Genomic DNA, 71488 nt, shown 5'->3' with positions numbered 1-71488 from the left:
ATTGAACTTGATTCTTGGGATCTCCTATCTTTTAGATCAGGTTACCATCGTGACCAACTCAATTGTCTTCAGGAATTAGTCTTATTCTATAGGATATATTATGAATTTTCTCTCTATCTAGTCATTTCGTCAAAAGATCTGTTAAGTTTTTATCAATGCATACATGTGTCACTCTTAAACTCCTTTAGCGATATGTTCTCTAATAGTGTTGTGGATTCTTATTATTTTAGGTCTCTAACCATTATAATAAATGTTCTTAATTTCTGAAATAGTCGTGATACTATCACAATGGATTGACACATCTAACATAGGTTTTTCCCACAAAGGAATTTAGCTAACAAGCATCTTAACCAATTTGCTTCTTCACTAGCAGTTGTTAATGCTATCATTTTAGACTCAATTGTAGACTGAGTCAAGATAATTTATTTCTTTAATTTCCAAGATAAGGTAGGTTTATTTCTTTGATATTGAATGTATAGCCATTAGTTGCTTTGGATTCATTTGACAATGTGTTCTAATATGTTTTGTTGTATCCTTAAAGTACATAAGGAAATATCTAATCATGTAAACTAAAATTCATGATCTTTTTAAGGTATCACATCACTCTCTCAATGGTTTGTTAATGTTCATTATTCGATTTATTAATAGACCTGCACAACAATCCTATGACATATTACCTAAGACTGTCAGTGATGCTCTCATACTCAGTTTGTCTAGCATTATCACCAGTGTTCTTAAATAGTTTAACACTAGAATCGTATGGTGTGAAAACATCGTGAGACTGATCCAAAGATATTTCCTTCTTGGATCTCGTGATCGTGATTCCAAGAATCATTTTCGCTCCTCCCAAGTCTTTCATATCAAAGTTGTTGCACAATAATAATTTCACGTCATTTACAACCTAAATGTTTGATTAAAATATGAGTAAGTCATCTACATAGAGACATACGATAGCACAAATGCTATTTTCGAATTTTGTAATAAACGCACTTGTCACTTTTTAAAAAATTGCGTACTTTTTGAGACACACTCCAAGAAACAAACCTACCTTTTATATAAGTACTTTTTGAGACACACTCCAAGAAACAAACCTACCTTATATAAGCATAAACCTACCTTATATAAGCATTACTAAAGTATAGTATCCCTATAATATGAGACTTCAAAATTACATCTTCAAACAGTATCTCATATTCATGCTTCTTTTTTTTACCAATTCCAAGCCAACAATTCCTCTCAATTCTTAACTAATCATTTCATTTCTAACATGAAGTCATTCATTTCTAACATGAAAGTCATTTATACCACCAAATTGATTGGCATTGGCATGTGACTGCTCTACAACTCTAAATATGGACAACAAAATAGGCAAGTCAACACTTACAAAAATAACACATTCAATAAAAATAATTCAGTATTTTTATTCTATTATTTAATTAATTCTTTTTTGTAAAAGAATAAAATCTTAGTATTAGATCTTATACTAACATCATGTTAGAATTTAAGTTGAGTTCAAGTTCAGTTAACTCCTACAAAATAGGATTAGATCATACCCTAACATCATCTCATAATTTAAGTCAAATTCCTACAAAATCGATTTGTAAAATGGAATTGTAAGGTGTGGATGGTCTTATATAAACTAAAATCTTAAAAATAAAACAAAAAATGCAAGAAAGTGTATCCAATCAATAACACCAATCAAAACGTATTTACCCAATTCTCTGTAATTCCAATCAAGAATACTTATGTGTATCTAACCATTTCCTCTGAAATTAATTGAAAGGACTCGTAATCACAGCCGAACTATATCCTAAAAAATATTAAATTAAGTTACAGAGGTTTGAACCATTGCCAACTGTGGTTCTACTAAGCTTAATGGAGCTTATACAATAACATTAAAAAAATGAGTATTTGCGTTCTGTATATAACTAATTCACATGCTGCTAAGAGCAGAGGAAGAACATGCAAATATTTGTACTCCCACCCGATTTCTCATTTGTTAAGGCTGCAAGGGAAAAGACCTTGCACCATGTTGGTAAATAATATGCTAAATCTTCTCGATATGAGCTCACTCCTGTACACAAAACCTTCCATGAGCTTAAAATAAAATCAGATAATGGCTGCCAAACCGACAACATCCCCATCATTAACATTATTGGACTCGGGAGCATTGGCTGGGCTGCGTTGTCTCACTGCACGTAGGAAGCAGAAAATGTTAGATTTTTAACAACATTACTACAAAAAATCGATTTGTTCGAAAAACAGCTGAGAAGCATAGCAGTATATGGAAACTACTACCGAAAAGTCATTGCTTACTTGAAACATTTGTAATGATGTTTACACTTTTCTGTGCAGCGAGTGCTTTTAATTTGTTGCCAGTTGCCATCAGAAGCAAACTTTTCATGTGCTGCTTTTGTTCCTTTGGACTTGACGTTTTCGATAAAGATTCCTCAAAGGCATGTAAATCACGAGGAGTAATAAGGGGGAGAGACTGCAAAACCTAAAAAAAGAGTGAACAGGTATTAGTAATATGAACACAAAACCTATCCATGGTCTAGGATTTTTTGCAAGTGTATTCCAAAACTTAAATGCACAAAGAAAAAACTAACCAAACCACAGAAAACAACTAACCTGTCGAGGGGCTGGGTGTCTATCACAGAGATAAACAAATATCTCTCGGCAAATGGCAATCAGATCAGAACTGATTATCGCATTTGATTCTAGGGATAGACTTTGAATAACCGATGTAAAAAGATCTCTAGAAACAAATTCTATGAGTTCAGTATGGTTTGTTACAATCGAAAGAACTACCGTCGCAGAGCAAAAAGAAGAAATCTTTGTCACAGCTTCACCATCCGTCCATGTAAAAACTTCTAAACACATTCTTAATATCGGAAGGGCAAGAGCTTCATGCTTTAGAAGGAAACTGTAACATTTAAAGACATAATGAGAAGAAAAAAAGCTTCCAAACTGAAGTTAGAAATGGGAAAGAACAGCTACAGATGAAGCATGTTTCATAACAAGTAAAATGCGTACCCAACCAAAGAGCATGATGCAACTGCATCCAAGCTTTTCACAGAAGACATGTCGAAACGAATAATATGCCCAGACTGTTCCAAAGAAGGGATTCCTGTATTCAGAGGAGGAGAAGCAATCGCAGAGAGAAGTGAACACATTTCACGGGTGAGATCCCTCAAAAGTGTTTCCTCCATCACTTCTACTTTCAGGTCTGATCCACTAAGAATGCCATGAATATCAGGAACCTTTGCTCTACCATCTTGCAGAAGGCCAGACCAGGAATGGCTAAGAGCTTGTTGAGCATGAACAAATAATGGATGCAGAAGCTTTTCAAGCCAAATCTCCCTCATATCCACAGGACAATGTTTAACCAAAGGAATCAAAATGGAATGAACAAGCTGCCTCAAATGCCTGAACTCCATTGATTGTATATTCTCCATCAAGGCAATAACAACGGAGTGTACATCCAAATTTTTGAAAAATGAATCCCCAATGGTTGTTGACAAGCCCAACACATTATACCTATTCATATACACCAAGCATTTAGTAATGTACTAAGACGTAAATAAAGTACAACAAAGATGTCATAGATGCAGAATATTTTTATTTTTAACTAGGAATTTTATTTGGTCTTTATTGATATTTGGTGCCAAAAAAATTGAGGAAGAGATTATAAGATGTAGATAAGAAATAAAAATGGGATATGCATGCTTACCCACTGTCTCTGATGCCTTTAAACCAATTTCGTATATCCGATTCATTTGGTTCACCATGTACATCCTTAGGGTTCTTTTGCAATTTAGGGTTCTCTTCTCCAAGAAGACTGAATCTCTCAACATCACTCATGGCCATAGCAGATTTGATCTCTCCAGGTAAAGTTTGACTTATAGATGGAGACCAAAGAGAATGTAAGCCTCGAAGTAGCTGGAAATTAAAAACATACTAAATTATTAATAACTGTAAGAAATAAAATATAAAACCATTCTAGTGTCTTCACGTAACAGTTTAAATTTTTGAAATGATTAATGCCTTTGTATAAAAGCCTCTGTGATCAAGTTGTCTAGAATTCAAGTGTAGCTACCCCCATTATTTTAATTAAAAGTTCAATTTCAACATATAGGAGTGAGCTCTTCATGCCCAAAGGGCCCTTGAGCAAGGGGACATGTTATACATATAAGATTAAAAAAAATCACATGTCTTCACCAAATAACTTAAGCTTCTAGGATAGTTGGTTCACGGAAAGAACTACACCCTCCATTCTCTTTTATAAGCAAATTTAACTTTTTAGATTCATTCAATAAATGAAGTATTTAGACTATATATAGACTAGATACATCATTTATTCAATGAATCTAAAAAGCTAAATTTTGCTTATAATAAGGAATTGAGGGAGTATGTTGTTAAAGTACGAGATTGAAAACAAAGCAACCATTTTGATTTAAAATACTAGAGAAAACACATGTGCACAGCCTCATCAGGGAAGTATGCATACTTTCAAGAGAGGATTTAGCATCCATGATACGTGAGAGACCATTGGATTCAAAGGAGTCGAATCTGATGTTGAGCTGTTTTCTAAATTCCCTTGAGCTTTCTTCATCCCACTTCTCTTAAGCGCCCTCTCAAAGAATGTAACTGTGTGAAAAATTGACCACATAACCGGTGCTTCTGAGCACAACTGAACCAAACCATGTGGACTAGACAAATATCTATCCTGCCACTCCTGTTGTGTCCACTTCTGGCTCAAAGGTTCTAGTAGCCACTTTAAAACTTCTTGCTGCTGTTGAATCCTGTGTCAAATTAAGAGATAACAAGGGATATAAGGTTTAATAAAATAGTTAACATAGTATATAACAAAAACAAATTATCAACAAAATCATCTGTTCTCTTTGATAGTTACCCAGCAGAAGAAGCCATAACAAGAAAAGCTTCGCCTATAAGATTATGCTCTCCCTGAAGCAAACGACCTTCCCTTTGCAAACAAGCAATGGTATCAGCAATGCCCTACATACAAGTTAAAGGTAAATATACGCAATCTTCTCCCAAATTACATTCTAAGCGGGACACTTTCAAAACTGGCTTAAAAAATATTTAATCTATTACTAGATCAAGGTTAGTTATATAGCTAAACAAACTGTCTCATCCAGTATAAAATTCTGTGAATATAACCAGCTAATTGTGATTGTTCAGTGATGGATGTTTTAATAAATGCACCTTCATATGAGGCAAGATACTTTTGTCAGCAGCTTTTGCTATCCGAATAAATGACGTACAGATCTGCAACCTTGCATGCCGAGCACTTGATGTTGATGTATCCTACAAAAATAATATATAACTTTTACTTGCTAAATAATTTCTCAATAGTTGGAAGTAAGAATGAAAAAGGGTTGTTTAGGGAACCTTAATTTCAAAAGGAAGGGATGTTAGAAGTTCAAATAGTTTATTGATAACACTGCCAGCTGCATCCGGGAAATACTTCAAAAAGAGGCCCATTGCATCCAAATAGTGAACAAGTACTTCCACAAGTGCAGGCTCCGTCCATTTCAAGGAAATAAATTGTTGGAGCAAACCTTCAAGACACAACAACCAGAATTATTACAAAGGTCCAGCTAGAAAAGCTCCAAAACAGCAAAATATGGAAAATTAATTAAAATAACCTTCAAATGTTCGACATAAAGCAAACTGCACTTCAGCATTCGCCTCGGCAATATCACTGGATCTGTCAAAAACAGCATTTACAACATTCTCTAAAGCCAACTGCATGCTTTCCACCACAGCTAAGTCCTACAATGAGAAAAGCAGATGCCGCAACAATCAACACATAGGCAGGAAGTGGTGGTGAAGCTGGCATTTTTAGAGACTAAAATCAAATTGTAAAATAAAATAAAAGGAATTGAAACCTGATTTGGCGCGGGTGAAACCAAGAAACTCTTAATTATTGTATCAACTCTTTCAGAAGCTTTAGCAGCTGCTATCAGGGGTTTGTACGAAGCAACAAATTTAATCAGCTCCAACTGTTTTTAGAAACCACTCATCAGTAAAAAGATATTTCAAAAAGGTTAATTCAAATTTAAAATAAAACAGAAGCGAAATAAGTTTTGTTGTTATTTCATAGCTCTATGCAGCTATAGTTACAACTTACAGCAGGCTCCTATCCTTTTACTTCTATAAAGAGAGTAGGGAGAGTGTTTGCATATTAACTTCCATTCTATACACTCAAATGGTGAATTACACAAACAGTCTCTTATATTGAACTGTTATATGATCATATAATATGGTATTCTTTTATTTTATTTTATTTTATTTTTAAATCTTAAATATATATAAAGATCTATCCTAGCCCTCCAAAACCTTCCTAAAAGATGTCCCATTACAGAAATTATTTCTGTAATAAAAAGGGAATAATAGTTTACACAATGACAATAATGTGTAACTTTATATATGCCTGTTCATACCAGCCTAGAACGATACTGGCCAAATTTTGCCTTATCCTCAAATTCATCACTCCACAACTCCAATGCCCCTAAGGAAAGTGCAGTTCCAGGAAGAATTTTCTCTTTTTTGAGCATGCGAGGGAAAGAAGTGTCCAACATTGCACCACAAAAATCATCATTCACAAGGCTTAGAGTCTTCTTCTTTGCATTCTCAGAACCTGAGCCACTAACAGCCGAACTGTCAGCAGCTGAGTGAGAAGTTTTGGGCTTTGACAGTAAATCCCTCATTAACGCCTGCAAGTAAACATTTGAAGCAAGAAATGGAAGATATGACATTATGATGCAAAAAAAAAAAACACCACCAGACAGTACTTCGGTACAACTGCAACATACCAGCCAGAACTGCATGGATTGAAAATGAATTGCAAACTTGAAATTCTTGAAAAAGCCCAGCATCTGGAAAGAAAAAAAAAGTAATGGTTTAGCAAAATGTAAGATTTGCACATGATCGTGTAAAACTGAAGTAAACTGTAACGGCGAAATTTTTCATCGAAGCATACAATAGCAAGATGAGTTGAACAAAAGAAAATCAGCTTGTCATTTGACGAACAAGTTATGTAATTTTTTTTGCTAGATCTGTTGAGTAACTAAGGTATTCTATCACCTGCAATTATCTATCCGATGGAGCTCAACCAGCACTGAAGCCAAAAAGATTAATAAATCATATTGAGATTAAAAGGAAAACTATAACAAAATTGCCAAAGAGAAACCAAAACCACGATTAATAAATGGCATCTTAAGTCAAACTTTTCTAACCCAAGCTGCACAATATTACACATTTAGTATTACTATTATTATACTATACATTAATTACCTGTTCTAGGTAGAGTGAAAGTATGGCACTATCTCCAGCAATACTTTGCAAGTTAAAGGAACCCAGTGACACCATACTTTCACATACGGATTCAGCAAATTCATATTCACCCTCATCAATAGAGCCAGGATCAGTACCAGATTTATACAAAAACTCCCTAGATATATTCATCAATAAATGAAAGATGTCCCTCATAACTTGGTCAATTTCAGAAGCAGATGCATCAACAGATCTCTTCCTACAATAACATTTCAGAGATGTTATTCATCAACAAAAAAGAAAAATAAAATCATCACTGAATATATCAATCATTAGAGCTCTATAATGCATACCTCGAAGAAACAAGTTTGAAAAAATCAGAAGCATGAAGACGGAAGTCTGGAGCAGATAGTAGGAAACCGCAACTGTTGGGAGTCGAGAGAAAAACAAGGTGAGCAGAAACAGAAAACCAGCGTGAGTATATACTAATCTTGAGCTAGATGATAAACAAGGTAAGATACCTACCCATTAATGATTCCAGACTTAGAAAGATCAGTCAATGGAGCCCACTCAGCATATGCAATTACTGCATTTAAAGTAGCTGTTACTGCAGCAGCATGCAGTTTGGCAATGTCGGTCTGTTTTCTATTTGCTTCATTTAGTGCAGCTACAAAGTGTCTTTCTAGCAACTGCACCAAGCATCACAACATTAACGATAATAGCGGCAAAGAACTTGTAATGAGGTTAACGGCTAAAGAACTTGTAATGAGGTTTGCGGCTGATACATACAGTGTATAATAGTGGCAAAATTTCAGGCAATGATTGAGTTAGCCCGCGCAAAAGTAGCCTCCGGCGGTCCCCTGAAAACCAATATTACAAGTAAGGACACATAACATTTCACATACATAGAATTTATTTGATATTAAATACACATTCATGATTTACAAGTGCAAACAGTAATATTCTGCTAGTGCATGTTATGAGTGTCGACTTCGGAATTCATGTTTTGTAACTTACTAGCACAGCCAAGTTAATCAAAATCAATATTTTATTTAGGATCGGGAAGGGCAGTCAAAATTGTATCATTACATTAATGCTAAATCCTATAAATTCAAAAAAAAAAAACGCACCCGCACGCGCGTATGCATGCGTGTGAGTGTTATATATATCATTACATTAATGCTGAATCCTATAAATTTAAAAAACGCGCCGCACGCGCACGTGTATGCGTGTGAGTGTTATATCAATATAAAGTAACATTTTCCATAAATAAGAAAACAAAATTAAATCATACAAGCGTTTAATTAAATTCGAAACACAGATCACCTTGTATGAAAACTTATTTTTATTAACTTTACCCATTCCTTTTGTTACTTCATCTCACATAGTCTATTTTTCTGGTCTAAACGAGTTTAACTCTTCTCCCGCTAGTCGAAAGCGAAAACTTAAACGGGCTCAAATCATAGGCCTCAAACCACAGGCCCATAAAAACCCTAATCCCAGATTTAGTTAAAATTTAAACAAACCACAGCAAAAGAAAACACAATAAGTGGCCATATGTGGATTCCGGCAGTGGAGTCTAAAGTTCACGTGTCCAACGGCAACAGGGGAGGAGGAGGGAGGTTAGCAAGCAGCATCCATGGCAGGCTGTGCACAGCAGATGAACGAGCAAGACAACCAGAGGCAAGCAACTTCAGCGCAGCAGAGACCAACCTTCAATCCTTCAATCGCAGGTTTTTTAAATCAGAAACCCTTTTTTTAGGTAAACGGTAGGGCAGATCCAGAATCAATGCTTGCTCAAGATCACCGCTTTACGGGAATTTCAATCTTGAGTGGCAACCCTACTTGATCCTGGCTGGCCGCAATTTTGTATAAAATCTGGATGGTTGGGGCTGAAATAATTGTGAAATTATGCGATACGATCCAAATCACAAATTTAGGTACTATGGTACAAAACCTATTTCATTAGTATAATATGTAGACAGGGATCCCGATAATCACCAAGTTAGCACATCCCATACCATCCAGTAACCTCTTCTTCACTCTACGTATTCTATTTTTCCTCTCTATTCACTTACATACTCATGGTATCAGAAGAAAACATTTCAGAGAAATATGTAATAAACAAGCCACACTAATATGCTCCATGCCCTAGCTTTGTTTATAAATATTGGATGCCCAAAATTACAACAAGAAAATTTGTATTTCTCAATTGCCTAACAGAGTTGAAGCAAGTTTGATTCTTTCTCAATTTGTATATACCAGACCCATTTACTAAAACCTTTGTGATAAAGCTCAAGACACTACAAACCTTCTAAGTCTTCATTGTGAACTGTAATGTCCTCAGGAAGCCACCGCAGCATCATTGAAACCAACTCAGCCTGTATGTAATTTATAATCATTAAAAAAAGTGTATAGAAATAGGACAAACCAAGCATTAAAATGACACAAGAGGGGGAAACTTGAAATTTACTTGTATTGGACCCTTGTTGGATAGAGTAACCAAAGACGGAAGCATTTCCTGCCATAGATCAATACCCTCTCTTCTAACTATCTGTGAAAGTACCACAAACCAAATACAGTTTATACCAAGCAAAATTGCAATTGTGACAGAGTAAGAAGCTATGTAAATAAAGTAAACATCATCGTGATGAAAACCTCAGCAACAAGAGCAGCTGTCTGACTTTTAAGCGCCCAATCTTCACAAGGATCTGTAATCTCATACATTAAATCAACAGAGAGCTTCGCAAAGTTCTTGTGCTCTTCGGGGCTTAACTCCTCCCACCTCAACCGCACCAAATGCTGTATACAAATATATCCTCACATAAGACACAAAGATAAATAGCTAAAAACACCAATATAGTCAAAACAAAACAAAAAACAAGATAAATCTCATAGAAAAGGAAGTAGTAACAACATAAGAACTCGAACCTGTAACATCTTAAAAGCATGCAATCGGATTTCAGACGACCAATTCTTTTTCACCAAAAGGAACAACGTGTTTGCTAATGTCCGTATATCACCACTCGCTTTCAACTGCAGAAATTTTAAATAGATTTGTCTTCAGCCGATATTCAACTATTAATTAACCATCACTGTAAAGTAGCAATAGTAGTAAAACTACAACAATTACTAGTAGCAGTTAAAACCATATCACATAACATCAAATACTATAGTATAGGAACAGTATGATTGATTGATTGATAGCAAGTGATTAAACTGCACAAATTAGGTCAATTAGGTCATTATCATCAATAGTAGGAAAAAAAAACTTATAGCTTAAATTTTAATTCTGCAAAAATTATAAATCATTTGACAATTGTTACAGTAAATACTACATAACCACAATCAGCTTGGAAATTTGAGAAGGTGTATCTTCTAGTAGTACAAATTGATGTGAATGTGAATGAACAATGAGCAATCAACAACGGTTACAGTCATGATGAATACATAATACAGCAATTAGGTATGTGTTTTACAGTCACTAGGGTAAAAAGCTTCAAGTAATCAGTAAAAACAAACGTTGATTGAAATACGCAAAACGCAATTGATAAACCCTGAAAATGAGTTCGGAAAGAGGAAATTACGGAATCGAGAAAAGAGAGAGCGGCTTGACGAGCGTGAGGAGTAGAAGACCAGTTGAGGGCGGTGGAAATGGCTTGAGCGACATTGTTGACACTGTCTGCCATTGTTGGTGCTGCAACTGAGAGGAACGGTGGTGAGGGATTCGGGTTTCGTCAACACAAGTCAGGTTGGGGTTTGAATGGGTTTATGCTTTTTCTTTCGAGGTGGTGTGCTTTTCTGTTCATCGGTTTTATAACGCTGCTGGTGCTGGTGCTGGTGCTGGTGCTTGTGTGTTACGCAGTTGTGTTACACTTTCTGGAAATGTTTTTATTTTTTTAATATCGATGGGATGGACTAGTCGTTCATAAATTGGTCCGAATGAAAATCTTTTAATGTGATTTAATTAATGGGCTATAGTGGAGGTTGAATCAATGTAACGCTTGTCATTTAGAAGAAATATACACTTTCCATTATCAATTAATTTTATTATATATAAACCAAAATGTAATTAGAATCGTGATCAGGGTTTTAAAAATAGGATTGATGGTCACATTATTTAATTTTACTTTCGTGTTTTGTATCTGTTAGATTCTAGAACTACTAAAATTTCTACTAGATTCTAGCACTCGCGTATTAACGTATTAACAGATAAGATAAAGGGTATCGAGGCATAATCTACCTCATGCAATGTATGAATATCGATACACTCACTCATACATACCATGTATACTTCAAGAGACAGTTAGCCTCGAGGAACATCCACTTTCTACTAGCACTTCTCATATCAAGCTTAATTTCCTTTGCCTAGATTATCCTCCACATTATTGGCTACATTTCGCGTATGTGCGTGGAGTTTCGACATTCATCACATGTACGCCAATTGATTCCTTTTTGAAACCAATGTTCTTGTATGCTCACTGTATAGGAATACATATAAGTATCAAAGATTTTATTCCTATATTTCTCTTTGGTTATGTTTGTGTGGTGAATTTCTAAAATTAGAAGGAGATGAAGATGAACATCTTACTAGGTTTATACAAAGGCTCTGCCTAAGGGAACTCTTTGGGATTTCATCATGAAATAGCTAAGCCCGATCTCTTGATGAAGTTTCATCTGTGGTCCATGACCTTGGGTTTGTTCTTAAATATCCATGAAAATCTTAGAGTCGTCCTTTGTAGGGGTTGGGTGGAAAACTTTAGAACTATCCCATTATAAGAGGCATACCTTATAGGTTGTTCTATTTTTACTCATACTATTTTGAATCCATGGCTTCCTAAGCCCACACATACATCGCATTGCATCCATGGCATGACTTTGCACTTCCAATAAAATCTTTCAGCATATACAAAACTCATGCATCTGCATCCATCATGTGTGTTAACAAAAAAAATCATCATACCATTGTCCATAACTAGAAAGATGATCTCCGACACTCATAACGAACTCAAAGTAGCTCACGAAGGACCATGGACAATTTAGAACGAAGCCATAATGCGTTAAGAGAAGATGTTGACTTGATGAAAGGTAAGATGGATCAACTACTAGCTATGGCAAAGAGGGAGGACAACTTTCAATAAGACGCAATTGAGGACATCATTACACCTCAAGTAAACGGTCTTGCTCAACTTCAGCCTATAGTAATCTTAATTGAGAACCATGTTATACAAGAATATGCCACTGTCCGAGATGAACATACATCATCTCATGATGCTATTGAGTATCATCAGTTTGCATTCTCCATGTCAAATCCCTAAAGGGAAAGCCCGATTGTGAATACTATAGAGTCACAAGATGTTGAGGATACCGAAAGATACCGCATGCTGGAAGAGATGCTTAGCGCCATAAAGGGGCATGATACCCATCGGCTTAATGCTTTTGATATGTGCTTGGTTCTAGACATGGTAATTCCTCTAAAGTTCAAGATGCCAGATTTCGAGAAGTACAAAGGGGTTAGTTGTCCAAAGACTCATTTATCGATGTATTGCCGGAAGATGGTAGCGTACTCTAGCAACGACAAATTTCTCATCCACTTTTTTCAAGATAATATCAGTGGTGTGTCACTAGAATGGTATATGCGAATAGAGCGAAGCCATGTACACACATAGAGGGATTAGCTAAGTCATTCCTGAAACATTACCAATATAACACCGATATGTCTCCAAACTGTACTCAGTTACAAAACCTCACTCAAAAGAGTAATGAGTAATTCAAAGTGCAACCACCATTACTGGATAGGGATTTGGTATGCATGTTTATGGGCACCCTACAAGGTTAATATTATGAAAAAATGATAGGCAGTGTATCATCAGGCTTCTCCAACCTAGTAATAGTTAGAGAACGCATCGAGAGCAGCCTCAAAAGCGGGAAAATCTAGAGTGCCTTAAGGAATCCCTTAGGGATTTCTAGGGGGAAGGGGAGAGTGAAATTGATGCAATTTGAGAAACTCACCAAGCTCCATAAGCTCCGTCTTCGATGCCTTATTATCAATATCCGTATGCAGCAGCTATTCAATGCCAACAATCACTTCCCGGTCCTTGGGACCAATAATCGTGGCCTATACCACATAACCAGTAGGCTAAGATTCCGCATCAGCGTCGATGTTAGAACCAGCAGGCTTGGAATCCAAACAATCAACATCAGCGTCAGAATTAGCAGAGGCATCCAAATAACCAAGAAGGAGAAACTCACCAGTTCAACCCAATTCTTATGACATACATTCAATTATGGTCTTATCTAGTCCAAACTTTGTCAATAACTCCTAGAGAGACTAGATCCATGAAGTTTCTATTTCCTCTTTGGTACAATCCAAATGTCCAATGTGAGTTTCTCAATGGAGTAGTGGGGTACTCAATTGAATAGTGCAATTCCCTCAAATAACGGGTACAAAAGCTTATTGACAACAAGTGCTTGACTTTTAAGGAAGATGGCCTCATATGGTTGATAACACCTGACCCTGATAAGAACAAAGATCTCAGAAAGCTTCTCCTAAAGTTGTTGGATCAACAAGGAAGCCCGTCTCTAGGATCATTAGGCTTTTTGTTTTCAGTTGTAATTTCTTTTTTGCTAAAGAAGTCATATGGCAACCTCCCTTTTTTATTTGGTTCAAATGTAACATTGATGGTGCAACTTTACGCAACCCTGGTATCTCTGCTTGTGTAAAAATTGTTAAAAATTCTATTGGTGATTATGTGGGATGTTTTGCATCGCCTCTTAGTCAGTAAAATGATTTGTTTGCTTAATTCACGAGCATCATCCTGGCCATTGAGCATTGCTATTCATAATAATTAACAGAACATTTAGATATAAACAAACTCTTTAATAGCTACATTAGTTTTCAAGTCTCACATTCTTGTCCTTTGGGAAATTTGAATAGATGGAGGAATAACATGATTGTTGCAAGCCACTTTCGAATTTTGATTTCACATATTTTTAGGAAAGACAATCACTATGCTGACAAACTTGCTTCTTTAGGTTTAGCTCTCCTAGGGTGTGTTTGGTTCGAGGTAAAGCGAGGGGAGGGGAGGGGAAGGGAGGGAATATTTAAAATGAAATGTGTTTGGTTCAATTTTTAGGAGGGGAGAGGAGGGGAGGGGAGGGGAGCAAAATCCCTCCAAATGACACTTTTTGCGTTCCCCCGAATCGGGGGGATTCGGAGGGGAGGGGAGGGGATCTGAGTTTTAATATTAATTAAATTAATATATTTACTAAAATATCCTCAATTTTATTTTATTATTTTAAAAATATTATTTTCTTTCATGTTCCTACTTTTCTTTTTGTAATTTTTTCTCTATTGCTTCCAAATCTTTCATCAACTTATTATAATTATTTTTCACCTTCAAATTATTTTTTATTTTTTTTATTTAATAAAAATTATAATTACTATAGTTTTTTGTTTTTTATTATAATTTATTTTATGTATTCAGGAGTTGTTATCAACGCATAGTTTATTTTGTGTCGAGAGTTATAATACGAATCAAGTACACTCAATTTTTTTAATATTATGCTATAAGTTATGACTTTTTAATCACTCAGTTATACAAATATTATTTCCAAGAAAATATTTATGAAATTTTTACAATTGAATATCATATCACTTATATAAAATTACAAGGATAAAATTGTAAATTATTATTAAAATCCCTCCCCTCCTCTCGTGAACCAAACATATTTTTAAACGAAATCCCTTCCCTTCCCTCCCCTCCCCTCCCCTCCCCTCGTTTGAACCAAACATATATATAATTACAAAAAATCCCTCCCCTCCCCTCCCCTTCCCTCCATTAAAATCCCTCCCCTCCCCTCCCCTCCCCTCCCCCTCATTTGAACCAAACAGACCCCTAGATTATACTTTATGGAACCTTGCTCTTTTGATTATTAGAAAAGAGTTAGTTAGAAACAAGTTACATTTACTTAACTTAAGATTTTTCCTAAGGGTTCGTTTAGTTGGGGGGTTTTGGAGGGGAGGGGAGGAAATATTTTAAGTTAAGTATGTTTGGTTCAATTTTTTACGAGGGGAGGGGTGGGGATTGAAGGTAATCATATTCTTTCGTGAAGCGCTTTTTCGTTCCCTCCAAATCAGGGGGATTTAAATGGGAGGGGAGGGAGAGGAGTGATGATAAAATTATTTTTGTTATATTAACAAAATTACCCTCACTTTTTTACTATAATCATAAATGTCTGTAAAAAATTATTATACATTAATTTTTGTCCTCTTATTAGAATTCATCTATTTTTTACGGCGGCTATATTATTTTTATTAATATGACTAACATTTCTTTATTTTTTTTATGTGTGTTATTTTGTTCATTTTCGTTTATAAAAAATTAATTAAAAAATTAATTAATTTATAAATTATTGTGTTGTATTATATATCTATATATAATTGTAGTATATGAGTTATATATCTAGAATTTAATTTTATAAATATTTGATAAGATAAGACGGATAATCAAGATGAAAAAATAGTTCATCTAATCATATATCATATAATGATTGTATGAAATTTATTAATATTTTATTTGTGTTTTAATATATTTCAGTGTATTTGAAATATTAAATTTTTTGTGTTAGATTATCTATGATTTTATGAATGGAGTTTTTTTTTTAATATCACTTTGTTTAAATTTTATTTAGCATGATTGTTATAATATTTTAAGGGTTAAAGGTAAATTAGTTTTAAAATCTCTCCTCTCCCCTGATGAACCAAACATTTAAAAATTATCTCTCCCCTTCTCTCCCTCTCTTTTGAATCAAACACACATTTAAGTAAAATACATCTCTCACCTCCTCTCCCCTCTCTTCCCCTCCTCTCCCCTCTATTGAATCAAACGGACCGTAAATCTTGATTTTCTCTTTGTTATTTGGATTTGACCTAGTCCTCCTTTCTTGTTTGTATTTCTTTTCTTTCTTTAATTTAAGAGGCCTTTATAAAATAAAGTTATATTAAACTTATAAATTAGTCTAGCTTGATTTTACAAAATCGATTTGTAAAATAAAAATTATTCATATAAATCCTGATCTAAATGATTAAAAAAATTTATTAGTATTATTAAGATTATACAAATGAATGTTATTTTTTTATTAAATTATTATCTAGTATATTATTAACAATATTTTCGATGATTTAAAAATGATCATTGTTTGTTTGAAAATAAATTATTCTATATCCAATATTCATTCTCATATATTTATGTAATCGAAAATATCTAAAATATTTTATATTTTTAAATTTTATTTAAATTTTTTAATTTATCATCTCTACTTTTATTTAAAACAGAAGCAATGTTTATTTGAAATTTGAAACTTATCATCTCTATTTTATTTGAAATAGAAGCAAAGCTTATTTGAAATGTGCAACACTTAATAAATTTTTAACAATAAAATTATGTTTTGATGAATTTTAAAGTGATTCTACAAAAAGATGATGAGCTAATTCATCTTCTTGTAAGCAAAGTGCACACACAAACTCTTGGGAATTAAGTAAACCTCTTTTCTAAAGTTGAAAACGAGTAGGTAGATGATCGAGGAGCAATCTCCAACCGAAAGAACAAACATTTGAAGGAATAGAAATCTTCCAAATCTTAGAGAACAAATGAGAATAAAAAATAACATACACGCAAAACAATTAATCTTGAATACGCCACTTTAACCCGAAAATCAAGCGGATCCCTCCACCAAATAAACATGTCCTGCTCAAGCGGAGTTGGAAGAATTTCAACCAAAATACACATAAATTCATGATGTTCACCGGCCGCGAATGCATAAGCATGAACAAAATATTAATTTATACAAAATTAATATATTTTTAGATATGTAGAAAAATACTATTTTAAACAACTTGAAAATAATTTTTTTTTTAAACAAAAATCATTTTATTATTAAATAATTTAACATGTGTATCAATATTATAATTCATTTATTATATTATCTATTTAGATTTTTTATAAAGAGTTACAGAGTCTTTTCAAATCATAATAATTTATAAAATAAATAACAAAAAACTGTAATATAAATATTTTTAAATCCAAATAAAAAAAGCCTAAATCATAAACAATCTTTAAAAAGATTTTTTATAAAGAGTTACAGAGTCTTTTCAAATCATAATAATTTATAAAATAAATAACAAAAAACTGTAATATAAATATTTTTAAATCTAAATAAAAAAGCCTAAATCATAAACAATCTTTAAAAAAATCTAAAAAATCAATATAATTTTACAAAATCTTTTAAAATTTTCAAAGAAATTTTCCCCTAAAATAATCTATTAAAATCTCATTCCAATACACTCATAAGAATATAAGATTCAATTCATAACACAATTATAAGATGGATTTTTTTATTTATCCTGGTGTCAAAGTATTACAAAATATTTTTGACTTGGTCCACCAATCAGTGCTGAAACAAGGCCACAAATATAGCTCAAGATACAATTCTCAACAAATTAAACACAATTTAGATATTAACAACACCAGATTCCTTAATACTAAAATCAATATGTACATCATGGTAATTCATTCTCTCATCATACTAACAGTTTAAACATAAGAAGAAGAAAAAAAAGCTTCATTGAAAAAAAGAAAAGAAATTATGGTGTATACTTTGAAGGTGTAACTAAAAATGGGGACATATTATTCTTATATCATCACTTGCTGATAAGCAACTATCTTATACTCTCAGAAAGTAAGCACATAGAAGGACAATGGAACACATTCAATTGACATTCTCTCAGCAAGTGGGTAGGCCTAAAAATGTACTTAAATTGATTCTATAAGAATGTACTAAATATCTAAGCTATAATTCCCTTTCCTTTAAACTTGTCCTTGAGGATACCTTTTGGTGATTTTGATAAATCGAATACATCTCCTGCAATGTGTTTCTTTCGCATCGGTAAACCAATATCAGCAGCATTACCAATTGGACCCGACCAAGCTTGGAATGGTTCCTTTGAATAAGTATATGCGGTTGAAATGAAAGATGCATCTGCAGGTATAGTTTCTGGATCAATACGATGCGAAGATCCCAAAGGAACACCTAGTGTTGCATCTTGATGTGGTGGAGGAAACTTTTCACTCTTGCTCTTGGCATTTGCGTGAGTGATTAGACGTCTTCTCTGTTACACATTAAATCATAGAAACGAATGTAATCGACTTTACTTTTAAGTCACAATATCATAATGTTGCAGATTTTTCCATTCTTTAAGCATTCTTAAATAATCTCAAAGCATAGGCATTAAGCAAGTGTCTAAACTAAAGCATCATTCATGTGCTAGTGATTATAAATATTAATAATTTGTTTGCACATACATCAATATTGGATTGAAGCTCGGCATTGGCTTCGGGAGCATGAAAAGCTTTCGCAGCACGATCACGAGTACGATGCTTCTTTGAACCATCAACCCGAGTTTTGTTTGCAGCTCTTTGTCTGAACATATATGGAACAAAAAGTATCTTAGTGATGATAAAACGTGCAGAAAGGAAGCTTATTTAAATAAATTCAAATACTTCCAATATGCAGAATGGAAACTTAAGAGCAGAAATACCTCCTCATTTCATCATCCCGTCTTTTAGCATCCATTTCTTTGCTTGGGGGGTATTTTGGAAGACTAGAAGGATCACAAGCATAAGGTTCTGTCATAAAGAACTGCAAAATGTAGGAGCAGACAAGCAAAGTAGATGTAACTCAACAAGAATAACACCTGAATCATATTCAACATAGTTACATTTTATAAATTCATACATGGCTAGGCCAGTAGTATTGCGTTGATTTTGGACTGTCTACATTTGGTAAAGCGAGGATAATTGCAAAGAATACAGAAAGAATAGAGAAGATGAAGAAAGAGAGAATGACGGTTTCTGGTATTGAATGGTTATTCAGTTACAAAGCTAGAAATTTTCAAAAAGCCCACCTCACTTCTTAAAGCATCTGAGGCAGTTTTCCGTTCTACAGGATCAATTGCAAGAAGATTATCGATAAGGGGTAGAGCAGATGGCGGAAAACCTTTGAATGTCTCTCTTATGCATCTCTTGTACGGCTCTCGAGGTTTAAACAAGGTAGCATTGGGCAACTTTGACCTCTTCCAGTATTCATCAGAAGGTGAACCACATAGTTTGTATATCTTATGTAGTTGCTCCACCTATGCAAGTAAGGAGTTAGAAAAATCAGTTGTGATTTCAAAGAACTTATTTTTAGTATAGGAATTTAAAATTCTTAGACTATGCATGAGATAGAATATAATTAAACATTCAATCTAGTATACAAGTAAACATACAATCTAGTATGCAACTTAAAAAGGAAAATATAGTAGTAAAATTATAATGATTGCGTACAATTTTTTTATATTTTTTTGGAATCAATTAGGTGTATATTGTGGCAGCACAATTTGGTAATTATTGAGATATGTAAGTTAGAAAAGGCCAACAAAATGAGATATGTAAGATGTTTGTCACCTCTGTACGACCAGGCATAATTGGTTTCCCAGCCAATAACTCTCCTAAAATGCATCCGGCGCTCCAAAGGTCTACGCCGACACCATAACTTGTAGCACCGAGAAGCAACTCTGGAGGCCGATACCAAAGTGTAACTACTCGACTAGTCATGGGATGCCTATGGTTTGGATCAAAAAAGGATGCCAACCCAAAGTCAGCAATCTTTAGTATTCCTTCATTATCAACAAGAAGATTTGATCCTTTAATATCACGGTGAAGTACATGTCGGTTATGACAATGCTCAAGTCCCGATAGCAGCTGATTCATGTAACATTTTATCTGCAATTGAAGGCGCAATTTTTGTGAAACATCAAATTCTACTGCTTGAAAAGAAAGTGTACCAAATACCAAAGAAAAAGAACAAGCAATTATGAAATCATCTAGTCAAACCTGGTCTAACCTGAGGCTCTGTAAACCTGATGTCCGGGCTTGCAGCAAGTCCAGCTAAATCATGCTCCATGTAATCAAACACCAAATACAAACTACAAGTCATCCTTGATGTAACTAAACCATGCAGCTTAATAACATTTGGATGATCCAACCTTCGCAGAATAAGAATCTCTCTAGCCATGAACTTAACGCTCTCAGGTTCCAAATTGTCAAAACGAACCTTCTTGAGAGCAACAATTTTACCAGTCAATGAGTCTTTAGCTTTGTACACATTACTATACGTTCCTTGCCCAATCTAAAGTAAAAGCAACATTAAGAGACAAGAATCATATTCAAAACTTAAATGCAAGATTCTACACCACAGAAGTTCCTCTAAGGCTCAAACTCAAGGCTCAAACTCAAGAACAACAACAACAACAACAACAACAACAACAACAACAAAAAAAAGCCCTATCTCACTAAGTGGAGTCGACTACATGAATCAACTTTTGCCATAATGTTCTATCCAGTACCATGTTTCTATCCAAATCATTAACCCTAAGATCTTTCGTAATAACTTCTCATATGGTTTTTCTAGGTCTTCTTCTACCTCTAATTGTTTGACTCCTCTCCATCTAATCTACTCTCCTTACCACAAAATCTACAAGCCTTCTCTCTACATGCTCAAATCACCTAAGTGTATTTTCCACCATCTTTTCTACCTATGAAACACGGACATTGGAAACATGACACCAACAGTGACAGTCGACACCAGTAATAATTTGAAAAAATTGAATAAATTAAACATAATCACAAGTGTCGGTGTCAGTTTGAGACACAGACTCTGACACGGTGTCAGTGCTACTATAGTGTTACCCCAACACTCTCTCTAAACTTAAATACTGCAGCAAAAAAAAAAAACTACAGGAATTCAACTCGATTCAATTCTACAACAAATTACAAACAGATCAATAATCCATGATTCATAATGAATTTTACTTTTAACAACACATTTCCACATCTTAATAATCCACACTAATGAACTGCAATTCAAATCACATTCCAGATAAAGCATGATCCATAAATCAAGTAAAGAAACAATAATAATAATAATAATACCAAAACAGAAAAGCACCTTATCAATTTTCTCAAATGTATCCGCCTTTCGCGGAATCCATCCACTAAGAGCTTCCCCACAGACAGCAGTAAGCCAAGGCGGCCATCCAGCAGCAACCTGTTCCCCAAGTAAATGCTTCGGCGGATTACTCAGCCTCGGATTCGCCTTCGATCTTCTACTCTCGCCTCGAGTCGCCACCTGAACCCTATCACCACCACCACCATTATCAACCTCATCAACCTTCCTGTTACTCTCACCACCCAAACCCTTCTTCTCCGATGTAACTGCTTGACGACCAATCACACATCCCATTTCTCAAATCTACACTTCATCATCACCCTTAAACATCGTAACTAATCCACAATTACCGAAAATAATCACCGCATTAATTACTTAATCAATCATAAACATCAATGCAACTTTACTTACTAACCTTAAAAAACGATCCGAAATCTAAATCGAAATTGAAATGAAAAGCAAGTAGAAGGTTTGAATAGAGAGTGAGAGAGTGAGTTGGTATGAAGAATGGAGGAGAGTGAAAAGAGAGTGGTTGTTTGGAAATAAGGTGTGAGACAAGAAGAAAAAGAGGACTTACAACTCTCAAAATCAATTTCACAAATTACAATACAAAACTACTTGTTGTTGCTGCCTAAATTGATTGGTATTTGTAACGTAACGTAACTACTAAGGTAGCGACAATATATACGTAATTCATAATCTTTATATTCATTTTTATTACACTAGTAACAATATTTGTCCTTGAGTTAGTTACGTAGAAATATCTGTCTAATATTTGTATTAGTTGATAGTTGTGTAGAAATATCAGATATATTAATAATTGTTTAAAATCATCGGATTAAGATAGAGAACGAAATTTAAAAGGGAGTTTTTTTTTATTGTTCATTATAATTATTTTCAACTTGGGAGATTAGTATTAATGTATTTATTGAAAAATTCCATGTATTAGTATTTTGATTTATCATGAAAGATGGTAAAATGAGTAAAAAAGAAAAGTGTATGGAAGACAAGTTCAATTGTGTGTGAAGGCAAATAAGCGTGATGTAGGCTAATGTTGTGTGTTACGAGACAACTGACAACCCAACCCATGTGATCATCATACCATCTTTTTTTTGGTGAATGCTTGCCATAGCTAATTAATGATACCATCTTCTAGTACTCTTTTGTTTAAAATTTTTTATTTGTTAAACATATTACTAACAAACCCATACATGCACGGGTTCTAGTATGAGATTCGCATTTGTTTCAGATGTATATTTTTCATTAAAAAAAAAGAAATTTTCATATTGGAAGAAAAGAAATTTATTAAAATTTTATTGCATTTATTTTTTCTTTGCCAAATAATAATTATCATCCATAAAATTATTAACAAAATAATTGCATTCAATAAAATTTGACTATAAATAATAGTCGTATGTTACAATTGAATAATTGAATAAGTAATACACACAATTTAAAAAATATTAATTCGAGATGTAGTTATTGAACGAGTGTAACTCGTGGTGTAACTCTTCGGGTGTAATTTGATCCCACCTCAAATATATATATATATATATATATATATATATATATATATATATATATATATATATATATATATATATATATATATATATATATATATATATATATATATATATATATATATATATATATATTTCATCTATTTAGATTGATAACATATATTTGTGAAATGACATCAATAACAAATAATTTTTCTAATATCTATTTGTGCAAACATTATTTTAATAGTATAAACTTCATTAATGACATATATTAATATAATAATATTTTAAATTATATAAATTAAAGTTAATGATAAATGACACACATTTTTGTATTTTATCCAATAAACCATCTTTTCAAGTATATTTTTAAATTCATTTTAATTAAAATATTTTTTTAAACTAAAAATATTATTATTTTCTTAAAAAATATTGTATCTTAAAATAAAAATTATTTCAAATTATATTTCTTCGTTATTAATATTCAATTACTAAAGTTAATTTTTAAAAGTTAAATAATATTTTAAATGTAAATTAACAATCTTTTAAAATGATCATAATAATATTTTTATCAAAAAATAATTTATTGGAATATTTTGATTAATAATTTATTAATAATAATAATAATGTAATAAAAAGTGAAAGGTGAAAAGTGAAAAGTGAAAAGTGAAAAGTGAGTTGGAAAGTGAAAAGTGAGAAAGTGAAAAGTGAAAAGTGAGTTGGAAAGTAAAAAGTGAGAAAATGAAAAGTGAAAAGTGAGTTGGAAAGTGAAAAGTGAGAAAGTGAAAAGTGAAAAGTGAGTTGGAAAGTAAAAAGTGAGAAAATGAAAAGTGAAAAGTGAGTTGGAAAGTGAAAAGTGAGTTGGAAAAAACCAACAAAAAGACATTTTTTGCCCTCAAATTTATAATTTAGACTAAGATAACGAAAGGGTATTTTTGTGATTTTCATAACAACAAATTTTCTTATATTATAAATAGATAATTTTTCTAATATTTATTTGTGCAAACATTATTTTAATAGTATAAACTTCATTAATGACATATATTAATATAATAATATTTTGAATTATATAAATTAAAGTTAATGATAAGTGACACACATTTTTATATTTTATCCAATAACACATCTTTTCAAATATATTTTTAAATTCATTTTAATAAAAATATTTTTTTAAACTAAAAATATTATTATTTTCTTAAAAAATATTGTATCTTAAAATAAAAATTATTTCTAATTATATTTTTTCGTTATTAATATTCAATTACTAAAGTTAATTTTTAAAAGTTAAATAATATTTTAAATGTAAATTAACAATCTTTTAAAATGATCATAATAATATTTTTATCAAAAAATAATTTATTGAAATATTTTGATTAATAATTTATTATTAATAATAATAATAATGTAATAAAAAGTGAAAGGTGAAAAGTGAAAAGTGAAAAGTGAGTTGGAAAGTGAAAAGTGAGAAAGTGAAAAGTGAAAAGTGAGTTGGAAAGTGAAAAGTGAGTTGGAAAAAACCAACAAAAAGACATTTTTTGCCCTCAAATTTATAATTTAGACTAAGATAACGAAAGAGTATTTTTGTGATTTTCATACTTAATTATGACACTGTGGAATTGAGATTATACAAAGTTACTGTGCCAGCTGTTCTAGGCAGTTAGTTTTTTTTAAATATATTTTTAAAATAATTTAAATTTTTTAATTGTTTCAGTTTTAAGAAAATAACTTTTTTTAATTTAAAAATTGATTTATATAAAACAATTTATAAAATATTTAAAAAATTTAAACTCATTTTTCATAAATTAAAATATTAGTTATGATATACTATTATAAAATTATATAAAATTATAACATAGTTGAAATCACAATTTTTATAAAATGATATGTCTTAAAAATGATTTTTATAAAAAAATTATTTAAAATAATTTTAAATTTAAGCTATTTTTTAAAATTTTAATATTAAAAAATTATAGTAAAAGAATGATATATTTAAAATAATATTTTAAAAAAATTATTTAAATTAACTTTTTTATAAAAAATTATTTATAATTTTTTTAAACAAAATTATATAACATTATAAAAATTATTTTTTACAAAAATTTTAAAAAGCAGATCCTTAATCATTTCCAGTTTTGGAATTACGAATACATGTGTAAAACTGATTTAACATTGATGTTTTTTTTTGAAGTTGTAATATGAAGAACCAACTATCTCAAATATTGTTGGTATTATTGGACTCTCTTTTTAAGTGGAGAAAGATTTACACATGGTTAATTTTTTTCTCACTTATATTGAGTGGAGTGATTCATTCTAAAGAGTGAGAAAAAGAGGAAAAAAAATCAAAGAAAAAAAGTGAACAAACTCATTCTTATTTTTCTTAAGCGAGTTTGAGAAACATAGTGATTTATTCATTAACTGTTGGATCAAGTTAATTTTTGGATATAAGGTTTATGAGCCATAGTGCTACACTTTCATCTTTCGAATCGTTAAATCAAGATTTGATCATAGAGATACCGCGTTCACACTACACCAAGTTTTTCGAGGATTTTTTGTCTTCTCATTCTCATATATTTTTGAATTTTTGAGTTGTCAAGACAAAATTAGGATACTACATGAAGCAAACAATTACATCCAGATACAGCAAGTGAGTTTGGCCTTGAGAGTTTCAATCTAGAGACCTCACACAAAGGTGTGCCGATGTTGGAGGGAAGAATGTCGGGAATGGGAAGCTTACGTCCAATTGGAAAGGACCATACATGAATAGAGCTAGTACTGAGAACGAAGCAAACACCCTAAAAACCCTTACCGGAGAACCAATCCCTAAGATGTGGAACACAATCAAGCTCAAAAGGTACTTTAACTGAATACCATACAAGTTTCCCATGTATGAAGTTATTGTTTATTATCTGATGTAATGCTTTGAGATAAATGATACAATGGCCTTTTGTTGAACATATATATGATTGTCTCCTATGAAAAAGCGGGATCAAAGACAATTTTGACACACAAATCCATAGTTGGTACACCCCATATTAGTAGTTAGCTAATATAGAGTGTAAGCAGTGAAGTCTAGGATATGTCAACCTCAAATCGGGTATTTACTTGGGGTAGGGAAAAGGAACCGACCTTTGGCCGAACATGGTCCCCATAAATATCAAAACACACTCATATCCCCCAATGCAATGTCAATGAATGTTGAAATAAAATCATGAAAGATAAAACAATGAAACAAAATCGTGGGCGAAAAAATCATGAAAGGAAAAATGATGAAATAAATCTTTGAACGACTAAATGATGAAACAAAATGATACAAGACAAAATAAAATCAATGCAAAACACTTAACTGAAGAGAAGGATAAATCATTGCAAAACCATAACTTGTTCTATATAAATTTGTTACAAGTGCCATAAACTGTAGTAAACTATAAAGTCTCATCATAAAAGCTACAAAGCTTCCTCCTCCTGGACAACAACTATCATCACGTCCACGACTACCTTAACCTTCTACCAAGTTATCCTTTCTGGCCTTCACTTTTTGCTTCTCTTCTTCCACCTTCTTCTTCTCCTTCTCCACCTTTTGCTTCTCCTCTTCCAAGGAACCATTAACTTTAGATACCCGAGAGATCAATGTTGACTTAGTCGCTTTGATGTTGCTTAATGAATTCCTCATGTCTCTGAGAGTCTTCTCTTTCTTATTAAGGGATGCCTCCAGAGCAGTAATTTGTAAATCAAGGTCAGAGGAGCACCGTGAGTATCCACGTTCTTTTAGAAATCGTCAAAAAAAATTGGAAGTTGGTTCCGCTCGTAGGCAACAAGGTTGTGACGACCCTTTCAATGCTCCTTCTACTTCTAAGTATTTCCAAGAGCTATAATCTCACTCGGACATGTGCCATCATAGACAACGTGGTAACACCCCATTGCATATGATAAGTCATACCTGTCACCATCTCTAACTTAGTCGTGTCGGTGAGGTTCTAGACATAGGTATAGACCCCATCGGCGATGCAAGATCCTACCTCCTAGGAAGTGCGAGGCCTCGGGGACAAGAAGACTTGTGGAAACTTGAAAGGAGGAATAGATGCTCCTTTGCCTACTAGGACAACTCATCTGTATGCAAGTCCCGGTGATTTTGGATTTTTTAGGCAATGGGCTCTCCTTGAGATTTGTCCTTATCCAAATCCATTTTCTCCTTCTCCCGGACATTAGGGAGAGGTCAATTTTTCATGTTCTTACTCCGCCTATCAAAAAGGGAATGTCATTGTTCAGTCGCATTTATTGGCCCCCAAACAAAGCCTCATTTTCTACCAAGGTTGTGTCAATAGTCGCACATGTTTGGAGCGAAGTTGGAGTTAGAACATGGGGTATGATCACCTTAGCCTTAACTAAAGTCTTTCTCATTTTGAAAAGATTCTTAATGGACACCATGCTATCTGCAAAATAGGACAAAGATAGTCAACATAATATTACGGGACTAATAAAGGAAAACATAAAGATAAATCATCTCCTTACCAAACATAGTTTTCTCTCTAGAGTGGTGATAACACCCACAACTGTCTATGTATTAATGAAGTGCTTCTTCTGCTAGATAGGTGGTTCCTATGAAGAGACAACCCCATCTTCATAAATCAAGTTCTCCATAAAGGCTACCAGGCCTTCCTTCAATGTTTCCTTCTCTGAGGTAACAAAATCGGGTGAGTAAGCGCAGAACCTCAATTCTCAATTGAAGTCTTTCCGGAACCCAACATTTAAATATTAATTCCTTGCACTTCATTGGGTCAAATCCTGAGGTGACGATTAAGGGAGCCTTCCCTTTTGGAACCTCGTAGAAGAGAGAATGAGCCTTTGGGATTGCACAATTGTTCAATTTCACTAGAAGTGTTATTGAATAAATTTCAATATGAGTAAGATTCTAATATCAAAGTCTTCATGCTTAATCCATACTAAGACAAAAATGAACTACCAATTTTAACAAAACCTACTACTTGTGAAACAAATTTCTACCAACAACAAGATAAATTTTATCAACATGCAATTCTAGAAAGCAATAGAAAGAACCTAATCATGCAATCAACTTCAAAATTAAAAGTGAGTGAGAGAGAGAGATAAGACAGTACACCTGGATTTATAGTCGTTTGACATGCTATGTAACATCTGAAACCCTGAAACTTATATCTAAAGGATTACTCGACAATTTAAGATGCTGTCATACCCTAATTTTTACCCCAAAGATCCCATCTCATTTGCATCTATACATTGCATCAAGATCACAAGCTTGGTACCCTCTTATCTCAGACTCTCTTGTGGGTCTCATCACTTGGGCATTACCAAGCACCCTTTTGTATCTTTTGTTTGTTTTGATTTATTGTTTTTGTTTACTAACATCTAATAAAAATATCAAAAATATGCCTTGTTTTTTTCATTTTTATTGCAAGCTAGTTTTTTGATCAGAGACATCCATCATGGTTCCTTAGTTAGGATTTGAAGGTTCTCAAAGTCAAAGCATGATCATCAGTGATTCTAAAAGGCTTATGCATCAAATATTGACCTATAATATTATGTTATATCATTCTCAAGCATCATTCATCATCAATTGATCAAATATTGCTCATGTGTTGGTTACTTCTTTGTCAAGAAAAGTCAAAGATTCATGTGTTTATTTCCATACCCTCATCATCAAGTAACCTCAAGTGAGGCCAAGTTCAATCTTAATTCATTCAAGTAGACATTATTTTGAGTTCATATATGCATCATAGTGCCATGAATTACAAGAAAATGTCAAAAGATTCAAGTTTGATCAAAGTGGTTTGACCTATAAAAGTAAACTTTTCAAGTTTATAGTCAAAAGAGTGTAATTCCTTCATTTTTCAACATCTTTGAATACTTCTTTGGGAAAATGACTCTTTTTGTCATTCTATAGAACTTTTCTTTGCATGACAAGAGCTAATTATGGTTGAAGGACTATCAAAAGTTTTAAGACATTATAGGTCATTTTGTGGATTTAAGTATTTTTGTCCAACTTCTCTTAATCATAACTTGCTTAATTTTTATCATTTGAGTCTCGTTATTTTTGCATAATACTCTTCATGATACCCTCTACAAGTTCTGTTCAAGGATCAAGAGCTAAAAATGCTTGGAAGGTCATGGAATTCATTGAAACATTACAGGTCATCTTAAGGCATTTGTACATGGAATTTTTTCTAAGTGTCAAGCCAGATTTTTCTACCAACTTCAACAGGCCATAACTTTTTGCTCAAACATCCAAATCAACACTTTCTAAGCACATTTTGATCTTTGTTATGATGTCTACCAATTGCAAAAAGAATGGGATCCAAAAGCCTCTTATGCATTATGCCCCATTAATTTGAAAATGGTTACTTGAAACTGAAGTTTTCACTTGGATTAGATTTTTGAATCTTTCTTATTCCAATTAAAGTGAAAATTAAGGATCATTTTCACTCCTCATCAAGTCTATCAAGTTTCCAGAAGTTATTTAGCACCCAAAACGCAAGTTTGGAGTGAGTTTTAAGAAAATGCATGTCACACTTTGTGCACCATGAGGGTGTGCACGAGCTCATTCATTTTTGATCATTTCTCACCTTCTCAACATTGCATCACCTTCTCCTATAAATAGAGATCTCATTCACATAATTTTTCAAACTCTATCTCAAAGCTTATTTTCTCCAACTTCGGTTTCATACTTTCAAAGCTCCCGGTTCTAATTTATTGAGTCCTTAAGCTTCCTTGATCTTCAATGAGGCTAATCCAACAAGAATCAAGTTGAATCATGCACTGAAGTTCTCTCACCAAGTCCGTTTTCAGAAGCAAATCACCACACTTCGTTCAGGTAGATGCAAACACCAATTTGCTTCAAATAAAATGCTATGATGTAGTCATTGGCTTGATGAAGCTCATGCTTCTTTTAGATGACTTTTCATGTTGATTTGAGCTTTTAATTTTCAAAATTTTTTTGTTTATCTTCTAGTTTTCTTCAAATTGCACTTTGCTCAGTTAATATAAATTGCAATGATTGACATGGTTTGAATGACAATGAGAAGACGAGTACAATTAGGGGTGGCAAAACGGGCCGCCCGCCCCGCCTTAAGCCCGCCAAAAAATGAGCGGGGCAGGCATGTCCGCAAAGTGAAATGGGCATAAAAATCATGTCCGCCCCGCCAAAATGGCGGGTTAGCGGGCGACGGGCTTGCCCGCCTATTTTTATTTCTATTTTTTTTTCATTTTTTTAATAGATTAATAGTTTTTTTTACCTTTTAATTAAATTTTTCACTTATTTTTTAAAACAATTTTTTATAAAAGCAACTTTTTAACAAATTTTAGTTAAAAAAATATCACATATATTTACAAATAAATATATAAAATAAACCATCAAGAATTAGAATTACTAAAATTAACTAAAAAAGAGGGAATTTTGAAGGAGATGCGGGCTTTGGCGTTGGCGCGCCGGGCTATGGCAGGCGGCGGGTTTTGGCGGGGCGGGCCTAAAATCCCAACCCAACCCGCCATTTTTGGCGGGTGCGCGGGCCGGCCCGACGGGCCACGACCCGTTTTGCCACCCCTAAGTACAATGGTATCAGTCTGAGCTTCCACAGTTACCATTTGAGAATCATGATTTTCTGCAGATTTTTTGTGCTAGAAAGATGATGATGTGTCATCATCACCTAATGATGCAACACCATTTGTTTTAATTTTACTGGCTGCTTTTAAATCTGATCAGGTGTTTTATTCTCACTAAATTCCATGGTGTTTAGCGTGCGGGAACCCTCTGATCAGATTACTGTAATAGTCAACTCTTGATCCAGCACTCCACATTATTTCCAGTTTATTTAATTTCTTTTTAATTTGTTTTTATTTGTTTTATCTCCAAAAATCAATATCTCTCATTTTTATTCCAAAAAAATACCAAAAAATTCACAAAAATATGTTGAATTATTTTGCTTTTGATGAATATTTTTTCACATTTGTATTTTGTCATTTGGTATTTTTAATGATTTTCTTTAATTCTCTTGAGTTTTAAATAGTTTAAAATAGTTTTTCTTCATTTTAAAATTCTGAAAAAATTATTATATTATCCAATGATGGTCTCTGGCCTATGGTAATTTTTGTTTGATTTTTGCTTAATGATTTGATATACTTTGCTATTTTCATCTTTATTTTCATTTTAAAAATCTTTTCTATGCATTTAATTGCATTTTAATTATTTTTATGCTTGACATTGTTGTTTGCCTTGGATATTGATCATATCTTGATCCAATTTGGTCTCTCTTTTCATCTCCCTCTTCTTTTTTCTTTTTGATCAATTGGATGATTGATGATTCATCTGGTTCAATTAGGTCTGGACTAGTATCTGATGAACTTTCACCAATTCAAATCTACTTTTCACTTGATCAAAGGATCATGTGAAGTACTTTGGGTTGATGATAAGTTTGTCCCAAGGTATTAAGAAGGATTTGGTTGATGTAATGATCTTATCTCCTTGACTTAGTCTCGATCACATTTGTTTTGACTTGTGCTATTTGTTTTAGGAGAATGATATATATATCATTTTTCTAACAAATATGGTACATAACTTTTGTTGACCGGCTTCATAGATGTTACTTCTATATAAGTACATCTACAATTGCTTAACATAGCACTAAATTTGTCCCGAATCGAATTATTGACTCTAATATTAACAATTAACCATATTATTGTGCTAACTTTCACTTTATGCACTTTAATTATTTCTTTTAATTTATGCCATTTATCTTTAGCATTAAATTTGATACTATTTGTTTATGTTTATGTTATTTTCCTTTTGTCCACTTGGGCATTTTATTTCTTTCTTGTCTTGTCTTAAAAACATTAATAAAGGAAAAACCCTAAAAAAAAAAAAACTTAACAGGTATTTTGACTATGGCTACTATCCTTTGCTTAAGGAATTGGAACAAGGCCTAAAACCTTGACTTGGAGTCTTTCATCTGATACTAATGTATCTAAGGCTTGGAATTCTATCTGTTAGTTGTTTGGTTTGTCTGGTTGTTTTATATGTGTGCAGGTGTTATGTTGGTTTGAAACTTTGAAAGTTCATCTCACTACTACAAAACGCGTAAGCAACAACGCCATGGTCACCACGGTTCTTCACTATGCCGTGGTGATATCTCAAAAATAAGGTGCTACCATATTATTTTTATTTTTGATTAAAAATTAATTGTATATAACAACGGTTGAGCAGCCAACTGTGATAAAACAATCAAGCTTTCATGGGTTCGAACCTCAACGCAATTATATATATTATTCCTTTAATATTAAGACGCGTCTTTTTTATTTATTTATTTTATAAAAAAAAACTTAAAGGGATATAACTACGGTCGGTACGTTCCACCATTGTGATATATTTATAATAAATAAATATTTATTAATACGGTTGGTAGATAACTGTTGTGAAATAATTTACCCATATATAAGCGAATTAACTCTCACTTATTGAAAGTAGCGTCTTTTCCTTCACAGTGAAACCCTAGCATCCATTTTTTTTCTTCTTCTTCACCATTAGTCGTGAATCTTGTGCTTCATACGTTAAAGTATTCTTCTTCTTACATCTTATTCTTAGATAGTGCTGTATTATTTCGTTTGTTGCATGTTATTTTTGTTGATTAATTATTTTCCTTTTTTCAGATTCGTCTTCACTACCTTAAATAAGACCATACTTTGGCTATGATACATATTGTTTGTATAGTTACGGAAAAAAGTACAAAAAGCATGAAGCTATGATGGAAACTTCATCCAGCTTTTACTTCTTCTTCATAGCTTCACAAACAAGATGTTTTTCATACTTTGTTGACAAATAAGTTTGCGTTTTCACATGTTAATAACTTTCATGGTTATTGTAGGACTCAACAAGAACGACACATTTTAGTTAATGAAGAAACAACAGCGACAACAAACTTCATCTATTTTGAGATACAATGAGAAGAAATATAAGAAGTATGAAGCTGTTGTGTAAACTTCTTCCTCCTTATATTTCTTTTTCATTGCTTCACAAACTAGATGAACTTCAGAATTGATTCTTGTTCCACGATTAGTTTCAATAAAAGGTGCATCCTGGAAATTTATAATATCTGGTTCTGTTGTATGATGTTGTTTGAGTTTATTATATTCTATGTAGATTGTTTGTTTCACTAACCTTCACTTAAAATACATTCATTTAAATTGACATAGATAATATAATCTGAAAATTAAATTGTATTTGAAAACCAAGTACCTATGTGTTTCGAACCCAGTACCTATGTGTAAGTATCAAAATGGTTTATAAGTATAACCGTTGTGATAAGTATAACAGTTTCGAGACTGTGATAGAAACAACGAACTTACAACCACACCCTATTTAATTACAGTATGACTCGCGTGATGTTACCCCTTTTCCAACCGTTGTGAAAGAGGTCTTCTGTAGTAGTGTATGATACAATTTCATCTTATGGAAATTCATCTGAGAAAAGTTCAAGTTTTATCTGATACATGCTCGATTGGATTGTTATTTTGAACTTATGACTTTTGTTATTCATCTGCTTAAGTGCTCTGGTTCATCTGATATTAAGCTTTGAGGTTAATTCAAAGGAAGAAAATTCTTATGTTAATTTGTTTGACTTCTTCTTGGTTAGATATTTTTATTCCTTAGCTTTTACTTTATGCTTTAGGATAGTCCCTTCATCTCTTACCCATCCTCTTAAATTTCAAAATCTTCTCTCTCTCTCTCTCTCTCTCTCTCTCTCTCTCTCTTCAAAATCTACTTGTTTTTAAACTTAAACTCTTTTGCAATAAACCTTGACTTTGTCAAGTGATCGTCAAATCTTTTCTTGAATACATACTAAGACACTTAAGCATGTCAGAACTCTTTCAAAATTAAGGGAGGAAATGTTCAAGTACCTCTTGCCTAAGGGGCCCACTTGAGATAGTTCTCATAACAAAACACAAACCTCATTCAAACCTTTTGCCATTTGGCTTTTCCTTTTAAAATTTGTTTCTTAAAGATTAGACATGAGTAATAATCATAGTTGAGATGTAATTCTCCTATCCCCATGATATTGATTGATATGGTGCTGATTCTTTCCCACTCGAAAGAGCTAGTGACATACTTGTTGATCTCTATCCAAGTTGGAGCCCTTCTTTCATTGTGATGCAAAGATCCATCGGTTCTCATGCTTATGGTTGATCACTTGAGCTTTCTCCCTTAAGATGACAAAGTGTCTCTTTACTTAAAATCAATCAAAACAAATCATCGTGTTTTCTTTGTGAGTAGAACTACAAATGATTTGACTTCTCTATTTCACTCAAGGGGTATGTAGGCACAAGATGCGACGTCTTGCCGAGCATAAATAAAAACCATAAAAAATGTTCTTTTCTCATCCCATCAATCTTCTACACACAACTATTTATTTTAACACAGATTTTCAAAAAGGTTCCCATGGAGTACCATGAATGTGAGGGGTGCTAATACTTTCCCCTTGCATTACCAACCCCCATATCTTTTTCTCTTTGTTTTATTAGTTTTATTTTAAAACATATTTGGGTTTTATTCATTATTTTTCCATTCCTTTGGAAACAATAAAGATTAGTGACGACTCTTGCTTTATTTCCGAGTTAAGTTAATTAATAGCCCAATCTCAATTTTCCCTCCACGACAGGTGTCACAAACAATAATCCTTCAACATCACACAAACATTTAGAAAACATGCAGCGAAAATATTAACAACATTCAATATTTGTCATCGCATGCTCACCTCCTTTCAGGGTATCATTGCAGCAGAATCATATTAAATTCAAGAATAAAACATAACAACCTTAACTTGATCTTATAAAGACTTAACTTTCATAAAATGGTTCAAATGGAGTTGTAACGTCCAACTCATAACACTTCAAAGCAAATCAACATAAACAATATTAAACATTCAACGAAATAGAGTAAGCAACTTCAAACATAATAAAAATGCCATATTCCCGATGTTACAAAATCAGAGCACTAAACCACTAGGAAAGTGATAAACTAATAGAAATAACTTCAAAAGCTATCTTCCACTTACAACAATAACTTCCAATCCTAATTATCATCAAGATTTCCATGGTGGACATCATCAAAGCAAAGAGGGTGAGAATTCACATCAATGAGAAAAATGGCATAAGCTGCAAGGTAGAATTACAAACATCTACACATGTATCACAATATTCACACAATTTCATTCTCACACCCAAATCCATCAACATATTCAATACAATCACATATTCATCATTTAAATTATGCAATGAGACTCGCAACATCAATTAGACTCATACGCATATGATACCATATTATCAAAAGTTGGTTCACTCAGGAACTGGGTTCGCCCTGCTCGAACGCCGATTCCACCTTACTCGAATTCAGGACAAGTCACCAATCCATCCTGCTCGGATTGCAACTTACCTCTTTCATTAACAATAACAACATAACGAATGCATGTCAAAACACGTCAATGCCACAACCTAATGTTTAAAGTCTCCTCCCGACATTAAACAAACATGCATTGACCCAACGATAATAGTTCTCCCCGCTCGAACTATTATCCCCCAACAAAACAACGATATCACTATTATACAACCACCTCAACATAACAACATCATTAACATCACTGCTCACAACAATCAATGCAACATCATCACCGCATTTGTACATATTCATCATTCATCAATTAAATCATAAACTTGAATAAATTCAGGTTTAATCATCAAGTCACACCAAAACATCATCAAACAATAGCTAACACTAGGCCAACAACTAAAACAAATCTCAAAGAATCGAAACGACAAGCTAATTCCAGTAACTGGGCAAATTACGCCCTTCCTGGTATCATGACGGGTTACCCGTCACTATCATGGCACCCGCCATAGACCTTAAAACATCAACACATCACCTAATGACGAGTAGCTCCACAATTGAGCGTGGGCTCCATGACGGGTTACATGCCATGGCCATGGCCCCCGCCATGGACCTGTAGAATGCAAAATTTGGTTTTCTACTATAGAGTTCAATTCAGAACTCTTATTTTTCATCCCAGGCCCTCACATTGATAAGAAAATATCAGAGAATCAATATATTAATATCACTCAACCTACACCTATAAATTAATACGCATAATAATCGATTATTCACCACTTTTAACAATTTAATCATCATATTCACCACTTTTATCGTACATGAGATATTGGATTTATTTGTTTAAGTTTGTTTCCTACCTTTTTTTTTAAATGATTAAAAAACAATTTTATAATAAAAATGAAATATCTATTTCTATTAGCTTTTGAAGAAAATTATTTTGATAAAAGAATCAAAAAAATAATATTTAGCATCTATAAATAGAATAATTCAAATCAAAATTTTCATGTATAAAGAATGTAAGTAAATTAATTCAAATCACTATAGATTATTCAAATTATTTTTTCTCTTTTATTTAAAAATAAGTATGAACTAGTGTTTGACTAATATTACCTATTGATCTACCTTTTTTGTTTTTTTTTTCATAATGTTGTTTCTTTTCTTAGAGTATTCAACCACTGAGTTAAGAAACTGAGAGATGATTTAAAAAAGGGCCTGTTTAATTTACCTTTAATTTTTTTAATTTTTATTTTAAAAATTTAAAAATGATATTTATAAAAATATTTTTCAAAGTACTACAAGTTTTTTATATTATTATTTTTTTAATTAAAAAACTAATTTTGACATCCTAAAAGATAAATATGCATTATTAAAGATTAAAACATAGTTAAAATTACAATTTTTTTTAAAAATTGTATCTCAAAAATGATTTTTATGAAAAACTATTTGAAATAGTTTCAAAATTAAATACTCTTTTTAAATTTTTAATATCCAAAAAAAATCAATAAAATGATGAATCACCTAAAATAACTATTGAGACCAAATTTTCTTTAAAATTTTTACAAAAAATTTATTTACGAAACTTTTTAATTAATTATTTAAAAAAAAGAAACGAGCCTTAACTTTTTTTTTTTAATTAATTATTTCAGATATGCTCATAAATCATACACTATATATGGATACAAACATCTTTAATTAATAATTTTAGATATGTTCATAATTCATACACTATATAAACACACACATGTCTTGTAATACCAATGTATTGAAACAATATATGAGAGTGATAGCATAAGTAATTAGCTATGGAGATTGAAAGAGTTTCTAGAGAAACCATCAAACCTTCATCACCAACTCCTTGTCACCTTAGAATATATCCACTTTCTTTTATAGATAACATGTTTGTTTGTAATGTTCCACTACTCTTGTTTTACAACCCAGACAAGAGTAATGACCAAGTTTCAAAAATATTACAACTCAAAACATCATTATCTCATGTTCTTTCCAAATACTATATTTTTGCTGGCAGGTTGAAAGATAGAATTACTATTGAATGTGAAGATCAAGGTGTGCCGTTTTTGGTGACAAAGATAGCAAATAAACTATCAGATATCCTCCAACACCCAGAAGAAAAACTGTTGAACTCTTTGTTCGCTGACGGGTTGCAATGGAAAGACGCTGATTCGAGTGTTGCTTTAGTAGCCATTCAAATTAACTGTTTTGAATGTGGAGGAATGGCTATAAGCATTTGCTTGAATCACAGATGTGGTGATGCTTCCACACTTATCAATTTCATGAAGGAATGGGCTATCATCAATCAAAAATTACAAGAAGAAGAAAATGGAGAAGATTTATTAATATTACCATTTCCTTTACTTGAGGGAGGAGCTTCAATTTTCCCACAAAAAAACTTGCCTATTTTCCCACAATCTGTTCTTAATAGACAAAAGAATATGATATGTAAACGATTTGTATTTCAACCAAAAATAATTAATTTTCTCAAGGAATTGGCAAGTTCTAGTTCTGTACTTTATCCCTCACGAGTCCTAGTTGTAAAAGCTTGGATTTACAAGCATGCGGTTTCATCAATGGGATTAAATTTGAAGACATCGTCGTTTCAAATGGCCGTAGATCTTCGCAAAAGAATGATACCTCCATTGTCTGAAAAGTGTGTGGGAAATATAGTTTGGATGTCATCTATGATCGCTGATAAGGAGGAAATGGAGTTGAAAGATGTAGTATGCAAAATCAAACAAGGGTTGTCTGAATTTTGTGACATTTATCCAAAATTATTTGGAGGGAATAATTTTTCGTTGTTATCCGAGTTCATGAATAAAATTATTGATCTCAAATCTAAGAAAAAAGATGGGATTGGTTTTAGTAGTTGGTGTAATTTTGCAGTATATGAAGTAGATTTTGGATGGGGAAAACCAACATGGGTTACTACTTGTGGTTGTCCTTGGAAGAATTTCGTAATTCTGATGGATAGAAAAGATGGAAACGGGATTGATGCAATAGTGAGCTTGGAAGAGAATCATATGACTAAATTTGAGCATGAATATGTGGAGCTTCTTCGATATGCTTCTCCTAAGTTGTGACTGTTCATGGGATCATCTCATGATTGTGTTTTTTGTTGATTACATGTTTGGTTTGGTTTGGAATCATAGCTTATATGAGTTGTAATTTTTTATTTTTTTTACTATTACTACTACTGGTTGGAATCTATTCGTAGAGTTTTTGTTTACAATCTCTACAAAAGCATCCAACATATTATTTGGCACAAACTACTACTACACTTTTTAAATTCTATATTCAATACTCAGCAACATTTATATTTAACAACTAAGATGGCCAAGTTCAGAGCTTGTTCTTGAGACATCATTTGTCTTTTGGTTTTGAATCTTCTTTTTCCTTGCTTTTGGACGTCTCTGCCATGAACCTCCTTGGAGGAGCTGAGCAGACCGGAACTACTGATCTGATTCTCACAGGTGGGGCTATATTGATTACAGGAGTGGCTGTTCTTATCATGCCCGGACTTCGTGGGACCCCTGTTCTCAGCCTTGAAGCAGCAGTCATAGGTACTTCCCTTTGGTGCACTGTCGATGAAGTAGGGCTTATGGTTCTCACCGAGGAATATGAAGCTGCTGGCGGTCTAAAACATCGGTTGGAACTTGTTTGTGAACGTCCTATGGCAATCCTGGATGGGTTTTGCAGCTCAATGTTAACTGGTTTGTGTGCAAATCTCATGCTCCTATGAGAATCCCATTCAGATTTGGCACTTTGTTCTCCTCTCAGTTCATCATTTCTACTACTAATACTATTGCTTCTAGAGCCCTCGTGCTTCTGTCTCTCGATCTCGGGAGCTGATGATGAGGCTCTTGTCTCATTGCTAAAGTTGCAAGCTGTGGGATCTTCTGTTTTTTCCTCTTGTATCTCTCTAATGATTACGGTTGACCTCCCCGTGTTTAACTCGGGAACGATTTGGTTTGGAAAGTAAAACGGAGGCCTTGGAGTGGTAATAGAAAATTTCGGTCTCATGGGAACTGATGCTAACTCGTTAGCTGGAAAACAAAGATAGTGATCTGGTGGGATCACAGATGGCATTAAAGGATATAACTGTGGAGCGGGTGGAATAATAGGTCGAATGGTTAGTGCCAACAGACGATTTTGTTGCTGCATGATTTGTTCATGCTGCCAAATCTGATAAAGAACCAACTCAGGCGAGAAATTAGAGATTTCACAATGTTGGTATTGCATAGGAGACATCACTGGAGTTTGCTGGGTTGACACCAATGAGGCTGTATTGGAGTTTTGCCATCTATGTTGATGATCATATTTCGGAAAGTTCTTTGATCCAGATGAATGTAAACTTGCAAGGACGCGGGCGATAATGACGTGTTCCTGTTCTTCATTGTTTTTAGATTCGGAAGAAAATGAGGATGAAGCTGAGGAAGATGACTGATGATTCTCTGACACTTCAAATAAATTTAAAATAAATAGAATATAAAGTCAGTCCTAGAAAGAAAAGAAGAAGCACAAGCTAGATAATGTCAAATAAAAAATAATAAATGGTAAATTGAAAATAACACAATGAGATTATACTACAGTGGCAAAATGCACGCATTCAAGTTATTATTGACCGTTCGATCAAATCCGGATGGTTCAAGAAAATACATATTTCAGTTTTTGTTTTAAAATTTTAAATATCAAATTTAAATCTCTACCATCCGATCTTGATCAAAAGGATACCGGTATTCTTAATGTGTGAATGCGTGATTCACTGACTACAAGGAAAGCCGGTCCAATTATACTACTCATGACTCTAAATTGGAAATGTAAAGAAGATACTCGCATAATTACATCTGCAAAATGCTCACATTTTTTCAATGCAGACCAAGCAGCTATTGCCGCATTTTTCTGAGCCTGTTTCTTGGTTCTAGCTGGGTCGCCAGCAAAATACATTCCTGCAATCTCAACGGTACAATAGAAGTTAGGGACATGACCTGGTCCAGCACGAACGGTCCTATAAACTGGAAGGTTCAGTCCAGCTCTGTGGGCAGTTTCCTGGAGCAAATTTTTGTATACTCCTGTCTCGTCCTGTAAACATTTAAACAACAATTGTTACCTTTTAGTATATATCGAACGAGTAGTGATAAGAACACTCCTTCGAAAACTCTTCCTAACACTCATTCTCTTATTGGACAAAATTTATGCGGACCCTATGATAGTCTGTCCTAGTATTCAAAAGCATTATACATGAAATTACAATTGTTAAACAATTACGCACTTGTCAATCAGCTGATTACGACTTAGAAGAAAGAGAGGAACATAGGTGATAACTAGAAAATATTGGGAGAGATGACGATAAAAATTTCTCACCAGAACTCTAGCTGCCAATGTTCTAGAAGGACCTCTATTCGCCAGTGTGTTCAGAGCTACCTCAGCTGCTGCATGTTCGGCCTGTCTAAGAGTAGAGCAAAATGTAGGACTTTCAAAGGTCTCTCCATTGAAGTTGACAGTTACCTTAAAACGAGGAGCGTGATCTGGCCCTTCACGAATACATGAATAGGCTGGCAAGTTAAAACAGCTTCTTTGAGCCAATTCTTGCAATCGGTTCTTGAACATATCTGCAGAGTCCACACAAATGAACTTGCCAGCCTAAGATAAAAAAAATTTATTTTTTTCATAATGCAAGGGATGTTTACACTTCTGTTAAACTATTTGGATATAGAATCGACAACACAACAGATTCTATTCCAGTGAAGCAATTAATAGATAATGATAACTAACAATACAGTGAATCTATGATATCAGTTTCGGATAGTGGCGCGGACATCCATAAAAATGGAACGAAACACAAACGGGAAGCTGAACGGACAATATTTTAGTGACGCGGACACTGATATAAATACTAATGAACAAGTAATTGTTAAAAACAAAAATAAATAATCAAAATTCATGAAGTATTCATATTTAGAAATAAAACCATAAATCTTAAACAAAGCATACTTCCAAATGCCAACAAAATTCAATAAAATAACTTTGCTATCCTTAAAAATTTAAGGGGTATTGTTTAATGCGGCCGGAGCAGCCACGTCAAAAAGGCATCGTTCCAAATCCAATCTCATTATTATGGTCGTTCCAGCTGAGCCAGCCATCTGTGACGGAACAGCACGGCTTGACGCGTTTTTTTTTGTTTTGATGTTTCGTGCAGAGATAACGACCGGAACTGCTGAGTTTAATAGCATAGATGTGAACATATATGGTAAGGAATTTATCACATTCTGTTATATTATATAACCCTCTACATTTATTTCTTTCTATTATTGAATAGCAAAAAACTCAGATCAACCTAACATTATACACTACGATATCGTCATAAGAAGGGGACAAAAACAAAGAACCCCTTCAACTACATGATCTATAGAATCAGGCTAGCTTAAAATATGCAGGCAAGACATATCTAAAACATCTCAAACTATCCAGAGTTGTTCACTATGATACCAAAATAAAGCATACAACATCATACTCCAAATTTGAATTGTGCGTATGAGAGAGCATACTTGCAGGTAGGCAAATTAAAGATTTATTCAATAAACTGACAAAAAAAAAAAGAGCAACCTGTTGTCCCAACAGCACTAGTAGTCGGCGAGAAATACTAACACAGACACACAGAAAATGAGTATGTAGTTGGTGAATCTATGAAATACTAACACATACACGAAAAATGAGTATGTAGTTGACACATAGACACTGATTACAATTCAAGAAAAACTGATTGAATGTAGCGTGTGTTTGGCTCTGCATCGAAGAAAATTGATTATGTAAAATTGATTCTGGCTAAAAGTGAGTTGAAGGCAATGTGATTGTGTGTGTTTGGTTATGCAGTAAACAAAATTGATTTTGAGTGAATTGATTATGTTTGGATAATTCATGCAAAATATAGTTTAACATTAAATTTAAGTGTAAAAATCACGTTTTGACTCTAAAGGTACAAATTCTAACTTTAATTATAATCAATACTATTAGAGAGGAACTAACCCTATCAAAATCAATTCTAAAAGAAAGAAATTAGCAAAAAATTCCACTGAGGCGATATTCACAAGGATCAGATCCCATATACGAGAAAATGAGAGATTGCAAATTTCGCATTGATAGAAAAAAGTAAAAGAAAGTTTGATAGATAAGTAAGAATGAAACCTGTTGAAGTGAGAGTGTGTAAAGCGTAGCTGGAAAGGATCTAAGGGAACAAGGTTGAAGCAGAGAGTTAGGCGTCAGTGACCGAAAGTTGGGACCAAACTAAATAATAATTACAATTAATTTTTTTATTATTATGAACTAAAGTCAAACTAAAAAAATAAATGTAAGAGTAAGAGAATATAGCCCAAGTGTATCTTTGTACTAATTTTAGATCTAGCATGTAAGTCCATGCGGTAGCCCGATAGCCTCATACCTATTTGCTTCTATTTGTTTGTGGTACCTTTCCTGAAGTTAAGACATTTGAAGGTGAGTTATTCTGTTAAATTCAAACTTCTCTAGCACATCCTCCTCAATGACTTATAAATCCACTACAACCTGTAGCAATGTTGTCGTTTGGTTAATGTTGGAATATTTGGAATGATAATTTAGAGGAGGAGTTTGAATGATTTATTGACATTAAATGAGCAATAAATGAGCACAAGTAATAGCTAATATGGAGATGAATTTGAAAAGATTTATTTATAAGTCTCACATTGGAGGGAACACAAATATTAGTAATGTATATACTCCCTCCGTTTTTTATTATAAGTCGTTTTGGGAAAAAAATTGTATTTAAATATAAGTCGCTTTACAATTCCAATGAATAATTAATGCTACTTTTCCTATTATATCCTTAAATATTTATTATTCTCTCTCCTTTCAATTATATAAATTTATCTTCCATATGTCATTAATGAAGGATAATTTTGTAAAAACCTTCATAATTTCTCATTTTCATACAACAATTATTATTTTTCTTAAACTGTGTGAAAAGTCTAAAACGACTTATAATAAAAAACGGAGGGAGTATATTCCAACTTGGACAATTGTTGTTGGGCCCAAGGCTACCTACAATTTTGTAAAGGAGTGAGGACACACTAATGTGCCAAGAAGACACACGCGCGCCGCCGTCGTCTGTCCAGCTCGGTTCGGTTTGCATGAATTAATTTTTTGGAACCCGAATTAATGAAAATTAATTATCATTGAATAATTAATTAATTCGGTGAAAATTAAATACTATTAAATAGGAATTGGTGACGTGTCCTAAGATCAAGTCTTAACCTAGATTTTGACTAGGTTTACTTGTCCTCCAAACTTGCTGACCAAGTGAATAACGGCTACCTTGATTGGGCCGGTTCCATTCTCCCACTATATTTTCGCCCACGATTTGGTCCACTCGGTTGGATCCTTTTCTGCCTATAAATACATTTCCTTCATTCATTTGTTTGGCACTCCAGAATTCATATTTGAATTCTCTCCTCTCTCCCTTGCTCTGCTTCATCTTACAAAATATTCTTTTTTGTTTTCGACTGGATTTATTCCAGATACTACGACTGGTTTTTAACCATCTGTATCACTTAGAACGATTCATCACACGGGCAAGTGTGAATCGTATTTCTTGAAACGAGCTGTTTTATCCTGGAGGCGTCGTGGGTATTTAAGAGCTGCTTTGCATAAATCTAGCAGTACCGCAAAACGTCTTAAAAAAAGCGTACTGATCCGCGACTCAGCCGATAATTTCCTCTATGGCATTTTTTTCTAAAACCGAGAAACAACACTTAATAATAGGAGTAGTAAAGAATCTATTGTCAATGGGGAGATGGAACAGTGAGAAGACATCATCCAAACTGATAGTCATCTCTTTAAATGGAAGATGACATGAAGATGTCTCCTTGTGCCATCGCTCGACAAAAGCAAACAGAAGTGAAGCGTCAAGCATGGTCAGTGAGCAGTAGGTGAACTCCAGGAGACCAAAATCAACAATGATACACATGACTTGCTCAGACATCAGACTGAGTGAAAAGTTCTTCATCTTCGAACCGTGGGATTTCACATTTTAGGATGACGGTCCTGTAACAAACAAGGTTAAAAATTTATTAGTAAACTTTCAAAACATCACAAAACATCACAGAACAGTAATAAATAATTTGTAATTAAACATTAAACATATATACCTTTCTCTACCATAATTTGTATGCGACATGGTCATCATACTCTAGAATTTAGCTTCAATCAAAATTCTTCATATAATCAGAATATTATTTCAAGTCAGGTCAGATTCCTTTATCAACCTCTTTTAGTTACTAGCAAAATGAGCAAATCATCTGAAAATTCTAGGATCAACATTGCCAAAGAAATCACCAAGGTCAAGAAGACCACTTCTTCTAAGAGAGACTTCTTTCAGGAAGTTGAAAAAAATCAAATATTCTGAAGGTGCAAGCATATCCACTAGAGTATCAAGGCTAAGAAGAACTTCCGTGAATCAAAAAAAGAAACCCAAGAAAATGAAGGATTCATTTGATCGAGTATACTTTGATTCATATGATGATGAAGAGTGGGATGTTAATTGGGGGAACTTCCTCATTGTACGAGGTTAGAATGAAGACTAAGATTGAATAATTTTAGCTCTTTGTTGTATTGCATCTGTTGACTTATGATGATGATTCTGACTCTTGTGATAATTCTATATCAATAGAAACTAGTCATTTTTCATTGTGGCATGTTAATCTCTTTTTACTAAATCCCTTTGAATTAATCACTGATAGAGAAATCTTAGAATATTATTCAATCATTTCAGCCAGTTTGTTTAGAAAAGTAAAAATACGCTTAAAAATATTTTAAAAAATGACTTTAAGTGTAGCAAGACAAGATTTTATTTTACCAGATGATATACTAATCCTCAATATTAATATAGCTCAAAGTAAGCAAAACATCAAAATCTAAAAGATAAGAAAATCTAACAGACAAAATACTAGAACAGTCACAGGACTTTTCAGATTAATGACATATAAGTGGATAGAGGATACACAAATAAAAAACATTTCCACTTATATGCTATCAGAGACAATTATAATATTCTTAGCATCAGAGGTTGAGATGTTTGAGAGTCTACTTATTCATCATAAGCTAGTTTAGAGCTTCTGGTCACAATAGACTCTGATCATTCATTCATAAACCAGTATTATTCTGTAACAAAATGCATGTTCAAATTCTTTTTGATAAAATTAAATCTTTCAATAGTATGAGACTTGGTAAATATACCATCCCATTTATGACAAGTATCAATAAATTGTATATCTATCACACCCTTCTGAACATAATCTCTAATAAAATGATGTATTATTTCAATGTGCTTGGTTCTAGAATGTTGAACACAATTTTTTGTTAGACAAATCAGCAGTCTTATCACAAAATATGGGAATACTGCTTCCACAAATCAGACCATCTTTCTACTGTTACTTTATCCACAGGAGTATTGTGCAACAACTAGAAGTTGAGATGAATTCTACTTTTGTTGTGGACAAGGCATAGTTGATTGTCTTTTACTATCCCAATATATGAGGTTTTCACTTATGAATTGACAGCTTCCACTAGTGGATTTTCTTTCAATTATATCCCTAGCACAGTCCACATCACAAAATCCAACTATATTTTAATCTAGAAATTTATTATAAAACAATCATATAATTAGTTGTTCTTTCAGATACCTAAAGATCCCCTTAACAACAGTTAAGTGTGTCTCTTTAGGATATGAGTGAAACCTTGCACACAGACAAACACTATATAAAATATCATGTCTAGAGGTTGTTAAGTAAAGCAAGGCTCCAATTATACCTTGGTACAACTTCTGACATACTTTTGTTTTGCTTTCCCTGTGTTCAGATTGCAGGTTGGATGCATATGAGTTGTTATGATTCTGCAGTCATCTAGCTTAAACTTCTTCAGAAGTTCCTTTGTGTATTTGGTCTGATGAACATATACTCCATCTATGCACTGATGTATTTGAATTTCAAGGAAAAACTTCAATTCTCCTATCATGATCATTTCAAATTCAGCCTGCATAGTCTTAGAAAATTCCTTGCAAAGAGCGGCATTAGTAGAACAAAAAATAATATCATCAACATATACTTGAACAATCAAGATTTCATTCCTCGATGTCTTTCTAAATAGTGTACTGTCTACTTGACCTTAAAATCATTTTCAAATAGAAAACCACTCAGTTTGTCATGTCAAGCTCTGTGCGCTTGTTTGAGTCCATGGATTGATTTCTTTGGTTTGAACACATATTATGGGTGGACAGAGTCCTCAAATTCAGAAGGTTGTTTGACATAAACTTCTTCAAAAATTGCACTATTTAGAAATGCACTCTTAACATCCATATGATATAGAATAATATTATGATTAGTAGCATAGGAAAGGATTAGTCTGATTGCCTCTAACCTTGCAACATGTGCAAATGTTTCTGAGAAATCTATACCTTCTTATTGACTATTGCCTCGAGCTATAAGTCTAACTTTGTTTCTTACCATATCTCCTTTTTCATTGAGCTTGTTTCTGAAGATCCATTTTGTTCCAATAATGTTCTTCTGATGTGGTTTCGGTACTAGATCATAAACATCATTCCTTTGAAACTGATTCAACTCTTCTTGCATAACTACATTTCATCCTTCATCTGAAAGTGATTCATCAATAAAAATGGGTTCAGTCATGAAGATAAGTCCTATCATAGAGTGTTCTCCTCTGAACGCATATCTTGCCTTCATAGGACTATCCTTATTTCCAATTATTAACTCTTCTGGATGTGAAGAATTATACTTGAAAGATTTCTTGGATTGTGTAGCTTCTTGAGGTTCATTATTAGCTTGTTTAGATGCTTCTTGATCCTGATGCCAACTGAAGATGAGAAAAACACGAGAAAGGGTTAAATTGTGTTAACTTTTTCTTATTTTTCTCTTGCAAATCTCTTATCAAATTATGATCATAAGGATAGCATCTGAGTTAGAGTTTGATGATTAGCAGCGGAATAAAGTTTATCATAAATAAATAAGAGAGCAAGCAATCACACAAGCAATTATCCGTGTTTCTTCTATAAATTAGGAGTAGTCCAGTCCCCTTACACTTCCAAGGAATTTCCACTATAACTAAATATGATTACAAATTGCTAAAGCCTACAAGCAAGAGACTTCCAATTTCTAAAACACGCGAGTAAGGGACTTCAATGCTCAAGCACACAAGCAAGAGACTTTAATGCTTAAGCACACAATAAAGAGACTTCCAAATGCTCAAGCATACAAGCAAGAGACTTTTGAATCAATAACAACAGTTAAGAGAATGTGATAAACTACATTTGATATACTATCAGAGGTATAGATAGAATAAAACACAATCATACTCTAAGACTTAGGGATTTCTAGAATATACAATAGTTAAGAAATTCTAAGTTAAACGTGTGCTCTTTGTTTTGATAGAGTAACTTATATTTGTTTTTCAAGGCGCAGTATTATATTTTCTCCAAGTCTTCATCTCCATTTATATAAAATCATCAAAGAGGCGTTGGAGAGAACTTCATGCATAAGTGAGTATTTGAGAGAAGCAATTTCTGATATGTTGCAAAGCTTCTTGTTATGGTTAATGCCATTGCAATACCATCTGAAACTCCTTTGCTACAAAAAGAATTATCAGTTGCAATTCTTCAGGCTTCTGCACATTTTTACCAAGTCTTCACGTGACCAGAAGAAGAAAATTTAACCTCAGAGGTTGATAGCAATTTATTCTTGAGCTTTGACTGTCTTCAGGTTTTGATCCTTTAGAGTTTGATTCTTAGCTTCTGATCCTTCAGACTCCGAGTCTTCAAAGGTTGAATTCTTCATAGGCTGACTCTTTAGAGTCCAATCTTTAGAATCTGCATCTGTTAGTTTCTCTTTGAATGTTCAATACAATATCAGAACTGGCTTTCAATCAGTATATTAATCTTTGTACCTTCACATTTGAACACACACTGGTCTACCCTAATTGTTCTTTAAATACTTTGTTATCATCAAAATCCAAGGGATATGGTTAACACCAATTTTCCAACAAAGTTGGCATAGTTTATCCAACCAGGGTTATAGGTGTTTGAGTACGAGTTTCCCTATTGGGAATGGTCCATTTGATCGTGAATGGGTTCAACTACAACCATCAATTGACATGGAACACCAATATGACCAGCTACTCCATAAATTTCTCAATTTGGAGTTACAGCGGCTATAGTAGCAACAAGTGTGATGCTTAAGTTATTTAAATTTTGCTATAAAGCATTCATATTTATTTTCATATGATCGAGGGTGATAACATCGTAAAGTCTGCCTTTTAAGGGGCTTTTTCTATGAGAGTTCATTCACTTCCCCACTAATAGAGGTTTTGGGTCATCTCTTTAATAAGAGCATAAGCCTCATCGTGGACTTATTCATAACGGTTCCTCCCACAACAACGTCTAGAGTCATTCTTATATTGTAGAGAAGACCATTGTATAAGGTATGGACTATAAGCCACTTTTCGAGTCTGTTTCATGGGCATTTTTGCATCATCTCATTGAATCACTCATATGAAAACGCTTTTGCAAGAGGATGATTTTGAAAATGATTTTGCAAGAAGAGGTTTTTGAAAACGCTTTTGCAAGGAACTACCAAGAAGTGTTCACATGTACTTCTCTCATATGTTTTTTCTTTCAGCAAAACTATCATGTCTACTCTTCCACAGCCGAGTAGTGGAATCATTGAATGCTAAAAGACTTGTGTCTTCGCATGGTTTTAGATCTTACACACGCAAATATAATCTCAGGAATATCACTAAGTACATTAAGTTGCACGTGCTTCCGTCATCGATTAAGAGCCATGATATGATGTGGTTTGAAATGGTGGCAGTTATAACTAATGACAGCATAACATTAGAGACTCTATCTACTTTCTTATGATCGCCAAAGCCTAAAATTAGCCTATCACCTTCTGGTTATTTGATATGCAGTGTATATCGGGCAAAGTCTAGCATCGGAAGTTCTTCTTTTCTCTGTGACACTTCCCTGATCTCAGCAACCATAGAAATCGGCGAAGGCACTAAATCAAGTTGTTCGGAGGAGCGCACTAGGTTGAAATTGGGATATATCTTCTCCCTCGGAGGATACTACTTTGGTGATATGGATTTAGATTAAACTGGATCTGATTATAAAATTTTACGGGAATTAATAGTCGTTCCCATAAATAGTGCCACTATTCCATATCAAAATCAGAATTATACTTGAATTGCAATGTTAGGCTACTACTAATGTGGTGTTGCAAGTCTTCGATGCAGTGAAACACGAGGCCAGACCTACAAGATTTGCACACAACGTCAAATAAGTGAATGAGTCAAAAAGAGATAAAGCACAATATAAAAAGTGTGTATCTAAAATGTTATGCATGTAAAAGTATAAAAGCTACATATATTTTTATACAATTTTTTTAAAAATGATTTATAATAAAAAAACATAGTAAATATCAAATAAAATTAAGTATTTTTTATTTAATACTCCCTGGTCCTATTTATAAAAAAAAAAATTATTTTTTAGTTTATTAAAAAGACAATGTATTTAATTCATATATTGTCTAGATACATTAATTATTCAATATATTTAAAAATATATATTTTTTTAGAAATAAAACTAAAGAGAGTATTATATAGACTATTTTTGAATTATTTAATATGTATAATGTAGTGTACTACACATTGCATTACTTTTTAAAAATAAAAAAACAAAGATGAATGCGTCTAATAAGAAAGTTATAAGAAAGGAAATTATAGTTTTTTTTTTTGTTTTTTAGGAAATTATATTTTCGTCACCGAGAATTGTCTTGCAATTGGTTGTGCTCTGTACACAACTCAACATTTGCGTGTACTGTGTGTGTATCTCTAATTTCGCTTCTATCACTCCTTCTTTCTTTCACTTATCCCGCTCAAAACCAAACACGTGATTCCATCAAACACAACCACAACATTTCCTTCCACTCATTGTCACCGCCAGTACTCTTTATAATAACACTTTTATATATATTCTTTGATTTTAAAAGGTAATAAGTAGAAGATAAAATAATAATATAGATATAATTAATAACTAATATATAGATATTATTTGGTTATTAAAATTTTGAGTTTAAAGATAGTGCACTGTCAGTGTAAATCAATTTTACACATACAACCAATCAAAATACTTTAATTTGCCATGTAATTACAGTTTTTTAAAATTAAAAATGAATTTTATTCTGATGCATGTCTCTCATTGGTTGACAGTGTAAAAAATTAAAAATACTTTACACTGTCAGTGCATTTCTTTTTTTCCCTAAAATTTTTCTTCCAAAATAGGAACATGGTAATTTAGCCTAAAGAAGAATAAATTTAAGCATTTAATTTATTATTTTATGAGTTAAAAGGTAGTGCACTGACAATAAAATAATTTTACACTGTCATCCAATAGAAAATCATAAATGTGCCATGTCATTAAAATTTTTTTAAATAAAAAAATGGTTTAATTGGATACATGGGTGGTGATTGGTTTTACACTGTCAGTGCATCACCCCTTTTCTCTTATTTTATTGACTCAAGTCAATAACTTTTATTGAAAAATGGATATTACTTTTCTTAATATAAAAACAAACCAACTTTATTTATTCACTTGTCTTCCCAAAGAAGCCGTTAACATTTCACTTCATCTTCTTCCATGGCTTCTCTAACAATGGCTTTCGGAGTTTCACCCATTCCCACCATAAAAACAACAACAACATCTCTAAGAAAACACCGCCACAAGCTTCAAGTTCAACCACGTAACTTAGATGTACTATCTTCCGAATCCGATCCACTCAACGGAGCTTCTTCTTCTTCGGTTTCTGTTGAAGCAAACCAAAATGGTTCTGCTATCAAGGAGATAGTAAAAAGCAAGGTTCCTTCATCATTGAGTTCTAGAGTTGTTGTTGATGATGAAGAAGCTGGTTTGGCACCACTTTGGGACGATGGATATGGGAATCGTACGGTGGAAGATTACTTTGCTGTGTCGAAAGAGATTTGCAAGTTTGATGGTGGGCCACCACGTTGGTTCTGCCCAATTGAATCTACTCGTCCTTCCAAAGACTCTCCCACTATGATGTTTCTACCCGGTAAACCACTCACTACTATCTCTACAAAATTTTATGTGATTATTTTGAAAATAATTTCTTATTTAATTGATTGAATTCAAAATAAAATAGTTTAAATGAAAATTAGAATTGAACTCATGCAAATCCTAGCTCAATTGTCAGAAGCCGATACAAAAGTTAGATTGAAAGCTATCATTAGGTTTCGAATCCCGATACTCCCATTTGTGTGTGTGAATTTCTAGTGATTATTATTAGTTTGTCTATGGACGAATAAAAAATGAAGAAAAAAATGTTTGCACCAAGATTTAATGTTTATGTTAAATATGGATTTTTTGATGAAATTTTGATATCTTTTTTTGTTTGGTTGTGATGATAATGTTTAATATATTTGAATGTGAAGAATGGGTATATCATGTGGAGTGATTGGATTTAATTATTGTAGGGATGGATGGGACTGGATTTGGTCTATCTTTGCATCATCAAGCTCTTGCCAGGTTTGTTCTATTTTTTATTGTATTCTATTGTATACTAATGGAAATGTTTAATAAGCACGTGTTTAGGTGATTAGAATAAGTGCTTTTATTAGTATTACATTTATGTCTGAGACATTAGTCACTTTCACATTTTTTGCTGTTGAAAATTCTAGTTGAAAATTTGTCAACCATATTAATGGATTGAGAATAATTTTGCTGTCATGGACATATATGAACAAAGGCGTGTCCGGTGTTCGACAGTCACCTATGTGATTACATTCAATATATTTATTTTTCTAAATTATTACTAGTATCGTGTCTGATATTTGTGTCTCGGTGTCTGTTTTAGTGTTTCATAGCAATTTATTGGCTAAATTGGGTACTCAGGCTGGCTAATGTTTCAAAGATTTTCAACTTCAATGGTGTTATTCTAGAATTTCTTTAATTTAGATGCCAAATTACGCGATCCTTATAATTTAAACTAATTTACTGATGAACTCTTTTACATTATTATGCTGCTCATATATTGTACTGATTCCAAGTTTATTGTGCTGTTCAGAAGTTCTATTCTGTGTAGTTTATATTTTTTTGCTTCCTCTTATTATCATATTTACTTTTTGTGTGCAACAGGTTTTTTGAAGTTCGTTGCTTGCATATTCCTGTTCATGATCGAACGCCATTTGAAGGTCTTTGCTTTTTAACGTATGCTTTTGTCAACTTTCTGATGTTCATTATTGTGAATGAAGCCATGATTGTTGAGCATTATTATTTATTTGTTCTTGAACTGAAAGCTTTTCCTTTTTGTTTTTTGATTTTATGAAGGACTGGTGAAACTTGTCGAAGAAGCTGTTAAACTTGAGCATGCTCAATCGCCAAAGAAGCCGATTTATCTGCTCGGCGATTCCTTAGGTGGATGCCTTGCACTTGCCGTTGCCGCTCGTAATCCAACGGTTGATCTAGTACTTATTTTAGTCAATCCTGGTGAGTCTATAGATGTTGCATTCTTTTTGTCCATTTTGTTCATATATTTTATTTATTCGGTAATGTTTTCTCTAATTTGAATCACAGCTACATCCTTTGGTAGATCTCAATTGCAACCTTTGTTACCTATCTTGGAGGCTATGCCAGATGAACTACATGTAACTGTTCCTTTTCTTCTTAGTTTTATCATGGGTAAACAGTCTTATTTCTCAACACTTTGGACTTTTCCTTTTTCATTTTCATCAGGGCCGTCTTTGAGGACGTGTAAGGCAGGTTACTACACATGGCCCATAATTTGTCACGGTTAAACCGTAGCTAAATAGAGCCTCATAAAATATTTGTGACGGCTAAATCGTGGTTAAATAGAACCTCTATTTATTTCACCATGGTTAATCTGAGGCTAACCTACACAGGGCCTCGAAAAACTTGAGACCACTTTGATTTTCACGGTGATATAATTCTTTTCACGTCATTTTTCACGAATATAATTTCATAACATCAGGTGAACCATTGAAGATGGCATCGGTCAATATTGGAAAGGGGCTTCCTCCTACGAAGATAATGGAAAAACTGTCAAACAACCTTACTTCATTGCTGCCATGTCTTCCTGTAAGAAGCTTTTGATTTTACGTTCTAATGAATTTACCTCTATCATTTTCCGTTAACTGTGTGTGATCTATTGTCAGGAGCTGGCTGATATTATACCAAAAGACACTCTTCTTTGGAAGATTAAACTTCTCAAATCAGCTGCTGCATATACTAATTCGCGTCTGCATGCTGTCAGAGCCGAAGTACTTGTACTTGCCAGGTTCTTATCTCTATTATTGGATGTATGCATTGCTTTTAAGTTAGTTTTCTCAAATTGGGTGTTGAGTTTGACGATGTTTCCTTTCTAGTGGCAAGGATAACATGCTTCCCAGTGTAAATGAAGCTCAAAGACTCGCGGGTACGTTGAAGAACTGCAAAATTCGTATCTTCAAGGACAACGGACACACCCTTCTTTTGGTATGTGTTATGAATAGAGATACTTACAACTATCATCAACATTAATCATGCGACTTTTTTAAATAAACATGTGACTTAATATTATTTCTGATTTTGATCATTCATTTGAAATTAAACCATTGGTCAGTGTTTGGGTCTAGTGGAAGGACTAATCTCATATAATGTGTTGAACAACGGTTTGAATGTCTGATGGAAGAAGTAGGGCCGTCTTTGAGGACGTGCAAGGCTGACAACCACAAATAGCCCAAAGTTTATTTGTGACTAACTAGGGTCTCATAAACTGTTTGTCAATGTTAAATTGTGGTTAAATAGAGCTTCTATTTGTTTTGTCATGATTAAACTGTAACTAGTCTACACTTGACCTCCAATAACTTGAGACGACTTTGGGGAAGAGGCACCGACATTTATTGTGTATTCCTTGAATATGATTTTCTGCTGCCTATGTAAATCTTCTGTGCTAACAGCTGCATCGTAGTTGATTAATTATACTCTCCATGGTAGTGCAGGAAGATTGTATTGGTCTGCTAACAATCATCAAGGGGACTTGCATGTACCGACGTTCGGGGAGGCATGATTTGGTCACGAACTTCATTCCCCCCAGTATGACAGAATTCAGATATGCAATGGATGAAGTAGTTGGGTAATTTGTTTTCGCAATATTATGCTTGCCACATATTGATTTTATTCGAAATCTATTAGTTAAGTTCATCTGCCGTTAACATTGATCCCGGATCAAGGGATACTCAATAGATACAGGTTTTCATTGCTAGAATGTTATTGACATGATGTGAATGACAACAGATTATTCCGTTCTGTTACCGGATCGGTGATGTTCTCTACATTGGAGGACGGACAGATAGTAAAAGGTCTATCAGGTGTTCCAGATGAAGGTCCTGTCTTATTCGTCGGTTATCACATGTTGTTGGGATTAGAACTTATCTCACTTACAGATGAATTTTTAAGTCAGAAGGGTATTGCTCTTCGCGGAATAGCCCATCCTGATCTGTTTACAGGAAAAATCGAGAGTACTGCTTCTGAGTTTTCTATGGTAGATTGGGTGAAGGTATTTGGTGGCGTGCCTGTTTCCGCAAGCAATCTTTTTAAATTACTTTCAACTAAATCTCATGTTCTTCTATATCCTGGTGGTGCGCGCGAGGCTCTCCATTTCAAGGTTCATCAACTATCTTTGTTTAATCGTATTTTCAATCCGAAATTATTTTACGCTCTTGCATTTTCCATGTAATAGTATTGTTGTTAAAATAAAACATTTCTTGCCAGGGTGAAGAATACAAGTTGATTTGGCCTAATCATCCAGAATTCGTGAGAATGGCGGCACGATTTGGCGCTACCATTGTGCCATTTGGAGCTGTAGGCGAAGATGATATCGCTGAAGTAGGTTTCTTCTTTTCTCTTAAAACACCTTTACATTTAAATATATGTTGAATCTATTGGACTTTTTCTAATTGAATCTTATTACAGATAGCTCTTGACTACAACGACTTAATGAAGATTCCGATAGTCAACGATTACATCAAAGATCTTAATCGAGACTCGGTTAAAATTCGGTAATTATTCTTCACTTTAACTTATGAAATGTGATTTTATTCAATGAGTCAAATAATGTGATAATTTTTCAACCTTTAGAGATGAGAAAAGTGGCGAGGTAGCAAACCAAAATCTGTCATTTCCGGTGCTACTACCAAAAATACCGGGCCGATTTTACTATCTATTTGGGAAGCCAATAAGAATGAAAGGCATGGAGAATATGGTAAAAGACAGAGAAAATGCGAACGAATTGTACCTGCAGATTAAGTCTGAAGTTGAGCAAAACATAGATTACTTGATCAAAAAGAGAGAGGAGGATCCTTATAGGAATTTAATAGATAGGAAAGTGTATCAGACATTTTATCCTTCTCAAACTGATCAAACCCCAACATTTAAGCCCTGAAAATTTGTTGATATGATACATTAATATTATTCATTTTTATGTAACATAAATTATTTGTAAACTGATCAATATATATGGGTGATCATTGATCATCATCATTATACTAAAAAATAATAATGATTTTCTTTATTTATATAAAATATTGTTTATGGTTTTACCTTTGGACTTAGACATAAATTTGTATTGGTTGATTAACTAAATTTCTCTGCAATAGTCAATGAAGTTAAATTATAATATACTGGTTGATCTAGTTAACAATCTTAGAGGATATGTTTTTGAATTAAGTGCCACATAGGAGAGTTTAGATCTCTTCTAAATTTGTATTTGAACTTTTGTTTGAATTTGAAACAAACAATCAATTCATGCTTGTCATAGTTTAGCTCAGACATTTTCATTCAACTTTCATGGATTTCATTTTGGTGAATTCAATACAAAATAAAAGAAAGAAAAATATAGAAAATGAACTATATGATTGGACACAGTTTTGTATACCCAATATTTAATAAATGAGCTATATGATTAAGAAATTTTCAACTAATCATATAATTCATTTATTTCGAATAGGAAGAAAAGTAATTTGAGAGTTGAAATTTCTTTGTTCAAACATTGAAATCTCAACTAATCTGAATAGTGGTGACTTCAAAGCCTAATTATCTTGAAATGGCTTTCTTGTCCCATCTAGTTTGGTTTAAGACTACCCCAAGTGGTTGGAATTTTTTTAACCGCGTTGTTCATTCACGACTAATTAGAATAATAGCCAGCTGGGAGTTAGAATTTCTCCGGCCATACATTTTAGTCTCAACGTATGTTATCAAACTCGATCGTTATGGTCGGTATTTCAGCACCGAATAACAACCAAGAAAGTTGCATCAGGTCGTGTTGTTCCAATAGAGATGTTGACTCGACTGGAGCGGCCATAATAATCAAACTGAATTTGGAACAGCGTCTCTCTCTCTAGTGTTGCCGCTTTGGCCTCGTCATTCGTATATCATATTATCTTTAAAATTTTAAAGATATAAAAGTTATTTTATTGAACTTTATAGGTCTTTTTTTGAAGTATATTCTGCTCAAGACTTATTACTTTTATTTCTAAATATGAATATTTGATTAATTTTGATAAAAAAAAATTAGTTTTTAACAAATATGTGTTCATTAGTAGTAATTGTTTAAGTGTTTGCATCATTGAAACATCACCTTGTTGCGTTACCCACTTTGTTCCATTTTTGGGGAATGGCCGTGCCATATGGTTATCTGGGATTGATAATACAGGTTTCAACTAATCTAAACAATGGAAACTTGATAATAATTCTCATTTATAGAGATTATACATCTGTTACGCAACATGTAAGGAGGTTTTCAAGCTTTGCAAATTTGTGAATGGGTTATATGAATGTTTAATAAAAAGGTCTTTGTGGAGGAGAAATATTGGCAATCATAGGAAGAGTTCCAATCGACCAAATGTTGTCAATATCTTTTTTAGTCGTGAACATAGTTTCTAGAATTTTTAATTGACAATCTTGGGTGTAGGATTTAGTATCGTACTTACACATTTATATTCACATTTATATTCCATCATGAGTTTATGTTGTTTTTAACAACTTAACTATCTTTTATTGTAGGGTCTATTGTCTGTTATGGAGATTTCTAAACTATGGTGATGAGAAAATTTTAACTAACATTATAAAGAGGTAATATAATCTATTAACATGTTAACTAATTATTGTTTTAATATGTTTAGTAATATATCTACTAACATGTTCACTAATTGTTGGTTACTTAGAATTGATAGAATTAACAACTACACCAACATGTGGATCATAAGATATTAATAATTTTTTTATTGTGTTGAGGTCTTATTCACGTTTTTTGTTGTACATTGAGATGTTTTATGTATTGATTAAAACTGTAGAATGTCAATCGAGCATTATATTTTATGTTAGACACATTTAAAATTCTTAAGACAAATCTTCAGTTAACTTACAGTAACATGTATGATCATGCAAGAAATGGAAGCTAATAGGCTTGCCTTGCCTTCATGCAAGTGCTTCCATGAAGAGCATGAACTATAAGGTAGAAGAATACATTCTTGATATTTACATAAGGATCTTACGTTAGAAAAAGCCACACATTCAATTGAAATATGTTGAAGCTTAACTTTGGGCACAGCCCAAAGATTGAAGGTTGGCACATTGCCATTTTAGTTCTTACATATTTTGTGGGTGCTCTCTTTGAACTGAGACACACTCCCCTAACCCTGACATTATGTAACCAAAAAATTCCAATATACATACAAAAGCAAGGGAGAAGAGCACGGCATCAAAAGCAAGGCTGGCTGCAAACCAGCCCTATATTTATAAATAGTTTATTTTGACTTTCGAGAATAATATTACTAGCAATTAACAATTAGCAAAAAAATTTAAAAACATACATCTGTAGAACATAATTTCTATGGGTAGATTATTTGATGCACAATTCAAATTTACAATATTTTCGTTATCATCTTAAATTAACCACCTCATTCCTGAGAAACACCCCAATATGCCAGTAAGATCCCCGTTAGTTCCCAACAGAACCAATTAATAACCTTTGTGCCGTTCGCAAACCACTTAGGATTCCATCATGTCCAGCAAAAGTATGCACTCCAGCTATAGATATAATTCAAAATTTATAGTAACTGCTCTCTACTAAAGAAAAACTATCCAAGCAGATCAAGAGAATGCTACTAAACATGGTGACAAATGAAAGTTCAGAATTTACAACATTCTTACAATGCCACCGATTGATGCAGGCAACCAAAGATGAAGTAGTGCTCAAAGGTTTTTTAGACAATCATAAGAAAACCTGCGAGTTTTAATCATAATCATAACAAAGTCAGAATCCCTTGCTGAGACAACACAAATCAAGAAGTATATTATGTTTCATAGCCAAAATAGAATGGTAAATTCAGCATGGCGAGTTAATTAAACAAATACGCTTACTTTCTCCAATTTTTCTTTCATTGATAAAACTTAAAACGTATTGTGTAAAGAAATAAAATGGTTACACAACAGTTCCAGACATCTAAAAATTATTAGCTACATCAATAATGACCATTTGAGCACAGGTAATTTCCTCTTATTTGATAGAGAAAAAACTATTGGCAAAGATTAGTTTTCATTAACTAAAACTACTTTTGTAACATTTGCATCAGTAGAAAGAAAAGAAATGATCTCCATAAAAAATAAAAGACTACCCCTTTCCAGATGGCAGTAAATTATTTTTACATACTACACGGGAACGAGGCCATTAAACAATTAATATCATATTGTAGCTGATAAAAGCAAGCAAAGCTCGAGATTACCTACCTCTGATGCATATCCAATTTGAGGTCATCTTCCTTGAACAACTCTGTAATTTAGGACCAGGTCATCTGGTTTCTTCCATACATAAGACCGCACAGTGGCTAAGCTCATGTCAGGAGATAAGACCTGGAAATAAACAACAGTCAGCTAAATCTACATAACTCAGAGACGAGAACGTATCATATTAATGCAAAGACTGCAGTAAATTAAATAACTTCCAGATAATTAGGGTCAAACAATGTTTCTTTTTGTTAAAAAAGATGTGATGTCATCATTCAATCTCAATCATGAGATGTATCTTCAAAATTACAGATCAAATACTATTACTGTGATCCATTTTAATACTTCAATTTAACTGTAATGAGGCTTCAATAAGAAGCCATATGCTAAATGAGTTTTAAAACTTGGAGTACAGCAGCAGAGTAGATGAAGAGTTGTGATGGTGAAGATAACCTATCACATGACTATAAATGCTTTTGCTAAATGAAGCTTTATTGTTGCTTGATTTGAAACAAAGTATTTCAAACAATCATTTCAAATCAACCTTAAAAGGTACGTTGAGCTAGTTTTAGGGACAACCAAACCAAGAATATTTAAACCATATTTAAAGCTACCTACCTGCCCATGATTTTACCAACTCAAAAGTCAGTCAAAATGGTAACTTTTGTAAACTAAACTACAATGAAAAATGAATTACAATTCTGAAGATATATGATGTATTTGATAACTTCCACTAAAACATCATAATGGCATATGCATAAATTGAAAGATTCTGGAGAGCATTAACATGAATTGAAAAGTAGGACAAGTATAGAAAAATAAAGCACGAACTTGCTCAATCTCAGCATCTACATGCACGTCATCGAAACCGTGTTCAAGATGACATAACACTTGCCTGATTGTTGCACAATATTTCAATTGAAGGTTTAAGCTTTTGCCAAGGTTTGAATCCAGATCCAGATCGGAAAGATCCATCCCCGATTGCTTGTAGTTGTGACTGTGACCCAGTAAGTCCAGGGGTAAAACTACCATCAGCAAGTAAGTTATCCAAAGGTTTATCGAGCACCATCTTTTCAACCACATAATTAATAACCTAACCAACAAAAAAAAAAGGAAAGTTAAGTTGATCATTCAGAAATGCATAGTCATGTGGGACAAGTATGCCTCCAAAATACAAAAACTGAAGACTTGCATGAAAAATATATTAACCCTTTTGGTAAGCATGACCAAAGTCAACAACATGTGCAAATATTTTTAATGAAATTATAATTCCCAATTGTTAATCAATATAAATATGAAAACTTACTTTGTGAATTCTTAATATACGTGGAGCACTTAGCTTTCCTTGTGTCAGGATCTGGACTGGAGAGCCTTCACATGGATGCAAATAGAAACTACATCTAGAGATTATAACATAGGAGTTAATATAAATGATCTAAGACCAACGATAATCATATTAAAAAGAATTTCCATCAAACTCGGACAATGAATTCATAGACAATTTTTCATTTGTTGCTATATCTACAAAAGTAAGGAAACAAACTCAATATTTTCATGCCAAAACCAATTAAAGTACATAAAAATGTTCAAAGATAATGTAATAATCAACAAATAGATAGACCAAGCAACAGATACCATTGGCAAAAGAGAGTGAGGTCAGGTATGAACGATGTGTTTTAGCACCGTCATTTTTTAAATAAAAATTGCAAGTGAAAAAAACTTCCATTTAACACTCTAAAGTCACGTTGTCATTAACAAGGGCAGCGCCAATTTTAAATAATCAAAACATGCAATGATCATGGTTCCTTCCTTTAAACTATGACCAGGTCTTAGTGCAACGCTTAGCGAAGGAAAAAATTAAGAGAAAGATAAAAAGTTACTTTGTATTTTCTCTGGGAGGTAACCGATTATTCAAAACACAGTCTAGACACCACCAGGGAAAGTCTTTCTCATCTTCTGTTCCATCTAAATCAGTTATTTTTTTCCTCCACGGACCTCCATGACTGCCCTCAGTAACAATTGAAGGAGGGGAAACAACTGAGAATTCAAACGGAGGATAAACCATAGCATCATTTTCAGAACTCACGTCAACCTCAGCTCTCGAATGGATAAGACTTCTAGAAGAAACATCCTTTCCAGATAAGTCTCCATTAGCTGAAGCAGGAGACCCCATTCTTTGCTTTCGTTTTCTTAACCAATGAGCCAAGAGTCCTTTTAGGGTTTCTCGACCCAAATTAACCTGGGCAGAGTAACAGACTGATTTAGAATGCTGAGCATAAATTATTGAAACAAAACATAAAATATAACTCAGCCAATGTCAGTTCAACAGAAATGTGACATTTGAATACTTCCTCGTTCATGATACTAGTACCATGATAGGAATCATTTCAAACTGGGCAACAATATGGAGTAAGATAGGAAGATGGTCACATGATACCGACTATGATGGATCCCACATATGAGGAGACAAATGGTGTTGTCAGTTGTATAAACTTGACATCAATTATTATAGTTGACAGTGACAAGCAAATAGTTGCATGAAGTTGATACTGATACTTACAGCATACAAAAAACTAGGAGCAAAATCAATATAATTAGGAATTTAAGACGAGGGTAGGTAAATTGCTTGTGACAATGGAGCCAGTACCTTGTCGTCTTCAGGCTTCCCAATGATATTAAGATCTGCTGAATACATCTCTGCAGAAAAGCACTGGGGAGTATCCAAATGGACGGACAAAGTTCCGAGCCTGGTATCCACTGTGAACCACGCGGGAACACTAACCTGGAGCACAACACAGAAAGAAAAATAAACACTACCTACAGCTAACGAAATATTACAATTCATAATATTTTTGTAACAGATAAAAAGTAGTAATTTAAAATAAAAATCACTAAGTATACCATCTCAAATAGCTCTTCCTTTTTCTCCTTAAATGAAACCTAAATAGTCCACAAGCAAAGCATGAGCTATTTCAAACCAATAAATAAGCTGGCTATAATTGAAATTCACAAACATCATTCAATAAAGGCAATCTCCTTCCCAGCAAATATGCAATGCAAGTTAGCAAATGAAAATCAACCAGTAGTCACCTTTCCATAATCTTCAACCACAACACCTTTTGTAATCTCCCAAAGCTTCACCGAACCAGATGTATCCTACACCAGTGCCAATCATCAGTTCAACAGATAACCAACAACGGTTATTAACTTTACAAAAGAACGAATAACAATATTAGCATGTATGGCACAGTAACATGAAAAGAGAATACCACGGTTACCTTTGTCAACACATGCCTCTTGTTATTTAAAACTTCATGTTGCACAATTCCAGGGGTGCCCCTGATAGTTAAGGTGGGTTCTTTATATAAAGGAACCTATTAAAAATTTATAATTTAAAAACAAATTAGACAACTACAATGTTCCCCAGAACAAAAAAAAACAAAAGAAAATTTATTTCCTACAAAAACTGTTTAGAAGACAAACCCAGTCATACTCACAAATAGGAAGCAATATTATGGGATATTTACGCGAACATCTTTCATCTATAAATTAACTTAGATCTGTTTGGGAGTTACGAGAGAAAGGGAAGGGAAAGCCTTTGAAGAAAAGCAAAGAGGGAAAGAGATGATAGCTCCCCCACTTTGCAGGGAATTTATTTTCTCCGTAAAACTAAATCTCCTATATGGAGGAGAGGAGCTCAAGAAATGAACTGGGGCTGGGGGAGGGTTTAGTTTAGGCAAATTCTCCAAATCGTTTACCTCATTTTATAATATTCTTCAAACACAACAAAAAATCTATCATAAGCATTCTCCTCCCCCCTTCTGATAAAATTTACTCTAAAAGAAAGCAACAAATTTCCCTCCACAACCGTTCCCTTCCTTACCCTCTTAACCTCCAGCAAAAGCTTAGGGTCTGTCTTTTCACGAACAAATTCCCAGAAAACAGGTAAAGGAGCATTTGATATACTATGTTAACTATTTTAAAAATATGTGTTGAATGTTTGTCATTTGCTTTAATTGTTATTTTGTTTCTTTAACTAATACTCTTAGGCTTTGTTTGGAAGGTTGGAGGGGAGGGCTTTGGGGAGGGAATTTGTAAAAAAAAAAAAATAGAGAAATCTTTAACATTTTTTGAAATTGTGCTTTTGTATAGAATGATAAATAAATGTTTGTCATTACTATATTTATAATTTTCAGAACATTATAATATAAAATATATTTGAAGAACTTCTGTAAGCCTTCCAAAACCCTTGTCCAATACAAATTTTGAGTTCCTCCACAAATTAGGAGGATTTTGTGTTATGAATAAAAACAAACCCTCCAAAATTCCCCCAACCAAAATCCTTCAAATCTTTCCACTCTATCCTTCTCTTTTTTCAAAGTCCTCCCCTCCCTTTCCCTCCAAACTCCCAAACAAAGCCTAAGAACTCATTTACATAAGCAACTGGTATAATGAGTTGTCATAGTAACACAATACTTTGAAGATAAAAAAATAGAAAATTAATATAGTGATTTATCAGAAATAAATGTAACATACTGGGAGAGCTCCTTCTAGTGACACCCTTGCTCTTGAAAAGGACAAGTTTCCAGCTAAAAAGGAATTGCCTTTTTGGAAAATCTTTTGAGGGTTGCATCCTTCAGCTGGCCATCTATGAACTGAAGAATCTGTTGATGCAGCCCATATGCTATCATTGTGCAAAGCTAATTGAAGAATAGGGTGTTCACCGGTGGAAAGCAAACTACTCTCTTTTGTTTGCAAGTCTGTCAAGTATAACTAAAGGCATGAAAGAATTTGGCATTAGAAAGACGAGCTACACAAGTTATTAAACAAAACAAGATGTCAAATAATGCAAGTCATATTAATAAAAAAATAATGTTATTATCATGGAAGTTGCACTCACTGAAAAGTCTCGGCCCCCACTATAAACATGACTAAATGTTGGGGTGCTGGCAAGTGCCCAAACAGAATCTGTATGAACTGCATAAGAATGAACACATCTCTGCTGACCTATATCCCAAAGCCTACAAGGAAAGATTATTAGCCAAACACGCAACAAAATAAATAGAAATGTTAACAACACCAAATGCATTCATTACCTTATCATAGAATCTGATGATCCTGACAAACAATACCTGCAATAATGAAATAATATAAGTGTTACAGTTGACTTGTTTGAGGGGTGGAGGGAAGGAGTTCGGCTTAATTTAAAATAACAAAATTTATCTGATGAAAAATGCATTAGGCATGGAAGCATAGAATAGCAATGAACACCCAATGGTATTTCTTTCATTGTGCTGACTATCAAATAGCATTCCACTGTACACAGCCAATGAAAGCTCTTGGGATCCTAGGCATATGGCCAAAGCAGTTCTTATATGGATTCAGCAACCCTAACCTCTTGAACTAACTTTTGGGATTGAGTTAGGTCTAGCCCAAACTCTTAACATGTATCAGAACTTAACCTGAATCTGTTTTTGAACCACCTGTATTTGTCAATGCTCTAGAAGTTCAAGCACAGGCATGAGAGATACTGTTATTGGGTCACTATGTTACTACTCAGAGATAGCAAGGAGTCCCAAAAACTGAATATAGGTATGACCAGTATTCTAATTTTTTTATATTTATTAAATACTACATGTTATACCTATATAACTTTTAACACTATAGATAAAAGTTCTATTTATTTACAAATTTAATAAACTATTATATTTTTTAAATAGCACTAATTTTGTTTGTTACTTAATAGGAACAGTGTGGAGTGATAAGAGGCTGGAATTCAAAAAAAAAAACTAACAGTACTAACATTTGCCATTTCAAAAAAAAAAAATCATAGGAATAGCCATGCCCGGATGGATTTTCTTTGTTTTCACACTTTTAATATTTTTTACTGGTCTTGGGCCAAGCCATGATCAGTTGTTTCCTCACTTGTGTCCTTATTCTCTCATCTCTAAGTCCTCGTTTGTGACCTGAAAACGCAAGCTAGCCGCAGAATAAAGAGCTGTCCTTAAAACCTTGATGGAGTGAATCTGGGGAGGAAGTCCCTTTAGTCGTTGCGATAGGACACTTCCAGTGCGGTTGGCGGCCACAATCACCACACCTAAAAAATACTCTGCACCAGCAATTCGCATCACAGAAGACCTTGATTTTGCTCGTACCCGTATGCTATTGTGCCACTACTCACGACATAGGGGCTCCCGCATTTTTTCAGGCTTCAGATTGTTTGTTCCTAGGCAAGAAAATGTGTTGAATGTCGCGCCAACTAGAGGTATGACCAAAGTAGTCTTATAAGGCTTGGGCAATCCTAACAGCTTGACCTAACTTTCATTGAGTTAGGTCTAGCCCAAATTCTAAGAAAAGTATTACAAGTTTATCATGTGTATAGTGTATTGTTATCTATCTATAGGTTGCAGAAAGGAAACAAATGCCAAACTAGAAGGATAAAAAAAAGGTGAGGAAATTTTTTTAATAATAAAGAAATTATACATGAATTGAAGGAAAAGCAAGTTATGAAGTTTAAAATACAAATGTCAACTGAAAATTTGCCACCAAACTTATATATTTATTCTACAAACCTGCCAGTAGAATCCAGAAGTAGAGCCCTAATGTTATCTGTGTGCCCTTTAAGCTTTAAAATCTTTGATCCTGATCTTGTGTCCCAGACACGTACAACCTAGAGTGTCCCAGACAAATTAATAAAAGAAGAACTAACGAAGCATGTTTTTAGGTCAGAGATAATATTACATAATCTAGCTAGTGGAAAATTTAAGAAACTGCGCTTCAAGCAAAATCTCATCTAACAGTCCAAAGGTAAAAAGCCTCATTAAGTCAGAGTGTATGTCATATTGTACCTTTTCTGTGCCACCAGAAACAAGAATTGACCCACCTTCATTCATGGCCAATGCATAAACAGACTCCTTATGGCCTTTGGCAGCAATTGGAATGTACCCTTGAGTTTGAGTAGTGTGCAAGGATATACTGTTGCTTGAGCTGATATTACGCAAGTTTGTCGAAGGTAATGAGTTGGCAATACCATTTGTAGACTCATCAACCGAAGCATCGTTGCACTTAGACACTGGAGCAAGTGCAGCTTCAATATCCCACATAAAAACCTCCCCACCAAGGCCCCCAGAGGCAACAATATTGCTCTAAAATGCAGACACTATTAAATGATCAGAGAATAGATTTGACAATGGCACAAACTTTTAATTGAACCAAAGTGACTATTAGATTAAATGTGGAACATGTTAAAATAAGAAAATCAACATTTTATGAACTTAATAAGAAGTGTAGGAAATTTGAAGTACATTACATTTTTTCCAGCTGCTGCGAGGCAAGTAACATAATCAGTGTGTTGGCGGTGTGTTCTAACACAAGTTCCAGTGGACAAAGCATTCCATGTCTAGCACAAAAATACAGCAACCCAATTAAAAATCAAAATGAGTAAATAATCATATTAGTGCTGGTACTGTTGTGGAATGGTAAGGACTGTCAGAACAAATAACAGCCAGCAATCAACAAACCTTAAGAGTTGCATCTGAAGAACAAGAAACGAGTGTATTGTCCCCGACAAGAACAGCATCGTTAACCTGCAAGAATAGAATAATATTTATATATTCAGCTGTAATTTATACTGTTGTGCACGTGTTATAAATTACATTAGTTTCATGTTATACAGGAACAGTTGGGTCCTGTTACAGTAGCATATGCAAATCAAATGCTAATAAAAAATGTGAGTCAAAAATTTGTTAGAAGTTGTGAATTGAGATTCGACATTAGACATTATCACATTAGAGAAATTTAAAAATGCGTTATTAACAATCTAGCTAAATGGTTCACCATATGAAAAGAGCCCAAAAAAACATATGTGGGGGGAGGGGTGTCATCGTAAATGCATATGTAGCTTCAAGTAATTGTATTGGAGAAATATTGAGCATCACCAAAATAAATTACACCAAATAACGACAGGAAGAAAAAGAAGAAATAAATAAAAGGATTACCCAGTCCACATGAGATTCAAAGGTAGCAGAGCAAGTTGCCACATCCTCAGAAAGCGCCCATCGTTTTAGCCTGCCATCACGGCTTCCGGTAAAGAGATAATCTGACCCATCAGATATTGCAGACGTAAGTAGGGCCAGACAGTTTATGCCTGCACAATGCTGTAGAAAAAAAAAGTTTTCAAAGACAGTAGGCCAAGAAACTAAGAAAACTATCAAAATTGACCTAAGCAAGCCATGTTAATGTAAAAATAGAATCTTTGACTTGACTTGACACCTATATAAGCAAAATGCTAAGCACCTAGCAGAAAAATGTCAAATATCAATATGAACCGAAAATGAAGCTTTGAATGATCAAAGATTATTTGGTAAATGTTTAAATATAAAGGGGAAATACACAAAGCAGCAAATAGCTGGTTCAATTTTTAAAAAGAGAAAATATTCCCTGCAGTCATATCTAACTGTCCGGTTACATGACAAATTGTGAATTATACTCTTATCTTCGTCGAATTAATTAATAAGAGAGAGAAATGTCAAGAGATAAAAATTACTATTTAACTGAAATCTCTCCCTGTGTGTTGCCAAGATTAAAATACTAGCTACTAAACGACAATTTCAATGCAAATACACCAATTGTTATTAATCTCAGTGCCCTTACCTTGAACTACACTTACAAATGAATGGAGTGGGTAATATTAAAATTTAGAGAAAGCATCCATTTTGAACCTTGTAATTTTTGTAAAAAAATCAATATAATCCTTGCATAACTATTACATCGATTTTTTTCAAATGTTCGGTTTTTAAAATTTTAAGAAGTCCAAATACATTTTACTAAGACCAAAATGATGTCATTCAAATATTACAACTTGAGGATTAACTGGACGCCAATAATCTTTCAAGGACCAAACTTTAGCTGCAAAATAATATTTTGAGGGAGAATTGGGGATCCACTCTAAAGATATAAATTATATTTTCATCCACAACAACAACAACAATGAAACTTGGCGTTTTCCTAGAAAAAATAAAACAAATAACAGATAATGAGATCACCTTTGTATCATCAGGGTCGTGCAACACATATGTTAATCTCTTCTCCTTTCGAGGACGAGTTGAATTGTTTGCGTTACCCGTACTAGCCACGCGGTGCATTGCAGAAACTATAACAGTCATAAATCACATAGGTATTCACATGAATAAATTGAAGAAAATAATTCCAATTAAGAAATTTTACTTCACAACATTTACATCAGTAGATAAAATAACATTATGAAACAAATACTTCATATGATGTAATTTATGAAATACAACCCATCTACTTAAAAAGAAAGTTCTCAAGGGCACAGTTGAAGAAATAACACCCTCACTTTGAAAGAAGCCATAAATGTGTAAGGCATAACCACATAGCTCATTAGCTATTACCATTCAATAAAATAACTCATTTGAGATAGACCTAGTAGCAGGTATTTAATAAACGGTCCGCGACCGCAAAAGCGCCCACGACAAAACGGTATCGGCAGGTACCGATACCGATATCTCCATTTTTATGTTAAAGAACAAATTATGGTTAATTCACACTCTAACAACTGCAATCAGTATCGTGACAACTGCAATCAGTGTCGTGACACCTATACTGACCAAAATCACGAAAACTTATACGCAACGGCGACTGTTTTTCCTAATAGTATCAGCAAAACTAAAATATACAATTCCAAGTTCATGATCAACTAACTCATTAGTTTCCAGCAACTGTATTTGTACAGTGAATCACAATATCTAAGCAAAGTTAAAACTCAATACTTCCACTCTCTGAACAAAACTACCAGTCAAAGCACAATTGCACATCAAATCCATTCAGAACTCAATGAAAATCAAACCAACATACAAAGCTACACAATCAATCATCGAACACAAACCTATAACACATATCAAACTGACTCAATGAAGCTACTGAATTCCCCAAATCTTCCCTAAACAAATACACATACAACACGAAAAAAACCAGAAATCAAAAAACAAACACAACTCTTCACACAAATTAACTACTCTGATCATAGAATTAAGCGATTTCGGATAAGCTCTAAGCTAAAACGAACTTAATGAGAATCAATAGATTACTATACAGAATCGAAACCAGTAAATAATCCAATCGAAAATCAAGTTGGAGAAAGTGAAGATTGAACAGTGGAAGAAAAAGGAACGAAACTAACCTTGATCAGTGAAGAAATTGAAGCAGTTTTGGGTTTATGATTGGTTTTACCGAAGCTCGAGTTTCAACTTTAGAGAGAGAAAGTGGTGTGTAGAGAGAGAAAGAGAGAGGGGGTATCGAACAGGGTGTAAATATGTGGGCGTCAAAATTTATTCCGGTAGATCCTTTGACCTGATTTGTGCATTTTTAACTCTAGGGCACGATGGTCTTTCGAGTATTTAATTGTGGAACTATATATAGTTAGAAATCGAGTTGATTCCTCTAATTTGATTTTTTTATTAAATTTAGGATGAGGAGAAATTGAATTAATTTAGTTATAATAATAATAATAATTGATAATTTTGTTATATTAAGATTTTTTATGATAAAGAGAAAAAAAAGCAAGCCAGCTAAAGAAATGAGAGATACTAGAACACTTTATATATTAAAACGTAAAAGAAATGTAAAGAAGAAAAAATGTTTTAAAATTATTTAAAGAGAATTAATACGAGTTGATCTTGTGATTAACTATATATTAAATAAAAAGGTTAAATATTTTATTATAAATATTTTTAATTTTGATTTTTAATTTCTATAAATAAAAGTTATGTTTTAGTCCTTATAAAATTAATTTTGCATGACGTTTTAGTCTTTTTACAGTGACTAAAACTACGTGTATAACTAATTTTATAGGAATTACAATATGACTTTTTTTTTATAAAGACTAAAACTCAAAATTGATAATTTTGTAAGGACCAAAAAATATATTTAATCCTAAATAAAATGAAGATATGATGCATCAGACATTCGAGATTGGCAATAGAAGTGTATTAATCAATATTTGAGATCACGTTTTAATATAGAAATGCAAAAACGTATGGATACAATCTTGGTTGTTCGTCTCGATCAATTGGATGGTCTCTTCGTAGATTTCGATACGAAGGTTTTGTAAACGTGTTTCCGAGTACTCCTGCCACGACATTTGCACATTTGGATGCAACTACTGTCGTATCAAGAGGATTAGCTGCCAAAGGTATTTATCCAGCGGTAGATCCTTTAGTTTTAATATAGGAAGGGGCGATGAAACGCTTTTTGACAACACAAATGTTGTGCGACATACCTCAGAACTCATCAACCACGACAAAGGAAGTTTATGTAGGGTGATGATGGAAACTTTAATATAACACTCAAAAATAGAATCTCTAACAAGACATGAAAAATGTGATACTTATTAAAATTAAACATGAATGTATTTTCTAAAAAAATGATCTTCTTTTTTAGACATTCAAGATTCACAATAGAAGTGTATTAATCAATATTTGAGATCACATTTTAGTATAACAGCGAATGTCGTGCAACATATCTTAGAACCCAGGAACCACATCAAAGAAAATTTATATATGACAATTAAACTTTAATATAACGAATAAAATAGAGCCTCTAAAAGAACATTTGTATGAAAAAGAATATCATTAAAAGTGTGATACCGGTTAAAATTAAACTTAAATGTATTTTTTGAAAAAAGATAATAATTACGACAATTTAATCTTTTCATTAACTAATATTATGAAAAGAAAATTTAAGTTTTTTATAGTAAAATAAATTGTTATAAATGAATGATTATGGATTTCCATAAATTAGGAGATTTCATATCAATTTTCTATTTATTACATATGTTGTATAAATATATCTCATATTGTACTATCATTCATTGATAACTAGAATAATATAATATTATTTCTCTCTTCCTTTTCTCTCATTCGTCTCTTCTATTATATTGATTCTTATTATTTTCATAACACATTATCATCATGAAACTCTATCAAACTTGAAAATGAAATGATAAAATATAGGAAAACAATAATTAATTTTATAGTTCCTGAACTTACTAAGCATCCCTGAAGCAAAGCAAAATATTATCAATCATCCCATAAGTAGTCAAATAACCATTTATTATATAACTTCAAAAGAACTTAATTATCAAGTATCCATAAATGATAGGAAAATAATAATTTTTTGTTTTTATTGTTCCTCAAAATAATGAATTTTTTTATATAGTTCCTGAAAACATAAATGAAGAGTATTATTTTTATTAATAAAAGTATTTGTGATTGAATTTTTGAAGAACTGCATGACAAGATTTGC

General features: G+C 33.2%; 6 protein-coding genes across 11 annotated transcripts; 2 read left to right on the top strand and 4 right to left on the bottom strand.

The window, feature by feature from the left end:
• Positions 1-1689: 1689 nt before the first annotated feature.
• Positions 1690-11231, bottom strand: LOC131626124 (protein HASTY 1-like). The gene is made up of 22 exons (XM_058896947.1): positions 10890-11231; positions 10234-10338; positions 9961-10104; positions 9776-9856; positions 9614-9683; positions 8092-8162; positions 7828-7991; positions 7656-7727; positions 7324-7561; positions 6843-6905; positions 6471-6743; positions 5916-6029; positions 5673-5799; positions 5416-5585; positions 5230-5331; positions 4916-5019; positions 4511-4805; positions 3734-3942; positions 3037-3540; positions 2632-2926; positions 2317-2500; positions 1690-2192 (listed from the first exon to the last, which is right to left on the bottom strand). Exons 1-22 carry the CDS (start codon positions 10989-10991, stop codon positions 2110-2112), a joined length of 3570 nt encoding a protein of 1189 aa, XP_058752930.1. The 5' UTR covers positions 10992-11231; the 3' UTR covers positions 1690-2109.
• Positions 11232-17687: 6456 nt separating this feature from the next.
• LOC131626123 (probable serine/threonine-protein kinase At1g54610) lies at positions 17688-21950 on the bottom strand. Of its 2 annotated transcripts, none has more exons than XM_058896946.1 (8): positions 21767-21950; positions 21352-21654; positions 20248-20532; positions 19809-20126; positions 19268-19495; positions 18902-19002; positions 18666-18783; positions 17688-18472 (listed from the first exon to the last, which is right to left on the bottom strand). In XM_058896946.1, the coding sequence occupies exons 2-8, from the start codon at positions 21643-21645 to the stop codon at positions 18149-18151; spliced, it is 1668 nt and encodes a 555-aa protein (XP_058752929.1). In that variant the 5' UTR covers positions 21646-21654; positions 21767-21950; the 3' UTR covers positions 17688-18148. The 2 variants fall into 2 exon arrangements, with proteins under 2 accessions (XP_058752929.1, XP_058752928.1); XM_058896945.1 differs by having other exon boundaries at positions 17691-18472; positions 21352-21686.
• A 15111-nt stretch (positions 21951-37061) lies between these two features.
• Positions 37062-38354, top strand: LOC131626122 (stemmadenine O-acetyltransferase-like). The gene has a single exon (XM_058896944.1). The coding sequence runs from the start codon at positions 37062-37064 to the stop codon at positions 38352-38354; it is 1293 nt and encodes a 430-aa protein (XP_058752927.1).
• Positions 38355-38403: 49 nt separating this feature from the next.
• On the bottom strand, positions 38404-42614 carry LOC131626121 (double-stranded RNA-binding protein 2-like). 3 transcript variants are annotated; one of them, XM_058896942.1, is made up of 4 exons: positions 42457-42549; positions 40636-40914; positions 40134-40353; positions 38404-39731 (listed from the first exon to the last, which is right to left on the bottom strand). In XM_058896942.1, the coding sequence occupies exons 2-4, from the start codon at positions 40879-40881 to the stop codon at positions 38635-38637; spliced, it is 1563 nt and encodes a 520-aa protein (XP_058752925.1). In that variant the 5' UTR covers positions 40882-40914; positions 42457-42549; the 3' UTR covers positions 38404-38634. The 3 variants fall into 3 exon arrangements, with proteins under 3 accessions (XP_058752925.1, XP_058752926.1, XP_058752924.1); XM_058896943.1 differs by lacking the exon at positions 42457-42549 and adding an exon at positions 42298-42430 and having other exon boundaries at positions 40636-40883; XM_058896941.1 differs by having other exon boundaries at positions 38407-39731; positions 40636-40883; positions 42457-42614.
• Positions 42615-50949: 8335 nt separating this feature from the next.
• On the top strand, positions 50950-55927 carry LOC131626120 (phytyl ester synthase 1, chloroplastic-like). Its single transcript, XM_058896939.1, has 13 exons — positions 50950-51437; positions 51859-51910; positions 52520-52575; positions 52712-52870; positions 52958-53062; positions 53373-53479; positions 53557-53678; positions 53767-53875; positions 54382-54515; positions 54677-55046; positions 55154-55267; positions 55355-55440; positions 55520-55927. The coding sequence occupies exons 1-13, from the start codon at positions 51005-51007 to the stop codon at positions 55821-55823; spliced, it is 2151 nt and encodes a 716-aa protein (XP_058752922.1). The 5' UTR covers positions 50950-51004; the 3' UTR covers positions 55824-55927.
• A 2327-nt stretch (positions 55928-58254) lies between these two features.
• LOC131626119 (uncharacterized) lies at positions 58255-69530 on the bottom strand. Of its 3 annotated transcripts, XR_009291048.1 has the most exons (20): positions 69366-69530; positions 68209-68315; positions 67162-67320; positions 66685-66750; positions 66474-66563; positions 66013-66309; positions 65737-65834; positions 64261-64296; positions 64065-64185; positions 63701-63937; positions 62443-62538; positions 62255-62320; positions 62066-62104; positions 61812-61946; positions 61045-61403; positions 60471-60564; positions 60060-60257; positions 59168-59290; positions 58592-58664; positions 58255-58468 (listed from the first exon to the last, which is right to left on the bottom strand). XR_009291048.1 is itself a non-coding variant. In XM_058896937.1 (19 exons), exons 2-18 carry the CDS (start codon positions 68305-68307, stop codon positions 59192-59194), a joined length of 2289 nt encoding a protein of 762 aa, XP_058752920.1. In that variant the 5' UTR covers positions 68308-68315; positions 69366-69530; the 3' UTR covers positions 58255-58664; positions 59168-59191. The 3 variants fall into 3 exon arrangements, 2 of the variants coding, with proteins under 2 accessions (XP_058752920.1, XP_058752921.1); XM_058896937.1 differs by having other exon boundaries at positions 58255-58664; XM_058896938.1 differs by lacking the exons at positions 66685-66750; positions 67162-67320; positions 68209-68315; positions 69366-69530 and having other exon boundaries at positions 58255-58664; positions 66013-66323; positions 66474-66551.
• Positions 69531-71488: the final 1958 nt, after the last annotated feature.

The sequence above is a fragment of the Vicia villosa genome, unplaced genomic scaffold, assembly GCF_029867415.1.
Source record: "Vicia villosa cultivar HV-30 ecotype Madison, WI unplaced genomic scaffold, Vvil1.0 ctg.000262F_1_1_1, whole genome shotgun sequence".
Classification (NCBI taxonomy): domain Eukaryota; kingdom Viridiplantae; phylum Streptophyta; class Magnoliopsida; order Fabales; family Fabaceae; genus Vicia; species Vicia villosa.
Note: the sequence above shows the minus strand (reverse complement) of the source record. Positions and strands in the feature narration are given on the sequence as shown.

Bases quoted from the DNA above. Each gene is read 5' to 3' on its own strand.
- LOC131626121 (XM_058896941.1), bottom strand. From the start codon at position 40,881: ATGTTCAAGAACCGATTGCAAGAATTGGCTCAAAGAAGCTGTTTTAAC. The intron at 40,354-40,635 runs GTGAGAAATTTT...AAATGTTTACAG, and splicing joins CATTGGCAGCTAGAGTTCTG to GACGAGACAGGAGTATACAA. The intron at 39,732-40,133 runs GTGAGCATTTTG...ATTTATTTGAAG, and splicing joins TTGGTCTGCATTGAAAAAAT to TGTCAGAGAATCATCAGTCA.
- LOC131626119 (XM_058896937.1), bottom strand. From the start codon at position 68,307: ATGCACCGCGTGGCTAGTACGGGTAACGCAAACAATTCAACTCGTCCT. The intron at 66,564-66,684 runs GTTTGTTGATTG...TTTTTGTGCTAG, and splicing joins CTTCAGATGCAACTCTTAAG to ACATGGAATGCTTTGTCCAC. The intron at 64,297-65,736 runs GTTTGTAGAATA...TCATTATTGCAG, and splicing joins CTTCTGGATTCTACTGGCAG to GTATTGTTTGTCAGGATCAT.
- LOC131626123 (XM_058896946.1), bottom strand. From the start codon at position 21,645: ATGGGATGTGTGATTGGTCGTCAAGCAGTTACATCGGAGAAGAAGGGT. The intron at 20,127-20,247 runs GTTAGACCAGGT...CTTCAATTGCAG, and splicing joins TCAGGTTTACAGAGCCTCAG to ATAAAATGTTACATGAATCA. The intron at 18,473-18,665 runs GTATGTGCAAAC...AATGTGTAACAG, and splicing joins AGCTTCAATCCAATATTGAT to AGAAGACGTCTAATCACTCA.
- LOC131626124 (XM_058896947.1), bottom strand. From the start codon at position 10,991: ATGGCAGACAGTGTCAACAATGTCGCTCAAGCCATTTCCACCGCCCTC. The intron at 6,744-6,842 runs GTATGTTGCAGT...GTTTACTTGCAG, and splicing joins AATCCATGCAGTTCTGGCTG to GCGTTAATGAGGGATTTACT. The intron at 3,541-3,733 runs GTAAGCATGCAT...GTATATGAATAG, and splicing joins AAAGGCATCAGAGACAGTGG to GTATAATGTGTTGGGCTTGT.
- LOC131626122 (XM_058896944.1), top strand. From the start codon at position 37,062: ATGGAGATTGAAAGAGTTTCTAGAGAAACCATCAAACCTTCATCACCA.
- LOC131626120 (XM_058896939.1), top strand. From the start codon at position 51,005: ATGGCTTCTCTAACAATGGCTTTCGGAGTTTCACCCATTCCCACCATA. The intron at 52,576-52,711 runs GTCTTTGCTTTT...GATTTTATGAAG, and splicing joins TGATCGAACGCCATTTGAAG to GACTGGTGAAACTTGTCGAA. The intron at 54,516-54,676 runs GTAATTTGTTTT...GAATGACAACAG, and splicing joins GCAATGGATGAAGTAGTTGG to ATTATTCCGTTCTGTTACCG.